Source organism: Pan paniscus, chromosome 14 (assembly GCF_029289425.2).
Source record: "Pan paniscus chromosome 14, NHGRI_mPanPan1-v2.0_pri, whole genome shotgun sequence".
Lineage (NCBI taxonomy): Eukaryota > Metazoa > Chordata > Mammalia > Primates > Hominidae > Pan > Pan paniscus.
In genome coordinates this window covers 8504032-8576120 of record NC_073263.2, presented here as the reverse complement: position 1 = coordinate 8576120, position 72089 = coordinate 8504032, and the positions used below count along the sequence as shown (strand labels likewise).

General features: G+C 41.4%; 1 long non-coding RNA gene across 1 annotated transcript; it reads left to right on the top strand.

Annotated features, from left to right (window-relative positions):
• The first annotated feature begins 40419 nt into the window (after positions 1-40419).
• LOC134728785 (uncharacterized) lies at positions 40420-45861 on the top strand. The gene is made up of 3 exons (XR_010109593.1): positions 40420-40576; positions 42712-42770; positions 45715-45861. It is a non-coding gene; the product is annotated as an uncharacterized LOC134728785 (long non-coding RNA).
• Positions 45862-72089: the final 26228 nt, after the last annotated feature.

The following is a 72089-nucleotide window of genomic DNA, read 5'->3' as shown; positions in this document are numbered from 1 at the left end:
TTAGTTACATATGTATACATGTGCCATGTTGGTGTGCTGCACCCATTAACTCGTCATTTAGCATTAGGTATATGTCCTAATGCTATCCCTTCCCCCTCCCCCACCCCACAACAGGCCCTGGTGTGTGATGTTCCCCTTCCTGTATCCATGTGTTCTCATTGTTCAATTCCCACCTATGAGTGAGAACATGCAGTGTTTCATTTCCACTTAAGTATCTATCTCTATTTGTCCTTTATTTTCACTTCCATCCTAGCTCTATCCCTTGTCTCCTTCGTGTGTCTCAGGATAGGTGCCCTATAACATTTTATATTTCTGAAAACCCTTCAATATAAATTTATTACCTGTAAAAATAAAAGGTCTGTTTTAGCGAACTTTTTCTTCACAAATTATATTTTCCTACTTCCCTATTAGACAATTTTTGTAGGCTCCATATGCTATTAATTTATATTCACTTTTAGAAGAATTTTCATCAAAAGCAAAAGTCTTATGTAAATTGATTATATGCTATTTCTACTTCTATGTATATATACACACATAGCCACATACATATATGTAACTCCAGAGGCCTGCCTGGACTGTTTAATAACTGTATTGAACAACAGCAAGAAAAAGCTGTTCAAATTTCAAACAACAAGTTGAACTGAAGATCTCACATCTTTGAATTAAATAGACACTAGTAGCCTTTAAAAATTAAACATTTCTACTGTTTTAAAAATTATAGCCATCATAGTATGAGGAAAAATGTAATAATCTTTTTTAATTCTTGCCATTTTATTAACCACGGACTCCTTATGCCCTAACTTCATTGGTACCCCTTTGAGATTAAACAGAACACTTAATTTAAAATTCTGATAAATAAATTAATTACACCATTTACTTGAGGTACTCTTTCACCTTTCAAGAAATATTTTGAGAATTCATTAGCTAAATATTGCTATAATGCAGGTTAGTAATAAATGGAAAGAATGAATTCATTGTAAACTTTAAACTAATGATGGTATGATCTGGAATTTTTGTTAACTTAGAAGACATAATTAGCTTTAGAGGTGAAATGAAAGACAAAATCACTTCACGTATTAGTAAAAAACAAATAATATAACTTTATAAGCTACTGCTGTTCTTTTGCTATTAAGAACCAATGACATCTGTAATTAGGGAAGATTAGGGAAAGGTTAAAGATGAGAATACATGCAGTCTATCTACAGGAAACCTAAACTGTTTAGGTTAAGGAAATGTCTGAGAAAGTCATATTAATTAGCAGGTTCACAGGAAACTAACATTTATTGTATAAATTCCATGGTAAAATGTATTAGGGCTCCACGCACACAACTATGTGCCATCTACGTTACCACACAGTGCTTACTTCTTTCAGTCTTTATTCATTTCTCTCCTAATGGTCTTTATGGTATTATTACATAGTTCTAAAAACCTTCCATGAGGCAGAAATTTCATTTAATCACATAGCTTCAAAAATAATGAAAAACAGTAGAAACTTTCTATTTTTTTATGAAGCAGAATTGTTGAATTTTCAGTTTCATTTATTTAATATTACAAGATGACAAACATATTTCTTTAATTCCCTCTTTTTATTTTTGTCTAACATCAACCAAAGCCATTTCTTTCATTTGAAGTTGAAAACTGCTCATCAAAATCCAGTTTAAGCTGAGAAACAAAGAACTAAATTTTGCATGAGAGATTATACACTGCATAAGTATAAAACAGGACCAGAAACAATGGTGGATTAGCAATTTTTAAAAAGACAAAAGCAGGTTATCATCAAATCAATTGTTACCAACACACCAATTCCACCTCTAGGCCAGAAAATTAGCCACTTACCCACAGGAAAACAATGATTGAAGACAAAGTTCACCAGTGAAAGTTGGTTATTTTTTTCCATCCTTGCATCAACTAAAATGATATCTACAGTTCCTCTTAACACTTTTCTGAGTTTCAAATATGTGGGTATGCTTCATTAGCTGAGGCCATTTTCCATATGTACATCTGGCTACAAGGGAAACTGGGAATGTGAGCCCTGATCCTAATGTTTGTGGAGTATTTAGAAATTTGAGAATTCCCTCCAAATAAAGAGTTTTTAAAAACATTGTTAGACAAAAAGTTTGAATTACAAAATGTGGTAGTAGCTCAGGTGTAACTCAAATGCAGGGAAAAAAACTATTAACTCTAAAAAAAATTAAATACACATTTGATGGCAATGAGAAACAGAAAACAGGCAGAAATAGTAGAATATTCAACCACTGATGAAGTATTTGACCATTGAATAAAGAAAATTGCAATGATTTAAATTTGCATCAGTGCAACCTCACACCTGATGACGCTTCCCAGTCTGTGCAAAATTAGATGTCTATGAGTAAAGCGGTGAGTTTTACTAGCTTGAGGAATAAGAGCACAGAGTTCCAGGCTGACAGAAAAGAAGAACTGGGAAATTTGAATGACATGGGAGGAAATCTCACACAATTGAAAGTCACAGAGGAGAATGTCACAGAGTAAAAATCTAAAATCAGCACTTCAACTTCATTCAGATATATGATGGCTGCTACATTTCACATTCATAAAAAGAGACTCCATAGAATCCAGCAGAAAACAACAGCTAAATTGCTAGTACAGAGCAGAGATTTCAACCATTGCATATAGCTCAGGAGTGAAATTTTGGTGTTTGACTACAGAAAAAAGACTAATGTTAGAAAAGAGTCACTCTTCAAAGGAAAATAGAAGAACCTATCTCTACAAAATATCATACACATAATCTAACATATAATTTAACCTGCCTAGACATAAAACCAGGAAAATATGATGCATAACAAAAAAAGTAAACAATGGATTAAGACAGTGAAATGGCCAACATGCTGGGATTAGAAGATAAGAAATTTAAAATAAGCTATTATAAGCATATTCAAGGATTTAAGGAATAGATGGTCATAAGAGGGAATATATGGAGAATCTCAACAGAGAAGTAAAAATGATAAAGAGATAATAGGACAAATTTTAGAACTGAGAGACTGAATATCTTATATAAAAATGTCATTGTATGCACATACGAGTAAATTAAAGATGGCAGAAAAAACTATCAGTGCACTTAAAAACAGATCAAGAACAATTTCCCAATACAGATAATACAAAGGAAGAAAAATAATAAAAATAGGGCCAGTCTAGCGCTATTATAATTGGAGTCCTAGAAAGAGTAGAGAAGAAAATGAGACAGAAAAAGCTATTTGAAAAAGTAAAGACCAAAAGTTTTCCTAATTGTCACCATATATCAACTTACAGGTTTCAGAAACTCAAAGAACAAAATAAAAATAAAGAGAACCAAATGTAGACATACCATAGTCAAACCACTGGGCAAAAAAGGAGTAAATCTTGAAAGTAGCTAAAGGGAGGGAGAAAATAACTTACATACGTGGAAACAAATAGACAGATGACCTGTCATCAGAAATGACACTTTAAAAAGCAATGAAACTACATCTTCAAAATAAAAGAGAACTGTCAACTCCAAATTCTATAACTAGAAAAAGTAATTCTTGAGAAAAGAAAGATTTATTCAGATAAAAGAAAGCTTCGAACAATTGTCATTAGCAGACCTAGATACAAGAAATGCAAACGGAAATTTTTTAGACTAAAGAAAGATAACAACAGATGGAAATTCTGACCTACAGGAAGCAAGGAGAAGCTCTAGGAATGGCATGTGCATAAACGTGAAAAACTAAGGCTTTTTTCTTTTAGTTTTATAACAAACAACTGATGGTTTGAATAAAAAATTAATTAAGTGTACTATTGATAATGTATGTAGAGTAAAATATTCTAAATTAATAGCTTTGACAGGAGACTAAAGGCAACAATTTCGCCGCAACTTTTCTTTATGTTACATGAAAACGTTGACTATTAACACTAAGTGGACTGCGATAAGCCCAGGATGTTTATTATAATCCCTAGAGAACCACCACATTATATGAAGATATTCTTCTAAAATGCCAATAAAGGAATTAAAATGGAACGCTGAATATTGTTCAGTTAATATAAAAAGGCATGAAAGAAAGAACAGAGGAGGAAAAATGATGGAACAAATAGAACATAAGAGCAAAATAGGCTGGGCGCAGAGGCTCAGCCTGTAATCCCAGCACTTTGGGAGGCCGAGGCCGGTGGATCACGAGGTCAGGAGATCGAGAGCATCCTGGCTAACACGGTGAAACCCCGTCTCTACTAAAAATACAAAAATTAGCCGGGCATGGCGGCGGGCGCCTGTAGTACCAGCTACTCCAGATGCTGAGGCAGGAAAATGGCGTGAACCCGGGAGGCGGAGCTTGCAGTGAGCTGAGATCCCGCCACTGCACTCCAGCCTGGGTGACAGGACCAGACTCTGTCTCAAAAAAAAAAAAAAAAAGCAAAAATAGAATGCTTAAATCCAACCTTATCAATAATTATTTCAAATGTAATTTAAATACTCCAAATAAAACACAGATTGTCCAACTGGATAAGAAAAGTACCTATAAGAGATGCATGCCAAATATTATGGTATAGATAAGTTGAGAGTAAAATAATTTCCAAGTATACCAAGGAAACAACAAGCACAAGAAAACTTATGTGGCTATATTAATATAAGAAAAATTAGACCTCCAAACAAGCAATATTACAACAGAAAGCTATTTCATAATGATAAAATGTCAAGTAATTATGAAGACATAATGCTGTATTGCTGACAGAATAACTAAAGAAAGTTAAGATAAAATAATTTTGACAACAGCTTGACCTAATCGATATTGACCAAGACAATAGAATATATGTTCTATTATGCTACACGTGAAACATTTATCAATAGGCTATAGACCACAAAATATCTCTCAAGAAGTTTCAAAACACTGTAAACATAGAAAGTATGCTTTCTGACCATAATGAAAATGAGTTGAAATGGGTAAAAACAAGCTACCCAGGAAAGTCTACATTATTGGAAGATTTAAATACATCTTAAAATGCCCTTTAGCTCAAGGAAGAAATCATAAGAAACACCTTTAAATACATTGAAGTGAATACAAATAAAAATATAATATATCAAAATGTATGGGATAAAGTTAAGCAGACCCAGAGTAAATTTTTTGTATAAATGCTTATTCTAAAAAAGAGAAGTTCAAAACAAGTGAACTAATTGTCTACCTTAAAAAGAAAATCTAAAACAAGAGAGCAAATTAAGTCCAAAACAAGTAGAAGAAAGGAAATAAAACAGAAATTAGAAATCAGTGAGACAGAAAACAGACACAGGAGAAACTCAATATGGCCAAAATTTAGTTCTGTGAGAAAGAAAGAAAACACAAATTATAAATATCAGGGATTAATGAGATTGCACAGTTGTAGACACAAGAGACATTAACAAGATAATGGAATACTGTGAAACATTTTATGCTAATTTTCATTACTTGGAAGAAAGGGTGAATTCCTTGAAAATAACTTATAAAAAAATTCACAAGACTAAATGGAACATATGAAGTAATTGACATTTATTAAAGTAATTAAATTAATTGTCAAATACCTGCACATAAAAAGATAAATCTAAAGAAATAAAAAAATAAGCAAACTCCAGATCCAAAGGGTTTTGCTGATGAATTCTTTCAAACGTTTAAAAAAATAAAATTTTTAAATTATTTCAGAAATAAAGAAGGGGGAAATTCCAAACTTGTTTTATGAGTCAGAATCCTGATAGCAAAACTACAAAACCCAGGAATGCAAAATTGATTTCAATTTAAAGGGCTATCACCATTCTAATCTGTGATTCTAATGAATTTGGCTATCTTAGATACTTTATACAAGTGGAATCATACAGTTTGTCCTTCTGTGACTGATTTACTTTACTTAGCATTAATGTCCTCTAGGTTCATCCATGTTGCATATTGCTGGGCTTTCTTGTTTTAAAGATGAATAATATTCCGTTTTATGAATATACCACATTTTCTTTATCTATTCATCTGCCAATAGACATTAACCTTATTTCCACATTTTGATTAGTGTAAATAATGCTGCAATGAGCCTGAGAATCATCCCAATCTCAATTCTTTCAGATAAATATCCTGAAGTGAGACTACTAGATCATATGGTAGTTCTACTTTCTTAATTTTTTTGAGGAACCACCGTACTGTTTTCCATAGAGGCTGCACAGTTTTACTTTCCCAGAAACACTGTACAAGTGTTCCAATTTCTCCCTATTGTTACTGCTCGTTATCTTTTTCTTTTAATAAGACCATTCCAGCAGGCTTGAGGCAATATCTCTTTGTGGTTTTGATTTGCATTTCCCTGATGATTAGTGATGCTGAGCATTTTTTTCATGTACCTGTTGGTAATTTGGATATTTTCTTCAGAGAAATATCTATTGCAGATTAAAAAAAAAAAACTCTTAGCAAGCTAGAAAAAGAAATTTTCTCGAAGTGATGGAAAGCATCCACAACAAAACATACGAACAATATTATATTTAATGGTGAAACCGTAAATGTTTAAACCACATATATTAGGACAAGTAAGGGATGTGTGTGTTCATCACCTCTATTCAACATTGTATTGGTGATTGCTAATTTAATTTCTCTAAAATTACAGCTTGTATCAACTCTAGAATGTATTGGGCACCTCCTAGGACATAATCACTGGAATTTGGTGAGAGACATCAAATAGGAAAGAACCTGGCTCTGACATAAATTCAACACACGGAGGGGGACACATGTTATGAGACTGACCTGGCCTCTTCGTCTCATAAAAGGGGTTCTTGTTGCTGGTAACATAGATTAAGACTATTTCAATTACATTCAACATAAAAAGATTAGCAATGGCATGTAAGATGAAAAAATCACCCTGAAGCAAGACAAAAGTCTCACAAAAGGATATTTAAACTAGTCAACACTTTGAAATTCAGGCAGAGATCGTGCTTTCTGGGGGAACTAAAGTAGCAAGAATAAAATAGAGGCTCCAATTCTAGGAAAAGTGGACCCTAATAAGGTTTACTATCCAGAAACTCAAGAAATCCAGACAGAAGGATGCGTCTCCGCTTTCAAGGCACTAGCAGTACCTAGATTACTAAGCCAATCCCCAACACAATCATAAACACAAATTTGATTGAGGAAGAAGCTTGCCCACCAGAAGATTTAGGTTATTACAAGGTAGAATGTGATAGAGAAAACGAGCATGGGACTGGAAATAAAAGGAGGTAGCCCCATGATTACAACTGGAATATATCTGTCAGAGATGGTGCAGAAATAAGACTGAACAGAGAGATCCTTGAACCCCACTTGCCTTACATCAGGACTAATCCTGGACACAGGCTGGAAAGCATAGCCTACAGATGGTGAGGGAGGAGTGGGCTCAGCTGTGAGAAGGAGAAGGAAATGTGGTTGAAAACCAGATGCGGGTCTTGAAATCACACAGAGGATTTGGGCCTTTGCTGCTGTCTGCCAGCAGCTGCCAGTAGTTCTCACACTTTGGCTGGCATCAAAATCACGTGGGGCAGTGGTGGGGAAGTGGGGGGAGTGTTGTAAAACCACAAGTGACCAGGCAAAAAACACCTGTATGTTTTCCAATTCAGTAAGTACAGAAATATTAATTGGAAAAAGGTGGAGGTCAGACATTGATAGTGCTATGGACTGCTCCAGGGACATAAGCATGATCTTTAGAGAGGTGACTCTAATCAGTTGAGGGCAACCACTGGACAGGAAGAGGTCCAGACCAACCGTACACAGAGACATCATACAACTACACTTTAGCAACCTCTCCAAATAACATGTCTCTTAGTGAAACTTGGGAGGTTGAAAGTTAAAAACATAAAATCCAGTGACATTTATGTATCCTAGGCACTTACATTTGTCTGATTCTTCCAACTTGCCTTTGCTTGGTTAGAGTTTTGGGTAGATAAGAGGTGGATTTACATGTGCTAGTGTGAGAACTTTGATATACTCATTTAGACATTGACCTACTATCTTGATGTTTGAAAGCTAAAACCCAAAGAAATTTGTCTTTTTACATAAAACAAATTCAGCCCTTACCTTCCTTATTGATTACATCTTCCACTAGCTGTAATAAAAAAGTAACAATATGCATAAGTCAAAGTATCTTCTTAGATCCTCTGTAGTGTTTTATTATTTAGTAGTTGTAATTAAATAACTGTCTCAAAATTTCAAGGAATGCCTGAGAAGCAATTCATGTTCAAAGGCTGCCCTCTTGTGACAATGTGTTGTATGTTTTACTGTAAAAGTAATCTTATTTTACCTTATAACCTCTACAATCCAATTCATAACAACATAAAAAGGAAATAAAACCTTACAAAATTTTGAATTTTAAAAAGTACCTTGTTTATATGGCTCCTTTAGCTAATGAATAGATAATTTGGTAAATATTACAGTGAGTTGAAGGTTTGAATCCATCTCACTTAGCTAGCTTGATGGATGTACTTCTAAACCTATACAACCCACTCCTCTGCTTTTAAAAAATTAAAGTTAGCTGTAGATTGAGATGTCAGTGACACAGTTTATAGAACGTAACTTAGATTGTCATCTACATTACTGTAACTACAAATACCACCCTCAGATGGAAGAATCAGTTTTATCAGTGAACATCTCTAATTGAACTATAAATGGTGTATGTCCTCTGGCTTTTACAAGCTCTTGGTCTAACAGGGGATATATGATGTAAAAATTACAAAGCAAGGCCATGCACGGTGGCTCATGCCTGTAATCCCAGCACTTTGGGAGGCCAAGGCGGGTGGATCACAAGGTCAGGAGATCGAGATCATCCTGGCTAACACGGTAAAACCCCATCTCTACTAAAAATACAAAAATTAGCTGGGTGTGGTGGCACACGCCTGTAGTCCCAGATACTCAGTAGGCTGAGGCAGGAGAATCGCTTGAACCCAGGACGCGGAGGTTGCAGTGAGCCAAGATCGCACCACTGCACTCCAGCCTGCTGGTAGAACAAGTCTCCATCTCAAAAATAAATAAATAAATAAATATTAAAATAGCAGTGACTATAATGTTTTGTGACGTTAAACTTTGAGAGCTTTTTTTTCTTTCTTTTCCCAAGTCCCTTTCCCAGTTCCAGGAGCAGAGTTATTCTAAGCTCACTGATGTAAAGGAATAGAAAGAAAAGGTTTGGTGGAAAACCTAATAACCTGCTATCTTTCTGTCTTTTGTTTTTTAAAAGCTTGAGCATTTGGGAGAATTTGGAAAGATTGTGGAGTAAGTGCAAAGAAGGAATTTGCTAACAAAAATTATATAGGGTAAAATGAGTTTTTTCCAGGTTAGAAAATATCCACTCCCTACACTCCTACATTCCTTTCCCATGGTTAAGAAGAGGAAAAAACAAAGGCCTCTTGGTGAGCAGTGGTGACTTAGGCAGTTTCTTAGAAATATTCTAGAAGGCATAGTCATCTTTTTAAAAAAATAGCTACAAGGATATGTCTAAGCAGAAGGGACCATGGGCCAAATTACGTGTAGATTTTTGCATTCCAAATATGGTAAAGAAGAAGCAGGAAGCTGGGGGACCTAAACAGGCCACACAGAAATGGACAAGGAAGAGGCCAGCAGCAGCTTGTGGGGACAAGATGTCAAGCCCCAATGTAAAACCCACCAACCATCCTCCAAATTCTGGCTCCGTTTAACAAGGCTGTGGTCTGACACTAGATGCCGCCTCAGTGACTAAAGCATAATTCCCCGTCTCCTGGGAGTGTTGACAGCTCACTCCTGGCAACAATACTCACAGCACAAAAATGTTCCTTCATCCAAGTTCATGTCCCTTCTCAAGGCATCCCACATCCAAGAACTGCTTGGTACAGAAATATAATGGCCTGGTTTTCTTGCTCCAATTCGAGGTCATTAGGTAAACTCACCAAGATCCCTGTAGAGTGGACTGCGGCCATGATAGTGATTGCATTCCAGCTGACTTCCTGCTCCACTCAATCCTATTGCTGTCACTCTTCCACAGGTGTTGGGAATATCATTTCAACCTCCTTGCATGCAAATCTCCAACTCGGAGTCGGCTTCCTAGGACACCTGACTGGTGACTTCTCTATCACTATCACAATACTGAGAGGGGAGATCTTAAAATGATTGAAGGCTAACTGCCCTAACTGCACAGACAGATGGTGGCTTAAAATAGAATTTAAGTGGATTTAAAAAAACATGAAAAAAGTTGACATTGCACGCTCATATGAGCTTATGGATCAAACCATGCATATGATTTCTAAGATCCCTCGTGCAGTATATATTTGCACTGTTTATAAATGACATCCCCTTGAATTGAATTCAGTGCAATTCAAAACAGTAATTTGTGGGAAAAATTAGATATGCAGATAGCCTGGACTCTAGAGAGGCACACATCATTTGGAGAATAATAGTGAACCGGCTGGTCTATGAGGGAAGAAAACAGAGTGAATATAGACTATTAGTGAACAAGGATATTTTCCCATGTATATTCAAATTAAGGTGAACTTCTTTACAGAATTATGCCTTAGAAAGAAAAAGTATTTCCCTATATTTGAGTCCTCACAAGTTTTCCTACGATGAGTGCTTTTGTGATTATTTTGAATAACAAAGTAATATTTAAAGAAACTCTCTTGCCCTGAATGTATTTTAATTTATGTCAATTGATGTTGCATATAGAGATCATCAGAGTCAAGCTACAAGAAAAGGAGGAACATATCTCAGCAAAGACTTAGAGGACTAATAGTGTGAAATCAAAATTTCAAGTGAGGGAATAAATGCAGCTTTTAATGATTACTTAAATGAAGTTTAACTCTAGCAGGATCTACAAGAAATTGGCAACCTTTGGCTTCAGTAACAGAAACTCAGGGTATATGTCCTTCAGTGCTTTTGGATTCTGCATCATATTGAGAGAGACTCCTTTAAACAAGCAATAAGAAACTTCCTGTGACAACATAATAAATTCAAAAAGTTCTGTTACTCAGACAATTTAGATAGAAGCGAGGACTTTGGCCTAGACAGCTCTGTTCACTCTAAAGATGGACTAAACAATGAAAAAGATATTGACATCAAAAATTCAATCAGGAATTTGATTAAAGCATTTCATTAAATGTGATAATTTCTTAGTATATTATCTTACATGTGCAATATTCATGTGTAACAAATTAAATACAAGTAAACATTTGACTATATTATCTGCAGCATAATTTACATATCAATTAACATATTCAGTTTTGCTCACATGAAAACATGGATCTTCTCAATAAGAAAATTTGTGAAATCTTTAATTCCTCATCCCCAGGAATGTAAATAAATAAATATAAATACTGTAAGTCAGTGATTTTTTCCTAGGAAGACAGTAAAAATACTTTACATGCCTTCTCATTGTAAACCTAAATAACAAACAGAGAAAGGCTCTCTAAAGGAAAAAGACACATCTTAGGGCGGAGGGAACTGCAATGGGAATATGCATGACAAAGCAAACTGTGTAGATTCAAATGGTAAAGGAAGACAAGGTCTTTAAAAGAAAAATGATCAACCTGGAAGTATGGGGGAGTAGAAAAAAATAAAGGAAAAATGAAGAGGCTTATATAATTGTTTTGTTATAGTTATCTTTGACTATAAAGATCAACAACAAGGTCAATGTCAGTTGAAGTTTGGGCAGGCAGTTGCTGGATAGATGTCCTCACAGAAGTGTATTTTGTGTGAGGTTGCTATGGCCTTTGTGCAAGGTTGTGGTTTTTGTGGTATTTTGTGATAGTTTTTATCAGGCCTAGAAGCATGAGAACCCTCTCTTCATGGCCTTCTCTGAATCTATTTGTCCAGGTTTTTTCTTTTCTTTTTAAGATTAGTGACAGTTTTGATTCTGATAACTTTTATATCATGATCCCTAATTTCAAAAAAAAAAATTAAACGTGTAACTTATTTATGATGTATTTGATAGGCTTGGATTTATGAATCACCTCCACTATCTATAGTGGTAGATATATCTGAGCCTACTTACACAGGACTTCCATCAGATTTTCTCTTCAATGGAATTGGAAGAGGGGGTTTTGGAGAAGGGGATGAAGGAATTGTGCTGCATCAGAGGTCCCCACTTAACAGCACAGGGACTTTTTCTGTGCTCTTGCCAGGCCGTTGTATTAGTCTGATGCAAAAGTAATTTTGGTTTTGTCATTGAAAGTAATGAGACCATCTGACTTACAATGTCTGTGCCGTAACCAACTCCTAATAGCCTCCCAGGACAGCTTTGCCCTGACATATACTGTTCTGGAACCACGTCTGCTTTGTAATTCCTGAGGTAGCTGCCACCATGACCAATGACTTCTCATCTTTACTCTACATGCAGGTAACAGTTATAATTATATCTCTGTGTATTCACAGAACATTTAGTACATCTGGGACTTCTACAAAATTTCCCTAGCTGATTTTGGTGTTCTAGTGTCCTGGCAGCTCTAGCCATGAAGGGATGATGCTTTATCAGCATTTCTGTTGAGTTTTTTGCTTTTTCTCACAAACTGATTACACTTTTCTCACATACGTTTGACAATTCATTTGAACTCATTTATTCTAAACCCATTATTTTTTGTCTATTATTTAATAGCGAGGGGGGCGAGGGATAAAAGATTACAAATAGGGTGCAGTGTACACTGTTCGGGTGATAGGTGCACCCAAATCTCACAAATAACCAGTAAAGAACTTATCCATGGAACCAAATACCACCTTACCCCAATAACCTATGGGAAAAAATAAAAAATAAAATAAAAAAGAGTCAGAAAAAAAGAAAATAATCACTGTACTTACCGTGACACTTAGAAATGGTGACTAGCATTATTTGTAAGTGTCACCTAATAATATTATTATTTTTTCTTTATGCTACAAACTAGCTCTGCTATTACAATCACTACTATTTGAAGTGTTACTACATTAAATTAAATTTATTGTATCCTTCTGGACTCAGAAATGGGGGTAAATGCTAAGACAATTTCAGAATATGATCACATATTAAAAGCATATTATACGGGGAAAATGTGATTTTTAAAAAACAGAAATTGGTAGAGAAACAGTTTTTGAGTCTCTTTAATTTCTGCACATTTTGCAAGTATGGACGCTGACTTTCTTGTTCCAAATGATTGATTTCAAGCATGTTTGTATAGAAAACAGCCTTGGAATAGAAAACCAGTACCTCCTTCTGGAACAAAGGAAAAGTTTATTTACTGTCTAGTATAATGCAGATAATTTCTCCCTCTTGGGAAGGGTACAGCCAAGTGAACTTCCCATAACACAAGTTGGGGTTTCTTGAGTTTGGGTTTTTCTTCCACAGTGTAATGTGCAGGTGCCACTTGGCTCTCTTTGTGTTATCCTGGGAAAGCTGATGGCTGTAGGTGCATGTGTTTATTTTGGGGTTCTCTATTCTGTTTCATTGGTCTTTGTGTCTGTTTTCATATCACTACCATGCTATTTTGTCTACTGTGGCCTTAGGGAATAGTATGAGGTCAAGTAATGTGATGTCTCCAGCTTTGTTCTTCTTGCTTAGGTTTCCTTCAGTTGTCTGGGCTCTTTAAAAATCCATATGAAATTTAGAATAGTTTTTTTCTAATTCTGTGAAAAACGACATTGGTTGTTTCATAGGAATAGTGTTGAATGTGTAGATTGCTTTTGGCAGTATAGCCATTTTAACAATATTGATCTTTCTGATCCATGAGCATGGAATGGTTTTCCATTTGTTTTGTCATCTATGATTTCTTTCTGCAGTGTTTTATAGTTCTCCTTTTAGATATCCTTTACCTCCTTGGTTAGACATATTCTTCTTTTATTTTATTTTATTTTGGGGGTTGCTGTGGTAAACAGGATTGCACTCTTGATTTACCTCTCAGTTTAAACATTTTTGGTGTACAGAAATGCTACTTCTTTTTATATGTTGATTTTTTTATCGTGAAACTTTGCTGAAGTTTTTATCAGTTCTAGGAGCCTTTTGGCACAGTCTTTAGGGTTTTCTAGGTGTATAATCATATCATCAGTGAAGAGAGATAATTTGACTTCATTTCCTATTTGGATGCCTTTTATCTCTTTCTCTTGCCTGATTGCTCTGGCTAGGACTTGTTGAACAAGAGTGGTGAGAACAGGCATCCCTATTTTATTCCTGTTCTTAAGGGGAATGTGTTGGGAGAAAAGCTGAGTGTTGGAACAGAAGCTGAGGCAGGGCCATATGTTTCTCATTCACTTGATACACCGTTTCCTTTCAACCCCCACATCCTCACCACCTGTTTCTTTGTTTGAGCACCAATAAATAGCATGGGCTTCCAGAGCTTGGGGACTTTGCAGACTCCACACTTGTGATGGTCCCCTGGTTCCACTTTCTCTCTCAAACTGTCTTTTTCTCATTCCTTTGACTCTGCCGGACTTCGTCACCCCCCTGACCTAGTGTTGGGTCTGATCACCCCAACATTCCTGGTGCCCAACATGGGGCGACAAAGACCCTGGTGAAGGAAGGCTAGAGCATGTGAAAGCAGAGGACACATCATCAAAAGATACCCGAGGACATAAAAAGATGGGGAGTGAAAGTTAGTACTTAGAATTTGTTATCACTCTTTAGTACAGTAAAGCAGTTTTGCCCATGGTTTCCAGAACAAAGGAGTATGAAGTTGGATGAATGGGAGAGAATTGGAAGAGATTTTTAAAAGGCATATAAAGATGGAGCAGAAATTCCAGTTTCTCTATGGTCAGTGTGGGCACTAATAAAGGCAGCCCTTGAGCCATTTCAAACAGATGATGAGGCAGATTCAGATGAGGAAGAGGAGGATGAGTGTAAAAAACTAACTTCAAATTCTGAGTGTGGGGAGCAGCTACTGGAGGAGATTAAAGAAAAGAAAGAAAAATTTTAAAAAGTATGTTTTACTAGCCCGTTGGCTCCACCTGCTGAATTAAGTGAATGGCCACCTCCTCTCTCTCCCTTAAATGGGTGAGAAAATAAATTAGCTGAAAAACTTACTGCTCCTGTAGTTACAACATTAAAACCTGGAGCAATCGGTGGTGCTAGACAAAATTCTATTCAAAAAGCTAAAGCCAAAGGAGACCTTGAAGCATGGCAATTTCCCGTTACTATAATCCAGGAAGTAGGACAGAATATAGCTAATTAGGCTCTTTTTTTTTAAGTTACTAAAGAATTTAAGCAAGCCATTAGTCAATATGGACTGAACTCTCTTTTTTTGCAAACTTTATTTAAAAATATGGCTCTTGATAATAGATTAATACCATATAATTAGGATACTTTGACAAAACCTGTTCTCACTCCATCTCAGCACTTGCAGTTTAAAACTTGGTAGGCTGTTGAAGCTTAAACTCAGGCAAAAGAAAACACACAAGGGCAGCCACCTGTGCCTGTTTTCTTTGATCAGTTAATAGGAGTTGGCCCTAACTGGGGTTGATTAGGAAATCAAGTAGTAATGGAAGATGTTGTCATTGTTCAGCTGTGCTTCATGTGCTTGCAGGCATAGAAAAGGATAAATGTTACCGGGGAAAGTATCCTTATTTCAGTTCTGTCTGACAAGGACCTAAAGAACCATATATTAATTTTATTGCTCAGCTCCAAGAGGCTGTGTATAAAGCCATAAATGATAAAAACAGCTCGGGATGTTGTAATACAACTTCTTGCATACAATAATGCTAATGCAGAGTGTCAAACTGCTATTAGACCCCTGAGAGAGAAGGCTCATTTAACTAAATATATTAAGGCTTGTGATGGCATTGGAGGTAACTTACATAAGGTTATTCTTTTAGCTCAGGCTATGGCTAGATTAAGAGTAAGAAAAAATATGCTTCATTTCTCAGGCTCTTGCCTTAATTGTGGGCAAATTGGACACAAGAAAAGAATGTACAAAGGAATTCAAAAGACGAAAACTACTACCATCAATCAACAGAAAAGTCACAGTGTATGTCCCTGGTGTAAGAAAGGCAATCACTAGGCAAGTCCGTGTCATTCTAAATTTAGCAAAGATGGACAACCTGTTTCAGGAAATAGGAAGAGGGACCCGCCTCGAGCCCCTCAACAAACCGAGGCATACCCAGCACAGCCACTGCCCTTATAAATGTACAACAATTGTCCCCCACCTCAGCAAGCAGTGTTGCTGTAGACCTCTACAGAACAATTCCCATCTCCTTACTTCCTGGGGAGCCACCAAAGAAGGTCCCCATAGTAGTTGGGCATGAGTGATCTGTGCCTTAAGAACATGCTTCTGCTGCAGTTAACCAGCCCAACCTATTCCTTTAATTCAGCCCATCCCTTCGTTTCCCATAAGGGATAGTTTTAGTTAATCTAATATCTATAGAAACAATGCTAATGACTGGCTTGCTGTTAATAAATACGTGGGTAAATCTCTGTTCAGGGCTCTCAGCTCTGACCCCTGATTTTCCACTTCACACCTCTATATTTCAGTGTGTGTGTCTTTAATTCCTCTAGCGCTGCTGGGTTAGGGTCTCCCCGACTGACCTGGTCTCAGCAAGTGGTGCCCATTCATGGGGGCTCGAACACAGGTCAAAGGATCGCTGGAGCACGTGGAATGTGGGACTAGCTGGAGGACACCCAAGTAGTGTTAAAGCAATCCCCGTGGTGAGTAACAAGGGGGAGCTCGGAAGCATCAGGGTAACAATGGGACAAGTGTGGGCTGTGGTTCGTTCTACCTTGGAACTTTTTCACACGGATGATGAGGAGGAAGGAGAGTATAACAAAGTAACAGTAGAGGTTACAGACCAGGTTTATTTGCCACCTAAAGCTGAAGCAGAAAAGGAGGGAGAGGTTCATCCCTACCCTTCTGCACCCCCTCATTATTATTTTGAAGAAAACGACCCTCCAGATCTTTCTTTTCTGGAGGACACTGTGTGAAAAGTAGTTACCCTGGTGACTGTTCGAGCAGCGCCTTTAGCGACCGCTCTTAGTTCTATTCAGGCAGAAATTCAGCAAGCTAGACAAAAGTGGGATTTAGAGGCTTGGCAGTTCCCTGTTGGAATACACCCCCCAGATCAACAGGGAAATATTATAGCTACATTTGAGCCTTTTCCTTTTAAATTACTCAAAAAAATTAAGCAAGCTAAATCAGTATGGACCAGGTTCTCCTTTTGAAATGGGACCGTTAAAGAATGTTGCTGTTTCCAGTCGTATGATTCCTACTGACTGGGACACTATTACTCAAGCTTGTCTAACTCCTGCTCAGTTCTTACAATTTAAAACTTAGTGGGCAGATGAAGCTTCCATTCAGGCTGCTCACAATGCCTGGGCCCAACCACAAATTAATATAACTGCAGACCAACTTTTGGGGGTTGGTGGCTGGGCTGGTTTACATGCCCAAGTGTCATGCAGGATGATGCCATAGAACAGCTTAGAGGAGTGTGCATTAGAGCTTGGAAAAAATCACTTCATGTGGAGAACACTACCCTTCCTTTAGTGCTATAAAACAGGGACCAAGAGAACCATACGTGGATTTTATAGCTTGGTTACAGGAGTCTCTTAAAAAGATTATTGCAGATTTGGCTGCTTAGGATATAGTGTTGCAGTTATTAGCTTTTGACAATGCTAATCCCTATTGCTAGGCTGCTCTGCGACCTATCAGAGGGAAAGCACATTTAGTTGATTATATCAAGACCTGTGATGGTATCAGAGGTAATCTACATAAAGCTACTTTGTTGGCACAGGCGATGGCAGGACTGAGAGTGGATAAAGGAAATACTCCATTTCCTGGAGCTTGTTTTAACTGTGGGAAACATGGTCATACTAAAAACAATGTAGAAAAAAAATCAGCGAGTCAGGCCACCAGATAGGGGAAAAAAGAAAACTGCTGATCCTGAAATATGTCCAAAATGTAAAAAAGGAAAACTTTGGGCTAATCAGTGTCACTCTAAGTTTGATAAAGAAGGGAACCCAATTTTGGGAAACTCCCTGATGGGCCCATCCCAGGCCCTGTTCTAATCCAGGGCATTTCCAGCTCAGGCCATTCCCTCACCCCCAAATATTATCTGTCCCCCACCACATTCCATAGTGCCACAGTAGATTTATGCTGCACAAAGGCTGTGAGCCTTCTGCCTGGGGAACACCCACAAAAGGTCCTAACAGGAGTCTGTGGACCGTTGCCAGGAGGGACAATGGGATTACTTTTAGGAAGGTCTAGTTTAAGTTTAAAAGGGGTACAAATACACACTGGAGTCATTGATTCAGATTACAATGAGGAAATTCAAATTGTGATATCTATTTCTGTTCCCTGGAAAGCACAGCTAGGAGTGCGCATAGCACAGCCCCTGAGTGTGCCATATGTGGGAATGGGAAAAAGTGAAATTAAATGAACTGGAGGATTTGGAAGCACAAATAAAAAAGGCAAGGCAGCTTATTGGGTAAATCAAATTACTGATAAACATCCTACCTGTGAAATAACTATCCAGGGAAAGAACTTTAAAGGTTTAGTAGATACTATTTTTTTTTTTTTGGTAGGACTGGACATTTCAATCATTTCTCTACAGCTCTGGCCGTCCACATGGCCAATTCAGCCCACTCAATTTAACACAGTGGAAACTGCTAAAGCTCCAGAAGTGTATCAAAGTAGCTATATTTTGCATTGTGAAGGGCCGATGGACAACCTGGGATTGTTCAACCAATTACAACTTCTGTACCTATAAATTTATGGGGGAGAGATTTATTATGACAATGGGGAGCACAAGTTCTAATTCCCTAACAATTATACAGCCCTCAAAGTCAACATATGATGCACGAAATGGGGCACGTCTCTGGTATAGGAGTAGAAAAAAATTTGCAAGGTTTGAAAGAACTGCTTCAAACGGAAAGACAAAGTTCCTGCCAAAGATTAGGATAGCATTTTTGATGGTGGCCATTGTTAAGCTTCCAAAACCTATACCTTTAAAATGGTTAACAGATAAGCCAATTTGGATGGAATAATGGCTGCTAAGCGAAGAGAAACTGGATGCTTTAGAGAAATTAGTTACTGAACAATTAGAAAATGGGCACATAGCTCTAACGTTTTCCCCTTGGAATTCTCCAGTTTTCATAATTAAGAAAAAATCAGGTAAATGGAGAATGTTAACTGACTTAAGAGCCATCAATTCAGTTATACAACCAATGGAAACATAACAGCCAGGATTGCCTTCTCCTACTATAATTCCAAAAAATTGGCCTTTAATAGTCACAGATGTAAAAGACTGTTTCTTTACTACCCTTTTAGCTGAGCAAGACTGTGAACGGTTTGCATTTACAATGCCTGCAGTAAACAACCTGCAGCCTGCTAAGCGTTTTCATTGTTTCACAGTTGGGTCTAGTAATGGTAAAGCTTCTTATTTTGGATCAAAAGGTAAAGTTTTCCAGACACCCTATACTTCAGCTCAAAAAGCGGAGCTTGTAGCTGTAATTGAGGTGTTGACTGCTTTTGATATGCCTATTAATGTGATTTCTGATTCTTCATACATGGTTCATTCCACACAGTTAATTGAAAATGCTCAGTTGCGATTTCATACAGATGAACAACTGATAATAAAAACAAAAAAGGGGGAGAAACAGGGATTACGGGATAGCCCATATACAATTGAATCTAACATCATTAACTTTCAATTTTTTGAGCCTGCCCAAAGGCCAGATGTTATCAGCAGCTGAACAGCATCTACAGAAACCAGCTGCAAAGACAGAAGCAGAACAACTGGTTTAGTGGAGCGATCCAATAACAAAAAGTTGGGAAATAGGCAAAATTATAACTTGGCATAGAGGTTATGCTTGTGTTTCTCCAGGACCGAATCAACAACTGATTTAGATACCATCAAGACACCTGAAATTTTATCATGAGCCAGATGCTGAGGAAGAGATAAAAAGCACAATCATCATTGAAATTAGAGCTTCTGGCTGGGTGCAGTGGCTCACGCCTGTAATCCCAGCACTCTGGGAGGCCGAGGTGGGCGAATCACAAGGTCAGGAGATCGAGACCATCCTGGCTAACACGGTGAAACCCCATCTCTACTAAAAATACAAAAAATTAGCTGGGTGAGGTGGCGGGCGCCTATAGTCCCAGCTACTCAGGAGGCTGAGGCAGGAGAATGGTGTGAACCCGGGAGGCAAAACTTCAGGTTTTGCCAAGAATGACATTGTAAATGTAACAAAGCTTCTGTGCTTGTTAGTGAATACCAAATCAGCTACTCTCCTGTATTCGGAGATCAGGATGAAATGAAAAGAACAAGCAGGCTGGGTGCGGTGGCTCATGCCTGTAATGCCAACACTTTGGGAGGCTTAGGTGGGCGGATCACCTGAGGTTGGGAGTTTGAGACCAGCCGGACCAACATGGAGAAATCCCATCTCTACTAAAAATGCAAAATGAGCTGGGCGTGGTGGCACAAGACTCTAATCCCAGCTTGGGAGGCTGAGGCAGGATAAGTGCTTAAACCTGAGAGGCGGAGGTTGCAGTGAGGCAATATTGCACCATTGCACTCCAGCCTGGGCAACAAGAGTGAAACTCCAACTCAAAAAAATAAAAAATAAAAAAGACCCCCAACCTTGTCTAGACTGTGGGGTTTCAGTTTCACCCCAGGGGGGTCCTCGTTGGGTTAGAATCCTGCATCTGGTTTGAGTTCGAATCCTAAAGAATAAAGGGAATAAAGGCTGTAGCCACTGTCATACTCAATCTGGTCTGGTTCTGGCTTTTGCGTGTCTATCTGTATTTTTGGTCTAAATATTTGGCCCAACAGAGGTTAAAGGCTTTGATGTTCTCAGCAAAAACCTTGTGAGATCTCTAGTTTATCTGTGTGCTCGGCTGGAGCAAAGAGACTCCATAAACTAGAAAAACCTAAAGAAAATGGTACACTTGAAAAATTGAGAGCCAACTCCTGTTTGTTGTTCTGTCCACCTCCCTCTCTCACTCCTCCTTCTGCCTTTGCTGTGGTCCATGGTGTTTCTGTCTTTACAGGGACCTGCGATTCAGTGTAGGGGTGAAGTCCATGATTTTAAAACCTTCATGTCTCTGCTTTTTAACTCTGCCTGCTTTGCTGAGCTCTTATAATGAGAAATAAACCATTCAGAACAGAAACAACAGGGCATCAGAAAACCAACTTCCGGCAGTGCTCCGGCAAGTACCTCCCTAGAGGGGAAGGGCTTACTAAAGGAGATTTAATCTTGAAAAGGTCAAAATGAGAAGCTCTAACCTTAAGCTTGCTAGGTTTTCTGGGACTCGAGCTGGCTATATATTATGGACCATTCTAGCCACACACACACAGACGCACACACACATACACACACACACAATTTTTTTTGAGACAGAGTCTCACTCTATTGCCCATGCTGGAGTGCAGTGGTGTGATCTTGGCTCACTGCAACCTCCACTTCCCAGGTTTGAGCAATTCTCCTGTCTCAGCCTCCTGAGTAGCTGCGATTAGAGGTGTGTGCCACCATATCCGGCTAATTTTTGTGGTTTTAGTAGAGATGAGGTTTCACCATGTTGGCCAGGCTGGTCTCAAACTCCTGATCTCAAGTGATCCACTTGCCTTGGCCTCCCAAACTGCTGGGATTACAGGCATGAGCCACTGTGCCCAGCCTATATATATATATATTTTTTTTTCTTTTTCTTTTTGATACAGAGTCTTGCTCTGTTGCCGAGGATGGAGTATGGTGGTACAATCGCGGCTCACTGCAACCTCCACCTCCCAGGTTTGAGTGATTATCCTGCCTCAGCCTCCTGCATAGGTAGGACTACAGGTGCACACCACCACACCCAGTTAATTTTTGTATTTTCAGTAGAGATGGGGTTTTGTCACGTTGGCCAGGCTGGTCTCAAACTCCTGGCCTCAAGTGGTCCACCTGCTTCAGCCTCCCATAGTGTTGGGATTACATGAATGAGCCACTGCACCTGGCCTCTAGTGCACACTTTAAACCTGATGGCCAAATTACATGAAAGAAAATTCAGAACTCAAATAGTGACTATTTTTAAAAACCATAAAATGAAAAAGTCTCAGTTCTTTTGCCTACCTTTTTTTTCCCACTGCCTACTTTGAATCTGCTGATTTGTCTACTGGTGTTGAGATAAGACTTACTGTCTGTTGTGTTACCAATTCGAGGTTACTTGGCTGAAGAAAAACAAAAGAATGAAACAATTCTATATTTTTTCTCTTTTTGAGACAAGGTCTCACTCTAAGGTCTCACTCTGTTCCCCAGACTGGAGTGCAGTAGTGGGATCATAATTCACTGTTATCTCAACCTCCTAGGCTCAAGCAATCTTCCTGCCTCATCCTCTCTAGTAGCTGGGACAATAGGCATGCACCACCATGCCTGGCAATATTTATCTTATTCTTAGTAGAGATTGGGTCTCACTATGTTGCCCAGGCTGGTCTCAAACTCCTGAGCTCAAGTGATCCTCTTGCCTCAGCCTCTCAAAGTGCTGGGATACAGGCATGAACCACTGTGCCCAGACAAAAGAGTTCTTTTATAAATACAAATAATTTAAAAAGTATTGATAAAATAAAAATAGTAATGTCTTCAGAATTGTCAGCATACATTTTTGACTGTGTTTTATATTTACATTTGCTAGATATTTTAAGGTGCTAGGTTTTGGCATGAAGGTTATAAAGCTATAAACACAGGAAAGAAAAGAATATTTGTTTATGTGATTTTTTAAATACATAAGACCAATTTAATACGGTTTGTTGAACAAAAATAATGGAATTTTCTGAGTTATTGGTAAAATACCCTTGTATTTAACTTTGAAGTCCTCACTTATGTGAACACCTGATATTCACAGGCTATATCATGGTTAACAAGAAAATAACTTAGAAATGATGACTAGCTTTGTCTAATACCTCAGTTCTCACAAATACTCTAGATAAACTGTCAAAAATAAGTTAATGTAAATGGATAAATATCTATACAAGACATCTTAATGTATTTTTGAAATTTTTTTGAGCTAGTATCTCTGTCTGTCACCCAGGCTGAAGTGCAGTGGCATGATCACAGCTCATTGCAACCTTGACCTCCTGCACTCAAGGGATCCTCCCACCTCAGCCTCCCAAGAAACTGTTAATTACAGGTATGCACCACCATGGTCAGCTAACTTTTATTTTTTTTTTTGTAGAGTCAGCATCTCGATATTTTGCTCAGGCTGGTCTCATGGTTTGAGCCACCATGCCCAGCCTATTTTTGAAATTTTAGTTATGTTACATTAAATAATAGATACTCATTAAATATCTGGGTTATTTCCAATTTAAAACTCATGTTTTAGCCCAGGAACTGTGGCTCACACCTGTAATCCCAACACTTTGGGAAGCCAAGGCGGGTGGCTCACCCGAGGTCAGGAGCTCAAGACCAGCCTGATCAACATGGTGAAACCCAATCTCTACTAAAAAATACAAAAAATTAGCCAGGTGTGGTGGTGTGTTCCTGTAATCCCAGCTACTCAGGAGGCTGAGGCAGGAGAATTGCTTGAACCTGGGGGGCGGAGGTTGCAGTGAGCTGAGATCACACCATTGCACTCCAGCCTGGGCAAAAAGAGTGAAAATCCATCCTAAAAAAAATGTTTTAGGAACACATAATTCTAAATTATGAAATTATTCTCATATGTAAGATACTGCTATATGACAATTCAAGATTTCTTGCTTCCTAGGTTTTTTATTAAAATAAGGGTTTCTAAGTGTTAATATCTTTGTAGATATATGTGATTAAGACGACTAGATACAAAAGAAACAATTCTGTATGTAAAATGTATACCGGTTTTTGTTTCAGAGAAAGTAAATTCGCTTAGAGATTTTTAAGGATTATTTTAAATTGAAGGAATAAAAAAGAAAGATAAAACTAAATGTGTATAAAAAGTTAGGAAAGATGGAAAAATTATACGAGGTTATTAAAAGTTTATGTAAATCTTACCTCGAGGTCAAAACTGATTGAGATCAGATAGACTGTTTATAAAGTTTATTTAAATTAGCTGTAATATTAAAAACATAGTGATAAAAAACTAAAAATTTTGGTTAAAACAACAAAGTTTTCTTAATGTATTTATTTGCTCATAATAAGAGGTAATAAATATTGACTTTTAATCCTGAAATCTGTTACTATAAAAACTTTTCAGATTTGTATATCAGAAGTTCAACTTTTCCTGTACTTTCATGTTACACATGACTCACAGATCACATCATTGTCTCCTGTTCCTTCTTGAGAAGGAATAAAAGGCTTGGGTTTCCTGCTTGGCTGGGATGATAACTCTTTCAGCTTTTTCATCAGGTCTAATTTTGTACTCTTGGCTTTTAAATATGTCTTAATTACTTCATGTAACCAGGAAACTTCCATGCTATCTTTGAGAGCTATGGATCCCCACTGCTCTATGCTCTCGTTTTCCTGTTTACATTCCTCTGTAATATTATGCTCACTCATGACCCTGGACACACTCTTTCTATGTCTAATTAAATTCAAGTCTCCTTGTCATCGGGTTTGACTTCCAAGTGATTTAAATTAGCTTCCCATAAGAAGACACAATTATGCCACAGGAGCTTTTACCCTTTAAATGACTGGCCTGTAATGAAGATTTTAGGTTTTATCAAGATAATCCATGTGTTGCCTTTATTGTTTTTTTAATTACTTGGGAAAACTGAGGGTTTTCAGTTTTCACGTCCATGTAACCTTCTATGTTGCTTTTGATGTCTTTTGGTTGTCATGCTAATTAAATGAATGACTGTTATTTAAAAATGACATGTGGCTGTGTGCAGCAGCTCATGTCTGTAATTCCAGCCCTTTGGGAGGCCGAGGTGGGTGGATGACTTGAGCCCAGGAGTTCAAGTCCAGCCTGGGCAAAATGGCAAAACCCCATCTCTACTAAAAATACAAAAGCTAGCTAGGTGTGGTAGCACGTGCTCATAGTCCTGGCTACTTGGGAGACTAAGGTGGAGGATCACCTGGGCCTGGGAGGTTGAGGCTGCAGTGAGCCATGATTTCACCACTGCACTCCAGCCTGAGCAACAGGGTGAGACTCTGTCTCAAAAAAATAATAAAATGAAAAACAATAAACTGTCATTCTGTTTTGGTCAAATGTTTTCAATTTTTTGACATCTTTGCTAAAACTTAGTTGATAACATTGTATGGGAAGCATTGCCAAAAGTTAAGTAACACTAAATCTTCTTTTTTTTTCTCTGAGACAGAATCTTGCTTTGTCACCCAGGCTGGAGTGCAGTGGCGTCATCTAGATTCACTGCAACCTCTGCCCCAAGGTTCAAGCGATTTTCTTGCCTCAACTTCCCAAGTAGCTGGGACTACAGACACGTGCCACCATGCCCGGCTAATTTTGTATTTTTAGTAGAGACAAGATTTCTCCATGTTGGCCAGGCATGTGTCGAACTCCTGACCTCTGAGGGTCTGTCCAACTTGGCCTCCCAAAGTTTTGGGATTACAGGCATGAGCCACTGTGCCTGGCCTAAATCTTCTTTTGGTTACATTTATAAGTATGTTATTAATATAAATATTTTCAATGTTATATAAATTATACAAATCTAATATGGTATCAGTCATAATTTTGATGATGTTAAATATTTTCTAAAGTTGTATGTGTATAGATATATTATTAATATACATATTCTAAAGATTATATAAAATTTGTGGAAGTCTGATGGATCTGATGTGTTGCCATCGCTCATGATTCTGGCTATTATCTTAAAATGCTACATATAATACAAATAACTAAATTTTCTCGCCATTTGAGAACTTCCACTGGATATTAACCAAAGGCTATTCTAAGTTTTTGTCATCCACGGTGATTGTTTAAAGTTCTTCTCTGAAAACTTTTACAGGCCGGGCGCGGTGCTGGAGGCCGTGCAGGGCATGGTGCTGGGCGTGGTGCAGGGCACGGTGGCTCACGCGTGTAAAAATCCCGGCACTTTGCAAGGCCGAGATGGGTGAATTGCTTAAACTCAGAAGTTTGAAAGCAGCCTGGGCAACATGGTAAAATCCTGTCTCCACAAAAATACAAAAATTAGCCAGGCATGATGGTGCATGCCTATGGTCCCAGCTACTTCGGAGGCTGAGGTAGGAGGATGGCTTGAGTTTGGGAGGGACAGATTGTGGTGAACCAAGATCATGTCACTGCACTCCATCCTGAGTGATAGAGCCAGACCATGTCTCAAAAAAAAAAAAAAAGCCTTTACAATCAGCTATCATCTAAATTACTTTTAATGGAAAGGACTCTGACAAGTTCTCTTAAATATGGTTTCAGATAACTTTGGGGATCATACCATTGGACTAGGAAAATCTTCCAGGACTTTAAAAAGCTGAATGAGAATTTCCAATTGAAATCAAGCAAAACACAAAAAACTGAATGAGAATTGCTATTTGAAATCAAGCAGAACAAGATTTAGTTACATGGGACTGAACTTATAAAAGAAGGAAAAGATTTTATTCATGGCCCTTCCATTGGAAACATTGTTGATTCTCTTTATGTTTTGTTTTCCAAAGTCAAGAATTTTTTTTCTTTTCAGCTATTTTTAACTTACAATACGTTAGATAAACTACATTGTGAACAAAAATTTGAGCCATTTATCTGTCTCTCTAACTGATTTCTCCAGAATTCAGAAGCCATTCGTGAGCATTCCTAAATTATGGCAATATAATTATTTGCATAATTTCAATAAGAATCTATTTTTAGTAACAGGATTCAATTGGAGACACTGTTTTATCAAGGCTTTAACTCGAATGGCAGATACAACCAGACCACTTTAAGGAATTGAGGTTGACTTTATAGCACCAATACAAAGCCCCTTAGAATGACTGGCTTGATGTCCTGTCTACAAGGGTCCTTTACAAAGTTGCTGTCCTTGTGGTAAGAAGTAAAGAATGTCACTTTCTGACGGGCACAGGAACCTCAAGTTATTTGGGGACCTTGAGAAGAGAGGACTACACCCATTCATAAAAGTATTACAGGAGAGCTGGCAAGATGTCTGAATAGTAACAGCTCCGGCCTGCAGCACCCAATGAGATCAACACAGAAGGCAGGTGGTTTATGCATTTCCAACAGCCTCCACTGGTGATACCCATGCAAACAGGGTCTGGAGTGGACCTCCAGCAAACTCGAGCAAACCTGCAGCAGAGGGACCTGACTGTTAGAAGGAAAACTAACAAACAGAAAGGAATAGTATCAACATCACCAACATCAAAGAGCAAAGGTAGATAAATCCATAAAGATGGGGAGAAACCAGTGCAAAAAGGCTGAAAACTCCAAAAGCCAGAATGCCTCTTCTCCTCCAGAAGATCACAACTCCCCACCAGCAAGGGAACAAAACTGGACAGACAATGAGTTTGATGAATTGACAGAAGTAGGCTTCAGAAGGCAGGTAATAACAAACTCCTCCGAGCTAAAGGAGCATGTTCTACCCCAATGCAAGGAAGCTAAGAGCCTGAAAAAAAAGGTAGGACGAATTGTTAACTAGAATAACCGGTTTATAGAAGAATATAAGTGACCTGATGGAGCTGAAAAACCCAGCACAAGAACTTCATGAAGCATACACAAGTATCAATAGCTGAATCAATCAAGCAGGAGAAAGGATATCAGAGATTGAAGATCAACACAATGAAATAAAGCAAGAAGACAAGATTAGAGAAAAAAGAGTGAAAGAAATGAACAAAGCCTCCAAGAAATAGAGGACTATGTTAAAAGACTGAATCTATGTTTGATTCGTGTACCTGAAAGTGACAGAGAGAATGGAACCAAGTTGGAAAACACTCTCAAGTATATTATCCAGGAGAACTTCCCCAACCTAGCAAGACAGGCCAACATTCATATTCAGGAAATACAGAGAACACCACTAAGATACTCCTCAAGAAGAGCAACCACAAGACACAAAATCATCAGATTCACCAAGGTTGAAATGAAGGAAAAAATATAAAGGGCAGCCAGAGAGAAAGGTTGAGTTACCCACAAAGGGAAGCCCATCAGACTAACAGTGGATCTCTTGGCAGAAAGACTACAAGCCAGAAGACAGTGGGGGCCAATATACAACATTCCTAAAGAAAATAATTTTCAAGACAGAATTTCATATCCAGCCAACTAAGCTTCATAGTTGAAGGAGAAATAAAATCCTTTACAAGCAAATGCTGAGAGATATTGTCACCACCAGGCCTGCCTTACAAGAGCTTCTGAAGGAAGCACTAAACACGGAAAGGAACAACTGGTAACAGCCACTGCAAAAACATACCAAATTATAAAGACCATTGGCACTATGAAAAAATTGCATCAACTAATGAGCAAAATAACCAGCTAGTATCATAATGACAGGATCAAATTCATACATAACAATATTAACCTTAAATGTAAATGAGCTAAATGCCCCCAATTGAAAGACACAGACTGGCAAATTGGATAAAGAGTCAAGACCCATCAATGTGCTGTACTCAAGAGACCCATCTCATACACATAGGCTCAAAATAAAGGGATGGAGGAACATTTACCAAGCAAGTGGAAAGCAACAAAAGGCAGGGGTTGCAATCCCAGCTTCTGATAAAACAGATCTTAAGCCAGCAAAGATCAAAAGAGACAAAGAAGGGCGTTACATAATGGTAAAGGGATCAATGCAACAAGAAGAGCTAACTATCCTAGACATATATGCATCCAATACAGGAGCACTCAGATTCATAAAGCAAGTTCTTAAAGACCTACAAAGAGACTTAGACTCCCACACAATAATAGTGGGAGACTTTAACACTCCACTGTCAATATTAGATCAATGAGACAGAAAATTAACAATAATATCCAGGACTTGAACTCAGTTCTGGAGCAAGTGGACCTAAAAGATATCTACAGAACTCTCCACCCCAAATCAACAGAATATACCTTCTTCTCAGCACCACATTGCACTTATTCTAAAATTGACCACATAATTGGAAGTAAAGCTCTCCTCAGGAAATGCAAAAGAATTGAAATCATAACAAACAGTCTCTCAGGCCACAATGCATTCAAATTAGTATGCAGAATTAAGAAACTCACTCAAAACCTCACAACTACATGGAAACTGGGTGACCTGCTCCTGAATGACTACTGGGTAAATAACGACATGAAGGCAGAAATAAAGATGTTCTTCAAAACCAATGAAAACAAAGACACAACGTCCCAGAATCTCTGGGACACTTTTAAAGCAGTGTGTAGAGGGAAATTTATAGCACTAAATGTCCACAAGGGAAAGCAGGAAAGATCTAAAATTGGCACCTTAACATCAAAATTAAAAGAACTAGAGAAGCAAGAACAAACAAATTCAAAAGCTAACAGGAGACAAGACACAAATAAGATCAGAGCAGAATTGAAGGAGACAGCGACACGAAAAACCCTTCAAAAAATCAATGAACCCAGGAGCTGGTTTTTTGAAAAGATCAACAAAACAGACCACTAGCCAGACTAATAAAGAAGAAAAGAGAGAAGAATCAAATAGATGCAATAAAACATGATTAAGGGGATATCACCACTGATCCCACAGAAATACAAATTATCATCAGAGAATACTACCAAGACTAAACCAGGAAGAAGTGAAATTCCTGAATAGACCAATAACAAGTTCTGAAATTGAGGCATTAATTATAGCCTACCAACCAAAAAAAATTCCAGGACCAGACAGATTCACAGCCGAATTCTATGAGAGGTACAAAGAGGAGCTGGTACCATTCCTTCTGAAATTATTCCAAACAATAGAAAAAGAGAGAATCCTCCCTAACTCATTTTATGAGGTCAGCATCACCTTGATACCAAAACCTCACAGGGACACAACAAAAAAAGAAAATTTTAGGCCAATATCCCTGATGAACATCGATGCAGAAATCCTGGATAAAATACTGGAAAACTGAATCCAGCAGCACATCAAAAAGCTTGTCCACCATGATCAAGTAGGCTTCACCCCTGGGATGCAAGGATGGTTCAACATATGCAAATCAATAAATGTAATCCATAACATGAAGGGAACCAATGACAAAAACTGCATGATTATCTCAATAGATGCAGAAAGGGCCTTTGACAAAATTCAACAGCCCTTCATGCTAAAAACTCTCAATAAACTGGTATTGATGGAACGTATCTCAAAATACTAAGTGCTATTTATGACAAGCCCACAGCCAATAACATACTGAATGTGCAAAAACTGGAAGCATTCCCTTTGAAAATCAGCACAAGACAAGGATGCCCTCTCTCACTACTCCTATTCAACATAGTATTGGAAGTTCTGGCCAGGGCAATCAGGCAAGAGAAAGAAATAAAGGGTATTCAATTAGGAAAAGAGGAAGTCAAATGGTCTCTGTTTGCAGATGAAATGATTGTATATTTAGAAAACCCCATCATCTCAGCCCAAAATCTCCTTAAGCTGATAAGCAACTTCAGCAAAGTTTCAGGATACAAAATCAGTGTGCAAAAATCACAAGCATTCCTAAGCAATAACAGACAAACAGAGAGCCAAACTGTGAGTGAACTCCCATTCACCATTGTTATAAAAAGAATGAAATACCTAGGAATACAACTTACAAGGATGTGAAGGACCTCTTCAAGGAGAACTACAAACCACTCCTCAAGGAAATAAGAGAGGACACAAACAAATGGAAAATCATTCCATGCTCCTAGATAGGAAGAATCAGCATCATGAAAGTGGCCATACTGCCCAAAGTAATTTATAGATTCACTGCTATCCCCATTAAACTACCATTGACTTTCTCCACGGAATTGGAAAAATATATTTTAAATTTCATATGGAATCAAAAAAGAGCCCGAATAGCCAAGACAATCCTAACCAAAAAGAACAAAGCTGGAAGCATCATGGTACCTGACTTCAAACTATACTACAAGCTACGGTAACCAAAACAGCATGGTACTGGTACCAAAACAAATATATAGATCAAAGGAACAGAACAGAGGCCTCAGAAATAACACCACACATCTACAACCATCTGATCTTTGACAAACCTCAGAAAAACAATCACTGGGGAAAGGATTCCCTATTTAATAAATGGTGTTGGGAAAACTGGCTAGCCACAGGCAGAAAGCTGAAACTGGATCCCTTCCTTACACCTTATACAAAAATTAACTCAAGATGGATTAAAGACTTAAACATCAGACCTAAAGCCATAAAAACCATAGAGGAAAACCTAGGCAATACCATTCAGGACATAGGCATGGGCAAAGACTTCATGACTAAAACACCAAAAACAAAGGCAACAAAAGCCAAAATTGACAAATGGGACCTAATTAAACTAAAGAGCTTCTGGACAGAAAAAGAAACTATCAGAGTGAACGGGCAACCTACAAAATGGGGGAAAATTTTTGCAATCTGTCCATCTGACAAAGGGCTAATATCCAGAATCTACAAAGAACTTAAACAAATTTACAAGATAAAACAACCCCATTGAAAAGTGGGCGAAGGATGTGAACAGACACTTCTCAAAAGAGGACAATTATGCAACCAACAAACTTATGAAAAAAAAGCTCATCATCACTAGTCATTAGAGAAATGCAAATCAAAACCACAATGAGATACCATCTCATGCCAGTTAGAATGGCGATCATTAAAGAGTCAGGAAACAACAAATAATGGAGAGGGTGTGGAGAAATAGGAAGGCTTTTACACTGTTGGTGGGAGTGTAAATTAGTTCAACCATTGTGGAAGACAGTGTGGCTATTCCTCAAGGATCTAGAACTAGAAATACCATTTACTCCAGCAATCCCATTACTGGGTACGTACCCAAAGGATTATAAATCATTCTACTATAAAGACACATGCACATGTATGTTTATTGCAGGACTGTTCACAATAACAAAGACTTGGAACCAACCCAAATGCCCATCAATGATAGACTGAATAAAGAAAATGTGGCACATATACACCATGGAATACTATGCAGCCATAAAAAAGGATGAGTTCATGTCCTTTGCAGGGACATGGAAGAAGCTGGAAACCATCATTCTTGGCAAACTAACACAAGAACAGAAAACCAAACACCACATGTTCTCACTCATAAGTGGGAGTTGAACAATGAGAACACATGGACACAGGGAGGGGAACATCACACACTGGGGCCTGTTGGGGGTGGGGGAAGGGGGAGGAATAGCATTAGGAGAAATGCCTAATATAGGTAATGGGTTGATGGGTGCAGCAAACCACCACAGAATATATATACCTATGTAACAAACCTGCACTTTCTGCACATGTACCCCAGAACTTAACGTATAATTTAAAAAAGTAGGTTAAAAAAGTATTACAGACACAGTCTGATGCAAATCTTTTACTTGGCTAGCTTCAAGGCTCTTAAAGTCTAAGATTCCTTATTTAAAATTTCCAACAAAGCCAATTTTAAGAAGCCTATATGGCCAATAAATATTCTTGCTGCACTTTATGGAAATAATCAGGCCAGGTATGATAAGACTAAAACTTATTTTGCATACAAAATTGGTCCTACTATGATTTGTCTTTGATAAAATGATGGACTAGAGAGAAAATTTATGTTCCAAAAGAAAACTATGACATATGCTATTAGATTCCAACCCTGATCATTGTTTTAGAGTTTTTATTATTTGCCTATAATTTGGGCTGAATCCTGAATTATTTCCTGGCTCCAAGTGTTCCCTAGTGAATCTGAATATAATATATTTTTAAAAACTTGTTTTATCCTGTCAGGAATGAGTTGTATTTTTTGAAGGACTACTTAAACTAGCAATTACAATTCGATTATTATGATTATAGAATCTCGGGATTTCTCTTCCTTCTTGTCAAAGTCTTTACCTGATGTTTGTCTCATTAAAAAAAAAAATGAACTGATTACACTCTACTCAAGACTGAAGACGTGTACTTTAACCTGTCTCTGTTACCAGTAAACCAAAGCCTTAACTTTCAGAATCTGTCAGGGACCCTGTGTGGTCCCTGGATCAACCACCCATGGGCTTATGAATGTGTTGACCGCTGGCATATGAGAAGTAATTGTCTATTAGGTTATGTGACTCTTCCTTTTTCTATTTATAACTCCAATGTTTCTGAACACTGAAGTAATTCATCGAAATTACTTTCCAGGATTAGACAAAGCATACCTGCACACCAAGGAGATGAATTTTGGCCTATGTTTGGCAGAAGTCACTTGCAATGGTGGGGAGTAACCTCTCAGGAACGTATAATTAGAAATCTGTCAACCACTCTAGGTAACTTAGCAAATGAACTAGCTGAAGCCATAGCTACCAAACAAAGATCTTTAGACTCTTTAGCCAGGATAGTCATGGATGACGGAATAACTTTAGGCTACATAGTGGTGAAACAGGGAGAAATTCATATGGCAGCTAGCTAACACATCATGTTGTGTTTAGATCCATGCATCTTCTGAGGTTGAAACACATGTAAAAAAATAAGACAATATGAGAATTAATTATGACAAATCCTAGGGAAGAGGCTGAAAGAGCTGTAACACAAACAGGGCTGAGACATGCCCCTTGCTAGCCACACTGTGGGCAAAGAGAAGGAAAAAAGAGCTGTGACCCTTTGGGAAGCCCAGACCTGGGAGCTCCCCGAGCCAGGGCTGTGATTCCCTCTTTGGGGCCCTGTGGTTCCTGGTATCTCCAAGCTTCTGGGTGCCACTGTGTTCCCAGTGTGCCAGCTGTGGAAGCTGCTTGCGGTGCCCGTGGTCCAGCCACAGCCTTGTGGAGAGCTGGTACCCATGTTGGCACCTGGAGTTACCTGCCCCACTGCAGCAGCCAGGAAGTCTGACTGCACAGTGGCCAGACCCCATGCTCGCTCACACACCCCTTGCCACTCCGCGCAGTCTCCCTTGGCAAACATGGGATCCAACCTGGTAGCATGAGCTGAGCACAGCCTGCCAGGCTGAGTGGGCGGGGCCCAAGCAAAACTCAGGTAAAGGTGCCACCAGCCATAGAGTTTTCTGTCCAGAAAAGTGACACTCCAAAGATCCCGTAACACCGCTACTCTTCCCAACCTCTGGAAACTCTCAGTCTACTCTCTATCTTGATGAGTTCAATTGTTTTAATTTTTAGCTCCCACAAATGTGTGAGAACATGCAAAGTCTTTCTGTGCCTGGCTCATTGTACTTAACATAATGTCCCCTAGTTCCATCCACATTGTTGCAAATGACAGAACCTTATTCTTTTTCATGGCCGAAGAGTACTCCATTGTGTACATGTACTACATTTTCTTTATCCCTTCATCTGTTAATGCACACTTAGGTTGCTTCCAAATCTTGACTATTATGAATAGTGCTGAAATAAATATGGGAATGCAGATAAATCTTTGATATACTAATTTTCCCTCCCTTGGGTATATACCCAGCATTGCTGAGTTGCTGCATTGCAGGATTGCTGTATCATATGATAGTTCTATTTTTAATTTTTTGAGGGACCTCCATATTGTTCTCCATAGTGAATGTACTAATTTACATTCCCACCAACAGATGAAGAGGGTTCTCTTTTCCCCACATTCTTGCAAGCATTTGTTATTGCCTCTCTTTTGCATAAAAGCCATTTTAATGGGGGTAAGATGATATCTTATTGCAGTTTTGATTTGAAATGCTCTGATGATCAATGATATTGAGCATCTTTTCATATACCTATTTGACATTTATATATCTTCTTTTTTGTTTTTGCTCATTTTTTGAGACAGGGTCTCACTCTGTCACCCAGGCTGGAGTGCAGTGGTATGATGATGGCTTACTGTAGTTTTGACTACCAGGGTTCAAGCAATCCTCCCACCTCAGCCTCCTGAGTAGCTGGGACCACAGGCATGCATCACCATGCCCAGATAGTTTTTAAAATTATTTGCTATGTTTTTCAGGTTGGTCTTGAACTCCTGGGCTCAAGTGGTCCACCTGTCTTGGCTCCCCAAAATGCTGGAATTACAGGTGAGAGCCACTGCGCCTGACCTGTGTGCCTTCTTTTGAGAAATGTCTGTTCAGATTCTTTGCCCATTTAAATAATTGGATTATTAGTTTTTTTCTTATAGAGTTGTTTGAACTCCTTATATATTCTGGTTATTAATCCCTTGTCAGATATATAGTTTGCAAATATTTTCTTCCATTCTGTGGATTGTCTTTTCACTTTGTCCATTGTTTTCTTTACTATGCAGAAACTTTTGAACTTCATGTGATACCATTTGTTCATTTTTGCTTTGGTTGCCTGAGCTTTTGGAGTATTACTCAAGAAATCTGTGCCCAGAACAATTTCCTGGAGAGTTTCCCTAATGTTTTCTTTCAGTAGTTTCTTGTCCTTGATTTAAGTCTTTAACCCATTTGGATTTGATTTTTGTATATAGCACAAGAGAGGGTTCTAGTTTAATTATTCTGCCAATGACTTTGGGAGGCTGAGTTGGGCAGATCATGAGGGCAGGATATCGAGACCATCCTGGCTAACACAGTGAAACTCCGTCTCTACTAAAAATACAAAAAAAAAAAAAAAATAGCTGGGCGTGGTGGGGCACTTGTACTCCCAGCCACTTGGGAGGCTGAGGAGGAGAATGGTGTGAACCCGGAAGGTGGAGCTTGCAGTGAGCCCAGATCGCGCCACTGCACTGCAGCCTGAGCAACAAAGCTAGACTCCATCTCAAAAAAAAAAAAAATTCTGCCAATGAATATCTAGTTTTCCCAGCACAATTTGGTGAAGAGACTGTCCTCTCCCCCATGTATATTCTTGGCACCTTCATTGAAAATGAATTAGTTGTAAATGTAAGGATTTATTTCTGGGTTCTCTATTCTGTTCCATTGGTCTATGTGTCTGTTTTATGCCAGTACCATGCTGTTTAGCTTACAATTGCTCTGTAGTATAATTTAACGTCAGGTGATGTGATTCTTCCAGTTTTGTTCTTTTTGCTACGGATGGCTTTGGGTATTCTGGGTCTTTTATGATTTCATATAAATTTTAGGATTTTTTTTCTGTTTCTGTGAAGAATGTTATTAGTATTTCAATAGGGATTGCATTGGATCTGTAGATTGCTTTGTGAAGTATGTGTATTTTAACAATATTTACTCTTCCAATCAATGAACATGGACTATCTTTCCATTTTTTTTTGGTGTCTTCTTTAATTTTTTTGCATTGGTGTTCTATAGTTTTCATCGTAGAGATCTTTCACTTCTTTTGTTACATTTATTCCTAGATATTTTATTTTATTTGTAGTTATTGTAAATGGGATTACGTTCCTGATTTTCTTCTTTAGATTGTTCAGTTTTGGCATTTAGAAATGTTACTGATTTTTGTATTTTGATTTTGTATCGTGTGACTCTGAATTTGTTGATCAGTTCTGATAGTTTTTTGGTGGAGTTCTTAGGTTTTTCCAAATATAAGATCAAATCACCTGCAAACAAGAAAACAATAATAATTTTACTTCTTTCAATTTGGATGCCCTTTACTGTTTTTCAATTTTCTTGATTGCTCTAGCTAGGACTTCCAGTACTATGTTGAGTAACACTGTTGGAAGTGGACATTCTTGCCTTGTTCCAGATCTTAGAAGAAAGGATTTCAGGTTATCTCTGTTCAGGATGATACTGGCTGAGGGTCTGTTGCATATGGTTTTTATTGTGTTGTGGTATGTTCCTTCTAAATCTAGTTTTTTTGGGGGTTTCTTTTTATCACAGGGATGTTGGATTTTATTAAATGCTTTTCAGCATCAATTGAAATTACCATATGGTTTTTGTCCTTCATTCTGTGGATATGATGTGTCACATTGATTGATTTGCATATGTTGAACCATGTTGGCATCCTTGGAATGAATCCCACTTAGACATGATGAATGGTCTTTTTCATAGAATGATTTTGGAAATACTACAGACTTCTCTGTTTTTTGGAATAGTTTGAGTAGGATTGATAGTAATTCTTCCTTCAATGTTTGGTAAAATTAATCAGTGAAGCCATTGGATCCAGGCTTTTCTTTGCTAGGAGATGTTTTATTTTGGGTTCAATCTCATTTATCCAGTTCTTCTAGGTTTGTGGTTTGGTTGTGGTTTTTTTTTTTTTTTTTTTTTGAGATGGAGTCTGTCACCCAGGATGGAGCTTGGTACAATCTCAGCTCACTGCAGCTTCTGCCTCCCAGGTTCAAGTGATTCTCCTGCCTCAGCCTCTGGAGTAGCTGGGAGTACAGGTGCACACCACCATGCCTGGCTAATTTTTGTATTTTTAGTAGTGATTGGGTTTCACCATGTTGGCCAGGCTGTTCTCGAACTCCTGATCTCAGGTGATCACCTGCCTTGGCTTCCCAAAGTGTTGGGATTACAGGCATGAGCCACGGTGCCTGGCCATTGTTTGCAGGTTTTTCAATTTATTGGAATATAGTTGGTCATAATAGTTTCTAATGATTACTTGAATTTCTGCAGTATCAGTTGCAGTGTCTCCTTTTTAATCTCTGGTTTTATGTATTTGAGTCTTCTCTCTTTTCTCTTAGTCTGGCTAAATGTTTGTTGATTTTGTTGATCTTTTAAAAAAATATTAACTTTTCATTTCATTGATATTTTATATTTTTAAATTTCAATTTCATTTATTTCTGCTCTGATCTTTGTTATGTTTCCTTCTACTAATTTTGGTTTTGGTTTGCTCTTGCTTTTCTAACTATTTAACATGCATTATTAGGTTGTTTATTTGAAGTTTTTCTACTTTTTTTGATGTAGGTGCTTTTTGCTATAAACTTACTCCTTAGTACGGTTTTTACTGTATTCCATAGGTTTGTTTTTTGTTTTTTTGTTTTTGTTTTTTTTTTTTTGGAGACGGAGTCTCTCTCTGTTGCCCAGGCTGGAGTGCAGTGGTGCAATCTTGGCTTACTACAAGCTCTGCCTTCTGGGTTCATGCCATTCTCCCACCTCAGCCGAGTAGCTGGGACTACAGGTGCCCGCCACCATGCCCGGCTAATTTTTGTTTTTTGTATTTTTAGTAGAGACGGGGTTTCACCGTGTTAGCCAAGATGGTCTCGATCTCCTGACATCGTGATCCACCCGACTCGGCCTCCCAAAGTGCTGGGATTACAGGCATGAGCCACTGCGCCTGGCCTGTATCCCATAGGTTTTGGTTTGACTTTAAAGTTTTTCTCTTCTCAAAAACTCAGTGTCATGGTACTGGCTTCTAGTGCTTTGGGCAGTGAGACCCTTTTACTTGATAACAGTGGTAGCTGGGACAACTTGGCAATGTAAATAAATAAACGGCATCTAGATTGGAAAGGAAGAAGCACATTTATCTTTATGTACAGATGACATGATCTTGCATTTAGAAAATCATAAGAAATTTACTAAAAAGTGTTAGGACTCATGAACAAATTTAGGAATGTAACACTATATAAGATTGGTATACAAAAATAACTGTATTTCTTTACCAAGAAATCAAGAATCCAAAAATGGAATTACAAAAATAAATCTTGTTACAATAGAATTAAAGCTGGGGTAACTTTAACATAAGAAGCTTAAACTTGAACACTAAAAACTACAATGCATGGTTAGTGTTGGAAACACCCAGGTACCATCCCTGAGCCTTCTCTCCTTGGTTCTGAGGACTTTACCTTCAAGGGGTGAGGAAAGGATTTGCATTCTTGGCTTTTACATTATAGTAGGTGGGTTCGGGGTGAGGTATCTGCAAGTCAAATAAGTATTACAATCTCTACTTTTATGTATAGGAGACTGGGGCCGACAAAGAGAGAGAATGACAATCCATATCCTGGAAGGCGAATTGTCAGGCACTGATTTCCCCTATGTAACCCCTGCCAATCATTGTGTATTTAAAGGATCCCCAGATACCTTACCACTAGGTGTTCAAGAGAGAGGCCTGTAATCTAGGCGTCTGAGAAAGCAAGGCTAGAGATTCCAATATTGGAGACAACAGGGCTCTGGGAAGATTAAGGTTGAGTTTTCTGGATCTGCAGAATAGAGTCACTGAGGAGCAATTGCAAGTTCAGAGGAGATGAAAGAACAAGTCAGGGCATGCTCAAGAAAAGAGTAAACCAGGGATAGGTTTTAGGCAAGAGTCACACTGAGGAAGGGCAGGTTCTTGGCGTCGCTCAGGAAGGAATCCAAAAGCAAGCCTGTGGTGGAATAAAGCAGCTCTATGGAGGCATTGGCGGTGTTACAGCCCTGCATCCGCTCCTGCAGGGCAGGGAGCCCTCCGTGGGTTGTGCTCCCAGAGTAGCAGCCTAGGGGTGGCTTGTAGTCATTTTTATAATTCACTTTTAATGACATGCTAATTAAGGGGCGGGTTACTCAGAAATAGCTAGAAATGGGCAGTAACTTCCAGCTGTTTCCATGGCAAGGGGTGGGGACTTCCTGTGCTGCCATGGCACTGGCAAACTGTCACGGCTCTGGTGGGAGCATCTTCTGGTGATCTGAGACATGAAGTGCTTTCGCTGCCTCTCCCAGTTTCCTCTGTGCCTCTTACCTGAAAGCCCTTCACACCCCCATCTACCCACCTACAAAGTTCACTGCCCTTTCACCCCACACCCATTTCACACGCACTCCCACATCAACCCCAAGCATTCAAGCTGGCAATTTCCCTGTTGGGAACCTCGGTGGTAGCCGGAGCTCTGAAAAACCCCTAGGCAGAACTCCTTGCCTAGTTTGTGGCAGAAGTCAGGGAAGGAAAGGCAAAGTTCAGGTATTTTGCACAATAAATAAATAAAGATAGGTAGATTTGATTGATGGATGGATGGATGAAACGTGGGAGTTTATGGGCAAATGTTCATCAGACATTGGAAGTGTAAGTTGTCACAAAGATTATGGAGTGCACTTGTCTTATGACCCTGTTATTTTATCCTAGTATATACACTAGAGCATTTTTTTCTAACTGTGTAAATTGAAAGCTCACAAATTAGTTTAGTGAGAGAAAAGTTAACAGATTGGAAGAGAATTACCATATTCATTAGTTGTGATTTTAAAAATTTAAAGTAAAATAGAGACATGATTTTTTTCATGCTTTCGAATGCATCTATAAAAAATAGACTTGAGGGCTGGGTACGGTGGCTCACGCCTGTAATCCCAGCACTTTGGGAGGCCGAGGAGGGCAGATCACGAGGTCAGGAGTTCGAGACAAGCCTGACCAACATGGTGAAAACCCGTCTGTACTAAAAATACAAAAATTAGGCTAGTGTGGTGGCGCCTGCCTGTAATCCCAGATACTCAGGAGGCTGAGGCAGGAGAATCTCTTGAACCTGGGAGGCAGAGTTTGCAGTGAGCCAAGATCGCACCATTGCACTCCAGCCTGGGTGACAGAGCGAGACTCCATCTCAAAAAAAAAAAGTTACTAATTAACAGCATAGACCAATTGGTTTCTATTGGAATTTCTCCATTATTTTCACAATGTCCCAGGCTGTGAAACCAGGATTTAATAACGAACCAGAATGCCACATCTGTGTCACATGGGTAGGGACCAGTCCTGATCCATTAAGTCCGGGTCTCCAGGTAACTGGACTCACTGCTGGGCAAAACAGAATGTCCGGCGTGCGTTCCTAACAGGGGACCGCAGAGCCTCATAGGAAATGTAGTGTCACCTTCCAATGATATTACCATCAAGGACCTTGGGAACCAGCTTTTCTCTCTGCGCATGCGCCGCCCCGCCCACTTCGCCATTTTCCTCCGGAAGTGCGGATCCCAGCGGTGGTCCTGTAGCTGAGCAGGCCTGGGGCTTGGTTCTATGTCCCTGTGGGTAGGTGCGAGGGCGAAGAGGAACCTGTGGGCCTCGGGGGATCCCGGGGGGCCAGACCAGTGTTCCCCATTTGTGGGGGCAGACGTGTGGGCGCATCGCGGGCAGGAGGGGCCTGACGTGCATTTGCGGGCCGTGGACCCTGGCGGGGGCTGGGAGGACAGGCGTGGGGTCCCAGCAGTGAAGCGGGTTCCAGAGGCGCAGGAGTGGGTAGGCGAGGCTGGTGGCCCTGGGCCCGGAGTCTGCAGGCCGCGCTCCTGTCCTGCCGCTGAGGGACCCGGTTACCAACCCTCATGTAGCTCAGTTTGCCCATCTTTCCTGGTGCTAACACACAGTTCTCTGGAGACATTCCCCATTCCCAGAGGAGTAGTGCGAAATGCGTGTGCCTCTAGTCTTAAGCTGGGCGTTTGTATTAGTTGAGTTTCCCGGTGTCTATTTAGCAAGTGAAGTTTCTGGTTCCCTCCTTCACTGTGTGACCTGCCTAGTCCTCCTGGATTGCATTTATGGAAGTTTATACGAGACCTAGTTTCCATGGAGGAACTCACTGATTCCGCGAGGGAGATGGGGTACTGGATGATGGTCTTCAGCCTTAAGGGTACTTCAGTCTTAACTGTGTGTTATAAAGTTTGAAAGGGAGGGTTCCCTATGAATAAGAAGCGCACTTGAAAGAACAGCCCTCTGGTCTAACCTCTCACTGGTGCTTCAGAGGAGGATAAAAGGTCACAGGTGAAGATCCCAGTTTTCCTCGCTCAGGAAATATTAATTCTACTCCCTAGAATGCACAAGATTTGCAAAGACTAGGTGATAGTGGAAGGTTTGGAAGAACTTTCAGAAGGTTGAGGTGAATTCGGCTGAGAAGAACAGGCAAGGACCTAGGAAATATTCCTTATTTGAAGGGGCCTGAAAGTGTGATCTGGGGTGCAGGAGTGACCTGTCATACTTGAAAAGATTGAAATACTCTCCAAATACAGTCCATTTCCTTCAACCTTAGCTTGTTGTTTCCAGTGTCTGAGATATATTAAACCTAGTCCATCACCAAATTTAGCATAGATTGTGAAGTTCTATTGATTGCATTTCATTTGTAATTTAAGACTTTCTCCCCCTACATAATTTCGTTAAAACCATATTGAATTCTATTCACTTAGGTGTAACAGTTAATATTTGCTGTTTAAGGAACTAATTAAACCTTACTGGCTTATAAAAAACAACCACCATTTTACTTGTTTGAAGTTCTGTGGATCTGCATTTTGGTGTGGTGGGTTCAGCTGGGTAGTTGATATATTTGTGTTGCCTGGATCACAAAACAGGCCTTAGTCACCTGGTGCCTTGACTGAGCCTGGTTGGTTTAAGATAGGTTCCTTCACAATCTGGTGGTTTGTGGTGACTCTTGGCTAGGCCCTGTGTCTCCAACAGGGTAGCTCCAGACCTCTTCACAATATGACTGTGTCCAAAAAGGCGAGAACCAATGGATATTTGCATGACATTTTCCATTGTCCATTCACTGGACAAGTCAGATGGAAAAGCCCAATTTATTGTCAGAGCATAATATGAGGGCTTGGATACAGGGAAAGGTGTTATTGGGAAACATGAGTAGAATGGTGTACTGCAGGAAATACATATTATGTACACTTTAAAAAACGTAGGCCAAAATTGCTGGTTTGCAAGATGCACTTTCCATGATGTTCAGGTATAGAAAAGCAAGATGTACTGTCATGGGAATACTCATATGAAGTTATTTGCAGAATCCACATATTAATAGGAAAATAGTTAATACAGCCCAGTATATTTCTATAACATTTATTTTAGTGAACTTATAATGTTTCTTTGTATTAAATTATTAGATTATATCTTTAGGTAATATTGTTACTAAATTAGTAGGTAATACATATTTTTATTCAAAAATAAATTGTGCATCTAATGTCTACCAATTAATGTACTTGTAGATGTATCTTATCTTAACTTGAGTCTTTGCTGCCCCTAATGAGGTGTGAAGGACTCTTCTCCCATGGGGAAGTTTTTCTTTTTCAGGAGGGAGGAGGGCTTTTCCAGGTAATGTGTCTAGAGTGTTGGGCAGAAGAATCTGGGACCACACCTCACCAGTTCTCTCCTTAATCGACGTCATTTGCCTTCTCTTCCAGCTATGTTTCCAGTGTCCTCTGGGTGTTTCCAAGAGCAACAAGAAACGAATAAATCTCTGGTGAGTTGTTTATTTGTTCTTCACTTTGTTTTACACTGTATTTTCTGAGTTTATGGGTGTCTGTGAATTAAAAAGGAAAAGTAGAAATAAGTAAAACTCAGGTTGAAGGATATATACATAAATAACATAAAGCTGACCTGTAGATATAGACAGGTTATAAAAGCTTAGAGTTGTCTAAGTTGAGTGCAAAGTTTCCTCTGATCTTTCTGATGCCGAAACAAAAAAGGCAGTCATGTTTGTTACGTGATTGGAATGGAACCCGACAAGAGAGCATGCTGTGTTCTTGTGGGACAGGAAAGCTTGTGTGCACCAAGTCTTAACCACCACCTTCATTGGTGACATAGATTATGTGCTGGAACATATTTCACACCGGTCTGGCAGTAAGCACTTGTAGTGTTGTGCAGTGGAAACAGTCATCTTCCGCTAAGGCATGGCGTGTGGTGCAGTGGAAATGGTCATCTTCTGCTAAAGCACAGCTTCCATCGTAAGGTATGCTCCTTGCTCAAAGAGTGTGGTCCCAAACAGCTTTTGGGAGGTCCTCCTTCACTCATGGATGAAACCTGGAACATCTTGAGGACTGAGTTAACCACATGTCCTTAAATAACTCTCCACACGTTTTTCTTAGTTTATCTCTACATGCAGGGTGTGCAGCAGCCTGTTCAAAGTCATATTTTCTGGGAAATATTTTCAGTGTTTACTTGCAATTTAGCCCACTCTGTGTAGTCTTAACTTATTTCTTCTAAACTCACCATTAACCTAAATAATAGTCAAATTTAGGGGGGCTGTATTTGTCTTACTCGAGTCTTCTACCATAGTTGAAACTGTCGTACCCAAGCGAGTTAGAGAGAAATGCCACACTTTGAGATGAATTCAGGAGTCCTTTATTAGCTGGTGACTGAGAGATGGCTAACACAGGAAATACTCTCGGCCCTAAAGAACGGCTAGATTTTCTTTTATGCATTGGTTTAGAGAGGGGAGGGGGGATTCCAGCTGCAATAAACTTACAGAAGAAAAAACAGACAAAAAACTTAAAAAGACAGGTGGTTACAGGAAAACAAACTGTTCCAGGTGCAGAGGCTTTAAATTCACCACAAAGTGATGAGTGAGTGGGCTCTGGGCATTATCTGCCAGACAAATGTGGGGGCTTTATGATATTATCTCTGAGTAATTTGCTGGGAACTGTGGACATCACTTGCCTCAGCACTTTATCAGTTAATTGCACTCTTTGATATGTTGAAAATCAGCTTGCACAAGTTAAAGTCCTTGAGGAAAGGGGGTGGGTAAGGAGCCCTTGATGTCTTGTAAATGAAGGAGCCAAATGGAGTTTGTCTGGTTTTCTCAGCTGAGGGAGAGTCTATTCATATTAAAAACAAGGTTAGCTATCTAAGGAAGAGTCTATTCATGTTAATACAACGTTGGGTATTACAAAACGTCTGTTCATGATCTGGAAATTCTTCTGTGTTAGTTCTGTTAAAAGAAAAACTTTAAAGGAGTTTAATTGAGCAATAAACGATTCACAAATCGGAAAGTCCCCAGAATCACAGCAGATTCACAGAGACTCCAGCACAGTCATGTGGTGGAAGAAGATTTATAGACAAAAGGCAAGCGGCATACCGAAATCGGAAGTGAGGTACAGAAACAACTCAGCGTTTGCCTTGTTTGAGCACAGTTTGAACATTTGGCAGTGCCTGAGTGGTTGAAGTTTGGCCATTGGGATTGGCCAAGATGTAGCTGTTGTTTGAGGTGTATACACTCAAGTTAGGTTTTCATTCTTGTTTACCTATTAAGGTAGGTTGCAGGTCACCCACAAGGACTCATATATATAATTATGGAGTCCTTCTCAGGACATGCTTAGTTCACTTTAACAATGCCTTCCCTTGGTTATTTTCTCAATTTTGAGAGATTGGCCAAAACTTCAGTCACTGGTGTCACTATTACCATTGCAAATGTACTTATTTGGTTTAGAAACCCACTGGGAAATAGAACAGTGAGATTTGAAAAGGTGGAACAAGGACTTAAGTAGAAGGTGTCTTCTTATGCTGGAACATCCTGTTTACAGGAGAAAAACAAAACCTGGTTTGTTCTAGAATTTTTGTGTTTCCTTAAAGTCTTAGTTTGATTATGTTCCATTTAGCATGAGTGACTCCATTTTGGTTTGGTTTGTTCTGTTGGGACCCATTGCATGAGCTTAGTTCAAAACAATGGCCTCCCATAATTTTGCTTAAAAAATTCCTCCTTTTGGCTGGGCGCGGTGGCTCATGCCTGTAATCCCAGCACTTTGGGAGGCCAAGGTGGGCAGATCACGAGATCAGAAGATTGAGACCATCCTTTCTAATACGGTGAAACCTCATCTCTACTAAATACACAAAAAAATAGCCAAGCATGCTGGCGGGTGCCTGTAGTCCCAGCTACTCAGGAGGCTGAGGCAGGAGAATGGCCTGAACCCGGGAGGCAGAGCTTGCAGTGAGCTGAGATCATGCCACTGCACTCCACTCTGGGGGACAGAGCAAGACTCTGTCTCAGAAAAAAAAAAATCCTCCTTTTCAGTCAAGTTCTCACTTAGTTGAGAGTGTGACCAAAATGAAGGGCCTTAGCCTCACTCTTAGTTACCATTGTTTTGGGTTTCCGGTTTAGCACATCACTCCCATTGCTTTGGGTAATGGTTTTAGCACGTCACTCCCATTGTTTTGGGTTCTGGTTTTAGCATGTTACTCCCATTGTTTTGGGTTTCTGGTTTAGCACGTCACTCCCATTGTTTTGGGTTCTGGTTTTAGTACATCACTCCCATTGTTTTGGGTTCCGCTTTTAGTACATCAGTCCCATTGTTTTGGGTTTCTGGTTTAGCATGTCACTCCCATTGTTTTGGGTTTCCGGTTTAGCATGTCACTCATAGGTTACGGTGTCCTTATGGTTGCACATTTTTTTTAATCTGTTGTCATTCCAGTTGAAGAGATACCATTTGACATTTTAGAGATGGCTGCATGCAAACTCTTAAAACATATGAGTAAGTACAGTGCACCAGGGAGACTCTTATGACTATTGGGATAACACCAAGAATTTGGTATATGCTCCTTATTCAGGGTCCCCATAAATCAAACCACCTAAAATCAAATAGATTAAAGAATGAATTAGATAAAGAGTTTACTTGCTTAACTAAGTGGGTTTTTTTGTTAATTCCCTACAACCAAATCTTTATAATACCCAATGTTTTCTCCATATGCCATTTTAGCAGCTGCACAGATACCTAAGATAAGAGTCTCATGATAGTAGAGAAGTCTTGATCTGTGATCTTGGGAAAAGCTGTTCACATTAAGGATGCCATCTTCTTCTGGGGGGGAACTGTCCTTGTTAGCTTTACCTTAAGTGTTCCAAGGGGTGTATGGTTCCGAGTGTGGAGGGACCCTTCTGAGTTGTAAGACTATGAACCCAAAGTTTAAGGTTTTAAACTTTTGCTGTCATGTGGATGGCAAGGGCAGTCCTCTGATGTTCTCAGAAGATCCAGTCATCAGATTCTAGATTGTGAAGGGGTTGGCTGTCCTCTGTGAACCATAAAAGGCTTTCTTTAGCTGGTGAAAATACACTTCAGCATAATAATCTACTGTTTTAACATCAACCCTCTTGCATGGAAGAGCTTTTATACAATCAGAAAACATGCACTGAAAATGACAACTGAATGAAATCCCTTTATAAAATGTTTAAATGGCCCATCAGGTAACCAAATGTACCTGAAGTTTTGATTGTTTTCCTAAGAATATAGGTTTGACAAACCAAACATTGATTATAAACTATTTTAGCAATTTAGAGATCACCACAGCAATATATTTAATTTGGATCATTTTCTCTTTCCATGATGAGTTATGGAATGCAGAACTTTTAATAACAAAAGTTTTAAGGACTTAAGATGGACAAGGTGGCCATCCTGTTTCTTCATAAGTCTGTGCTTAATTAACATTAGACTTACATCCTCTTGAATACCAGCTGTTTCTTCAAATTAGGTGCATGGCACTGGTAACTGATGAGTTATAGGTAATTTGGCTTAGACCATGGAGTTTATTTAAATTATATATCTAAACAACTTCAATATTGGTGATTTAGCATGCAAATCTGGCAAAATATTTCCTTGATATTCAATTTTTGTTTTACTTGGGTTAGCAGTTTTATAAACCAGTTGGTCTTCTTATTAAACTTTAGGATTTTTTTTTTTTTTTTTTGAGACAGAGTCTCACTCTGTTACCTAGGTTGGAGTGCAGTGGCACAATCTTGGCTCACTGCAACCTCTGCCTCCTGGGTTCAAGTGATTCTCCTGCCTCAGCCTCCCGAGTAGCTGGGATTACAGATGCATACCACCACACCGGGCTAATTTTTGTAGTTTTAGTAGAGGCGGGGTTTCACCATTGGCCAGGCTGGTCTTGTTGGAAGGCCAACTCGGCTTCGTCTGTCCAATTAAATGGTGGTTGCCCCCCAGAAAGGGGGGGAATGAAAAGAGCCGTGCACATTCCTCAGCCCCGGGCTCAAAACAAACAAGCCCAGTACAAACACATCCCATCCTCCCATCCCACCACATATCACCATATATCTCTTAAACATCCCCCGGGCTCAAAACAAACAAGCCCAGTACAAACACCACCAGGAATGTCTCCGATAAGGGGACAGATGAGGGGACAGCCGTTCAAAGTTTTACTGAAAGAGCGGGAACCAAAAGAATTCCTTTGTTCCCCTGTAACTTTCAGGCTATAAAAAAGCAAACACTCGCATTGTTCGGGGCCCTCTTGTACGCGGTGAAATGGAGGGACCAGGTTCGAACTTGTAGTAAAGATCCTTGCCACTTGGCTTTGACTCTGGACTCTGGTGGTCTTCTTTGGGGAAGAAACGGTCTGGGCATAACATCTGGGGGCCCGTCCGGGATTCCCCAAGCCCACCAGACCCCTGGTCAACGGATCTGCTAGGATCGATCTACTGATAGGTGAGCTGGCTCGTCTCCGTTTGTCTGTCCGTGTCTGTTCTGAATCCGAATCTGTGACTCGCGAGGTCTGAAACTGGAGCTGGCACAGTCCTGGCGGACGCGCTATAGGACAGCCAGCGGAGACCGGTGGGAGACGTCCCCTGGCTCTCATCTGATCTATATTGCGATCTGAGCTGCCCCGGTTTGGCGGGCAGCAGCTGTATCTGAGCTGCCCGGTTGGGCGGGCAGCAGCTGTCTCTGATCTGAGCTGCCCCGGTTTGGCGGGCAGCATCTGTCTCTGATCTGAGCTGCCCCAGTTTGGCGGGCAGCAGCCGTATCTGAGCTGCCTGGTTGGGTGGGCAGCAGCTGTCTCTAATCTGGGCTGCCCCAGCACGACCGCGATCCAGGCAGCTGACCCTGACCCAGGCTTCCAGTGCGCGCTTGTGATCTGAACTGCCCCGGTTTGGTGGGCAGCAGCCGTATCTGAGCTGACCGGTTGGGCGGGCAGCAGCTGTCTCTAATCTGGGCTGCCCCCAGCGCGACCGCGATCCAGGCAGCTGACTCTGACCCGGACTTCTGGTGCGCGCTTGTGATCTGAACTGCCCCGGTTTGGCGGGCAGCAGCCGTATCTGAGCTGCCCAGTTGGGCGGGCAGCAGCTGTCTCTAATCTGGGCTGCCCCCAGCGCGACCGCGATCCAGGCAGCTGACTCTGACCCGGGCTTCCGGTGCGTGCTTGCGATCTGAACTGCCCTGGTTTGGCGGGCAGCAGCCGTATCTGAGCTGCCCGGTTGGGCGGGCAGCAGCTGTCTCTAATCTGGGCTGCCCCCAGCGCGACCACGATCCAGGCAGCTGACTCTGACCCGGGCTTCCGGTGCGCGCTTGCGATCTGAACTGCCCCGGTTTGGCGGGCAGCAGCTGCCTCTGACCAGGGCTGCCAAAGTGCGCCTGCGATTAGATATCATTAATAAGTAAGTCAGATCAGATTTCCTTTACAGGGATTCAAACCCACATTCCTTTACAGGAAGAGAGAGACTACAAATTATTACAGGATGGGTAATACCCAGAGCACTCCTCTATCTCTCCTTACGAGTAATTTCAAAGAAGTTAGAGCAAGGGGCCATGATCTTGGTATAGAAATCAGGAAAGGAAAGCTAATTACTCTGTGTCGCTCCGAATGGCCTGCCTTTGATGTGGGGTGGCCGCCCGAAGGGACCTTCCGACTTGCTGTCATCACTAGGGTAAAGTCCAAGATTTTCCTACCTGGGCGTGCGGGCCACTTAGATCATATCCCATATATCCTCATATGGCAGGACCTTGTTGAGAACCCGCCTCCTTGGCTGTCCCCTTTCCAATTGGCCTCTGAACCCTGTAAGGCACTAGTTGATCGACCAATAAAATCCAAGCAACCAACTGCCCCCCCCCATCCTGTTTTACCTGACAGCGGGGACCCACTGTTCACAGAACCCCCTCCATACCCCTCCGGGCCCCAGGCCCCAGCCCCCCTGGCTGAGCTGCGGGAGGGAGCAGGCGGACGGGAGGCGGCCGGCACTCACGGGCCCGCTGAAAGGGAAAGTAACTTTGAAGGGCCGGCAGGGAGGACGCGAGGGCGCACTTCGTGGACCAGCCCCCCTCAGCCGCCTGACTCCACGGTGGCTTTACCCCTTCGGGAAATAGGACCCCCGGATGACACAGGAATCCCCAGGCTCCAGTACTGGCCATTCTCCACCAGTGATCTGTATAACTGGAAAACTCAGAGTGCTCGGTTTTCAGACAACCCCAAAGATTTACTGGCTTTACTAGATAGTGTCATGTTCACCCACCAGCCCACTTGGGATGATTGTCAGCAGCTCCTCCGAATTTTGTTCACCATGGAAGAGCGAGAGAGAATACAGATAGAAGCTAGAAAGCTGGTCCCAGGGGACGACGGTCAACCGACTGCCAACCCCGACCTCATAAACACAACCTTTCCTCTGACCAGGCCGGCGTGGGACTACAACACGGCAGAAGGTAGGGGACGGCTACACCTTTATCGCCAGACTCTAATGGCAGGTCTCCAGGCAGCTGCTCGCAAGCCCACTAATTTGGCTAAAGTATATTCTATTCTGCAGGGAAAGACAGAGAGCCCAGCTACCTAATTAGAAAGATTAATGGAAGCTTTTAGACAGTACACCCCCATAGATCCAGAGGCTCCAGGAAGTCAGGCAGCTATTGTAATGTCTTTCGTAAATCAGGCAGCCCCAGATATTAAGAGAAAACTCCAGAAATTAGAAGACTTGGAGGGAAAGTGGACTCAGGACCTCCTTCAGATAGCCCAGCGGGTTTACAATAACAGAGATACTCCAGAGGAAAAGCAATTTAAGGCCACTGAAAAAATGACCAAGGTCCTGGCAGCAGTGGTACAGAAAGAGCATCTACAGCCAGAGTACACCCAACCTAGGCGGCCCCCCCGGCATGATAATCTGAGCAAAGACCAATGTGCCTATTGTAAGGGGGCTGGCCACTGGGTAAGAGACTGCCCCAAAAAGAAACCACGAGGACAGGGACCCGGACCCCCTAGGTCTACACCCGTACTAGTCACTCAAGACGAAGACTAGGGAAGACGGGGTTCGGACCCCCTTCCCGAACCTAGGGTAACTTTGCAAGTGGAGGGGTCCCCAGTCCAGTTCTTGGTCAATATGGGAGCATAGCACTCGGTCTTAGTTAAAACTAATGGGAAATTATCCTCCAAATCCTTGTGAGTACAAGGGGCCACAGGAGTTAAGAAATACCCATGGACAACACAAAGAACAGTAAACCTCAGAGCCAAGAATGTAACCCATTGTTTCCTGGTCATCCCTGAGAGCCCCTGTCCCCTATTGGGGAGAGACCTGCTAACTAAAATGGGAGCACAGATCCATTTCCTCCCTGAGGGGCCCATCGTGACCAACCCCCACAATCAAACCGTGTCCATCCTGACTATAAACCTAGAAGATGAGTACCGTCTCCACCAGGAGAAAGCGGCCCCTGACCAGGACATAGCAACTTGGCTCCAGCAGTATCCAGAAGCGTGGGCGGAAACGGGGGGCTTAGGTCTAGCAAAACACCGTCCTGCCTTATTTATTGAACTTAAGCCTGGGACAGACCCCGTGCGGGTACGCCAATACCCGATGCCCCTAGAGGCCAAGAGAGGGATTGCCCCGCATATCCGCCGGCTCCTTGACCAAGGGGTCCTACGCCCATGTCACTCACCCTGGAATACTCCATTGTTGCCGGTACGAAAACCTAATAGTGGAGAATACAGACCTGTACAAGACTTAAGAGAAATCAACAAGAGGTTTGTGGACATACATCCAACTGTACCTAACCCGTATACCCTCCTAAGTACCTTAAACCCTAAACATCAATGGTACACTGTTTTAGATTTGAAAGATGCTTTCTTTAGTTTGCCTTTAGCCCCTCAGAGCCAAAAGCTCTTCGCCTTCGAGTGGAATGACCCTGATAGGGGCATAAGTGGCCAACTGACATGGACCAGGCTGCCGCAGGGATTCAAAAACTCCCCTACCCTGTTCGATGAGGCCCTCCATGAAGACCTGGGTGAGTACCGACGTAAACACCCTGAAATAATTTTACTCCAGTATGTTGATGACCTCCTGATTGCTGCTGAGACCCAAGAAGCTTGCATCCAAGGGACCAAGGGTCTCTTACAAGCTCTAGGGAATCTAGGCTACCGAGCCTCGGCAAAGAAAGCTCAAATCTGTAAGCCAGAGGTAATATATCTAGGGTACCTGCTTAAGGGAGGGCAGCGCTGGCTAAGAGACGCCTGGAAACAAACTGTTCTGCAGATCCCCAGGCCACAATCCACCCGACAAGTGAGAGAGTTCCTGGGGTCGGCAGGATTTTGCCGACTATGGATACCTGGGTTCGCAGAACTGGCTAAATCCTTGTATCAGGCAACACGGGGGCAACAACCATTTAATTGGACAGTTGAAGCCGAGTTGGCCTTCCAACAGATTAAAACCGCCCTACTCTCCGCGCCTGCACTAGGACTACCTGATGTTACCAAGCCCTTCCACTTATACGTGGATGAAAATAAGGGTGTCACCAAGGCGGTAATAACTCAGTACTTAGGCCCCTGGCGGAGGCCAGTTGCCTACCTGTCAAAGAAGTTAGACCTAGTAGCTGCCGGGTGGCCCCCTTGTCTCCGAATGATTGCGGCCACGGCTCTGATGGTGCAAGATGCTGATAAACTTGTCATAGGGCAAGAATTGCGGGTCGTTACTCCACATGCCATCGAAGGTGTACTCAAACAGCCACCTAATCGATGGATGAGTAATGCCCGGCTCACCCACTACCAAGGACTACTACTAAATCCTCTCAGGATAATTTTCCTGCCCCCAACGACCTTAAACCCTGCCTCGCTGCTGCCCAACCCGGACCTGGACGCCCCACTCCATGACTGCACCGAGATACTAGCTCAGGTGCACGGAGTTCGAGAAGACCTGCAGGACCGCCCACTTCCTGACGCCGACCTCGTCTGGTTCACTGATGGGAGCAGCTTCATGCATCAAGGCCAGAGGTACGCTGGGGCGGCAGTAACTTCAGAGACTGAGGTAATCTGGGCGGAATCCCTGCCCCCGGGGACCTCGACCCAGAAGGCCGAACTGATAGCGCTCACCCAAGCTCTTACCTTAGGGGCGGGGAAAAAGCTGACAGTATATACAGACAGCCGATATGCTTTTGCAACGGCGCATATACATGGGGCCATTTACAGGGAGCGAGGGTTACTGACGGCTGAAGGAAAAGAGATAAAAAACAAGCAAGAGATCCTAGCCCTGCTAACAGCCCTATGGAGGCCAGAAAAATTAGCCATTGTACATTGCCCAGGGCATCAGAAACTAACTACTCCAACTGCTCAAGGCAACTTTCTGGCAGACCAAACTGCAAGAAATGTGGCGAAGGCTCCCAGCCAACTCCTTGCACTCCAGCTCCCTGACCTGGGCCCCCGGGACTTGCCATATTTCCCTGAATATTCAGAAGAAGATCTCCAGTGGATTGACAAACTTCCCCTGAAACAAATCCAGAATGGGTGGTGGACTGATACTAATGACCAAACCATCCTACCAGAAAAATTAGGACAACAGGTGTTAGAACACATCCACCGAACCACCCACCTGGGGGCCTGGCGGATGATAGACCTGATCAGACGCTCCAAGCTCAAAATCAGACATATAGCTGAGACGGCCAGCATTATCGTGACAAGTTGCAAAGTCTGCCAGCTTAACAACGCATACCCCCAATCTCAAGCTGCAGCAGGAACAAGGCTCAGGGGAACCAGGCCCGGTATCTACTGGGAAGTAGATTTTACTGAAATAAAGCCAGGAAAGTACGGGTACCGGTACTTACTTGTCTTTGTAGATACTTTTTCAGGGTGGACTGAAGCATTCCCTACCAAAAGAGAAACTGCTCAGGTCGTAGCAAAGAAAATTCTGGAAGATATCCTCCCCATGTATGGCTTCCCCATCCACACAGGGTCAGATAATGGGCCCGCTTTCGTCGCTAAGGTAAGTCAGGACTTGGCTTCCATCCTTGGGGCAAATTGGAAACTACATTGCGCTTACAGGCCCCAGAGTTCAGGACAGGTAGAAAGGATGAATCGGACCTTAAAAGAGACCTTAACTAAATCGACTATAGAGACTGGCGCTAATTGGGTAGTCCTTCTCCCCTATGCTCTGTTCCGGGCCCGTAATACCCCTTACAAACTGGGCCTCACCCCTTACGAAATCATGTATGGCAGACCTCCACCCCTGGTTCCTAGCTTAAAAGATGACCTGCTTAAGTCTGAAACAGAAAATGTCTCTGAATTCTTATTTTCCTTACAAGCCTTACAGAAAATTCACCAAGAAATCTGGCCCAAGCTGAGAGAGCTATATGAGACCAGTCCCCCACCGACACCCCATCCGTACCAGCTGGGAGACTGGGTCCTGGTTAAGCGACACCGACAAGGGACCCTAGAGCCCAGGTGGAAAGGACCACTCCAAGTACTCCTGACCACACCCACCGCCCTGAAGGTAGAAAGCATTGCGTCGAGGATCCACTACACCCACGTCAAGCCAGTGGACCCAACCTCCGACCTTCTGGGGCCAATCACGGCGGCGGCGGCTGAAGCACCGGACACGTGGACTGTGGACAAAGCTAAGAACAACCCCTTAAAACTCACCCTGCGCCGGCAGCATAACTCACTGCAAACATGCAGTTAGGTAGTCTAACTCTAACATTAGTCGCCCTAGTGGCCGCTGGGGAAAACATAAAGCCAGCTCCTAATCCCTTTGTCTGGAGATTCTGGCTTTATGAAAACCAAACCCACCCTGGGCAACCTCATAAGCCCGGGAAATTAGTGGCCAGTGCAGATTGCCCCTCCTCAGGGTGCAATAGCCCAATTTTACTAAATTTTACCGATTTCCCAGTAGCCAAACCAGTGGCACCAATAATATGCTTCGAGTATGATCAGACTGAATACAATTGTAAGCACTATTGGTGGCACCAAAGTGCCGGCTGCCCTTATAACTATTGTAACATCCATAAATACCAATGGTGGGGTGGAGAAGAACAGATAGATCCCAGATGGCCCTTCCATCGCAGACGAGATAGAGACCTTTCATATACATGGATAGTTAGAGACCTCTGGAACTCCCGCTGGACCACGCCTCAACACGGGGCTGTATACTACTCCTCCGCCTCCACATGGCCTAGCAGTCACCTCTATCTGTGGCGGGGTCTAGTGCAGGTACGGCCCCTGGTCCATGGAAATATCCAGCGACAAGAAAACCGCCTGACACAAGATTTCCGTCCTTTTTCCTGGTTAAAATTATTGCAAGAAGGATTAGAACTTGCCAACCTTACAGGACTTCACAGCCTGTCTGGCTGCTTTCTATGTGCCACTCTAGGGCGTCCACCGCTAACCGCTGTCCCCCTGCCATGGGGATCATCCACCTCTGCCCAAGCTAACAACCACCAAAACCTCTCATATGCCCCTATTCCTAACGTGCCACTATACCTAAACCCCAGTCAAGAGAAGTTTCCCTACTGTTTCTCAGGAACTAATTCCAGCCTCTGCAACATCACTGCAATGCCCCCTAACATCACCTTAAGGGCTCCGTCAGGCATATTCTTCTGGTGTAATGGAACATTATCTAAAAACCTATCAAGCCCCTCTGTTACCAACCTACTGTGTCTTCCTGTCACATTAGTTCCCCGGTTAACTCTACTTACTGCCGGCGAGTTCCTAGGGTATACCAGTAACTGGACTAGTGCTGTTATTCACCCAGACCCTAGACCGAGACCTGCACGAGCCATATTTCTCCCCCTCATTGCAGGAATCTCCCTCACCGCATCCTTCATGGCGGCCGGACTGGCTGGGGGAGCCCTAGGTCACACCCTTATAGAAAGTAACAAGCTGTACCAACAATTTGCCATTGCTATGGAGGAGTCAGCTGAATCCCTTGCCTCCCTCCAGCGGCAGCTCACGTCCCTAGCACAGGTAACCTTGCAGAACCGGAGGGCCTTAGACCTACTCACTGCTGAAAAAGGGGGAACGTGTATGTTTCTAAAGGAAGACTGTTGTTTCTACATAAATGAATCAGGACTCGTGGAAGACCGAGTCCAATAGTTACGCAAGTTAAGCACAGAAGTAAGAACACGGCAGTTTGCTTCAGCTGCAGACCAATGGTGGAACTCATCTATGTTTTCTCTGTTAGCCCCCTTCCTTGGACCCCTGCTGAGTCTACTATTTCTGCTTACCGTAGGACCTTGTGTTGTTAACAGAATTTTGCGGTTCGTTAAAGAAAGGTTTAACACTGTACAACTCATGGTCCTCAGAGCCCAATACCAACCTGTAAACGCTGAAACAGAATCAGACTTATAAGACCCAAGATTGGCTCTAAAAAATACCTGAAAAGAAAGGGGGGGAATGAAAAGAGCCGTGCACATTCCTCAGCCCCGGGCTCAAAACAAACAAGCCCAGTACAAACACATCCCATCCTCCCATCCCACCACATATCACCATATATCTCTTAAACATCCCCCGGGCTCAAAACAAACAAGCCCAGTACAAACACCACCAGGAAAGTCTCCGATAAGGGGACAGATGAGGGGACAGCCATTCAAAGTTTTACTGAAAGAGCGGGAACCAAAAGAATTCCTTTGTTCCCCTGTAACTTTCAGGCTATAAAAAAGCAAACACTCGCATTGTTCGGGGCCCTCTTGTATGCGGTGAAATGGAGGGACCAGTTTCCAACTTGTAGTAAAGATCCTTGCCACTTGGCTTTGACTCTGGACTCTGATGGTCTTCTTTGGGGAACAAACGGTCTGGGCATAACAGTCTCAAACTCCTGACCTCAAGTGATCCACCGACCTCAGCCTCCCAAAGTGCTGGGATTGCCAACATGAGCCACTGCACCCAGCCTAACTTTTGAGAATTCTTAACCAGTCCAATTATTGGGGGATCGGGGAACTTATGGGCAATTTTTACCCATGATATTAAAGTTATTAGAAACCTGTGTTCCCGAGTGTTTTTCATGGTCCTTTTCATTCTTTCATGAATCTTCTATTCTAGAATTTTGCATGCTTGTGAAGTTTTTAGAAACTGCATCACCATTAAGCAATTAACTGTGGAAATGACTTTAAATAGTTATAGTTAAAGACAATTGATAAGGAAATTTGGTTATTTCTTTGGTCTACAATAACTTAATAACCATAATTAGGGTGGATGTGGTGGCTCATTCCTGTAATCCCAGGTCTTTGAGAGGCCAAGTTAGGTGGATCACCTGAGGTCAGGAGTTTGAGACCAGCCTGGCCAACATGGTAAAACTCTGTCTCTACTAAAAATAAAAAAATTAGCCGGATATGGTGGCAGTTGTCTGTAATCCCAGCATCTTGGGAGGCTGAGGGAGGTGAAATGCTTGAACCCAGGAGCGGGAGGCTTCAGTTAGAGTAGATCACACCATTGCACTCCAGCCTAGGTGACAAGAGCGAAACTGTGTCTCCAAACAAACAAAACAGGTAATTATGATAGATAGCATATAGGCATATTAGAATTTTAGAATCCTTGCCAGGTGCAGTGGCTCACGCCTGTAATCCCAGCACTTTGGGAGGCCGAGGTGGAAGGATCACGAGGTCAGGAGATGAGAACATCCTGGCTAACACGGTGAAACCCTATCTTTACTAAAAATACAAAAATTAGCCTGGCATGGTGGTGGATGCCTGTAGTCCCAGCTACTCGGGAGGCTGAAGTAGGAGAATGGCATGAACCCAGGAGGCGGAGGTTGCAGTGAGCCGAGATTGTGCCACTGTACTCCAGCCTGGGTGACAGAGCAAGACTCCTTCTTGGGGGAAAAAAAAAAAGAATTTTAGAAATCCTATAAAATTTTAGAACGGATTGATGACATAAACTAAATATAACCTGAAGAAGGTTCAACATTTTGTTTTATTTTGACAGTGCTACCCATGTGACTTAACATGTTAAATAGTCCTGTTTACCTCTCTTTTGGGTGCTTCAAGGGCCTCTGTAGTATCCCAAAGTTAGAGGTCAGAAAAGACAATTTTGAAGTGGAAATTTGATTTTGGGAAGCCTATTAAATATATTAAAAGTTTAAACATTTGATGTTATGAAATAGAATTCCAGGTCACCATAAGTCATTCATTTACTTAAAATCATGACTTAAAAACGTTTTAAAGGGCAAAAATCTTTACTCATTGATAGAGGGAAGACTTATCTTCACAAATGATCTGCCTCTTGTTTTTCCTTTTTTTGTTTTTTGGTAGTTTATTTAAAAGGCAAACAAATTTTTCATTATTTTTTAATATTACCTGAACATCTTCTTTAAAGAGAGAAAGCCAAATGTCACCCACTTTTTCATAAAACCTTATAGACAAACCTATTATTCTTTCTTTTTTTTTTTGAGATGGATTTTCCCTCTTGCTGCCCAGGCTGGAGTGCAATGGTGTGATCTTGGTTCACTGCAACCCCCTGCCTCCCGGGTTCAAGCGATTCTCCTGCCCCAGCCTCCTGAGTAGCTGGGATTAGAGGCATGTGCCACCATGCCCAACTAATTTTGTGTTTTTAGTAGAGACGGGGTATTTCCTTGTTGGTCAGGCTGGCCCTGAACTCCTGACCTCTGGTGATCCACCTGCCTCAGCCTCCCCAAGTGTTGGGATTACAGGCATGAGCCACTGCGCCTGGCCATTTTTTTTTTTAAACATTGCGTCTTGCTCTGTCACCCTCCTCACCACATTATAGCTCTGGGGGCCAAGCTGCCTCACAATGGAAAATCATGGAATCACAGGAAGAATCCACTCAGCTTTGCAAGATGCTGCCCAAGGGGTTGCTTGGAGTAACCAAATTAACATTTTTCATTCTGCCCAGAGCAAAATACATGTGACAAAACATAGACATGAGCCACTTTGCTCAGCACCCAGTATGAAACTGGTAAGACTCAAACTTGCTCCCAGATGGGCCGTGCCATCTCTAAATCTTTTTAGAAGCTTCTTCATATTAATAGGCATCCCTAGATGAGACTAATTTGGGAGCCCTCATTTTTAAATGCACTTCAGGTCATTATTCATTTGGAATGTTCCACTGTAAGTTATCTTTAGTAAGATTTTGCCATTTCTGTAAGACTTTGCTGCTTCCCAGGCCTAATGTATTAGCCAGAAGGAACTTAGTTTTCCAGAAATTAAGGATCCTATTTTTACCTAAAATATTGGCTTTACTCCCAGGTTCCCTTCATTAACTTAGCCAATGATTTTTTTTTTCCTGCCTAAGCGTCCGAGAAAAATGAAACAAAAGGGTAGAACACAAAAATCCCTGTGAATTTTCAAAAGCCAAATGTTACAACCTTCCAATATTGTCATTTACTACCACTTTCCTTCTGACCCAGTCAGATGTAGGAGGCCTCTAACTGGAACTGGATTCAAGCCAGTTAACTACTGAATCAAATCTGATCCTGGACCCGGTCCCGTTTCTGTCATAACTTCTAAAACATCCAGCCAGTCATGACTGGATAGCAGTTTGGAACAGAAATTTGCTCAAAGAAACTCAGAGCTCAAAACACAAATCCATGGAGCTCTGAAATCCGAGAGAAAATTTACCATGATCCCCAGCTGCTCTGAGAGGTCAAAGGACACAAGTGTTACAAATTCCTGAGGTGTCATTTTTCTGCCTGAAACCTCTGGCTGGTGGAGCCTTTACCTGTGTTTTGCTCGGGCCCACTGGGTTAGTTCTGTCCACTCGGCTCATGCTAGTGGTCTGGATCCCACACCTGCCAAGGGCGAGCTGGGTACAGAGCAGTGAGGGGTGTGTGAGCAAGCGAACATGGGATCTGGCCACTGCACACTGCCAAGCATGCCAGCTGCAGTGGGGTGGGCAGCTCCAGGCACCAGCACAGGTGCCAGCTCCCTGTGAGGCTGCAGCTGGACCAGGCCGACTGCAAACAGCTTCCACTGTGGGTATCAGGGAATGCAGTGGCACCCAGAAACTTGGAGATGCAGGACCTGCAGAGCCCCAAAGAAGGTGTCACAGCCCTGGCTGGGGGAGCTCCTAGGTCTGTGTTCCCTGAAGGGACACAGCTCTTCTCTCCTTCTCTCTTCTCTTCTTCTTGCCTGCAATTTGGCAAGCAAGGAGCGCGTTTCAGCCCTGTTTATGTTACACCTCTTTCAGTCCTGCTAGTTGGCAGGTCCCGAGTTCTTGTCCTGAGTCCAGGAAGAATGAGGTATGTGGACAAGTAGAAGGTGAGCAAGGTGAAGAGGTGCTTTATTGAGCCACAGTACAGCTCAGAGGAGACCTGCAGTGGGTAGCTCCTTTCTGCAGGCAGGTCATCCCAACGTCTGTTCAGCTCTCAGCAGCTGAGAGGAGATGCATGGTGGGTAGCTGTGCCCATAGTGCCCAGGCCTTCAAGCTGAGGAGGGCCTTCCGACCACTGCTGAGCCACCCTTAGCCCCACCTCAGCCTCCCTCCTGTGCTTGCCAGTGCCCAAAGTCTGGAGGGGCCGAGGTGGCAGGGGGCTGGCATGTCAGCACTGCCCTGAGCTTGCACAAACCGGGCCGGGTTGCGACTGTGCCCGGGTTTGGCCTCAACTTGGATCCGAAGTTGGAGTGGGCTCTGGGAGCGGAGAGACGCCAGGTGGCGGGACCAGGTACAACTGAGCCTGCGGGGCAGGGGGGCTTGCTGGGCCTCTGAGAGTGCAGAGATGCCCAGGTTTGCAGTCATGGCTGGATGGCTGCAGCTGTGCCTGGGAGGGCGCGGCTCCTGCCTGATAATTTAGAAGGGGCAGGTCTCCCACCCATTCCTGGCTCCCACCAGCTTTGAGGAGCGCACAGCCCCAGCCACTCCTCTCCATTGCAGCCAGTGTCTCCATAGCAACTGCTCCACGTGGGCCACTGCTGCCATCACAAACGGGTCCTTGCAGGTTCCTTCCTTGTACCTCAGCACTCCAGGGGTCATTAGAAGCCCTAGCAACACTGCTCACCACAGTATAGCTCCAGAGGCCCTAGCAGTCCTGCTCCCACACATCCCACTTCTGACACCATCTAGTAAAAGAAAATCTTCAGCTGAACTAAATTTAAAGGAACTTAATTGAGCAATGAATGATTCACGAATCAGGCAGCCCCCAGAATCACAGCAGATTCAGTGAGACTCCAGCACAGCTACATGGTGGAAGATTTATAGACAATAAAGGGAACGTGATGTACAGAAATCTGAAGTGAGGAGTGAGGTCCAGAAACAACTGGACTGGTTACAGTGCTCAGCATTTGCCTTATTTGAACACAGCTGAACACTCAGCAGTGTGTGAGTGGCAGAAGTTTGGCTGTTGGGATTGGCCAGGACTCAGCTATAGTTACAGGCACATACTCCTAAGTTAGGTTTTCAGTCTTTCTACCTATTAAGTTAGGTTGCAGTTTGTCCACAGGGACTCAAATCTAGAAATACAGAGTCCTTCCCAAGCCATATTTAGTTCACTGTAACAGTTCCTATTATGACCTCACTGACAGTTCTTTTTCTCTGAATTCTCCTTTCTTCTCAACAGCTTGTCCAAATGTTCCATTGGTCCCTGTTCATCTCGCCCTGCAGTTCTCCTTAACTGATTCAGCCCTTTGTGGTTTGCAGTCCTGTTTCTCTACAGCTTGGACCTCTTCAGTCTTTCCATCATAGGTTTAACTCTCTGTTGAATGCTTCTTTGTAGCTATGCAAAAGTTACCTTAAGCTCAAAAAATTCAAAGTGAAAGCCACATCCTCCTCTCTTCCCTTATGTGTATGATATTACTACCATGCAGCCAGTGACCCAAAATGGGATTTCTTCTGGGCTTTTCTTGCTTAGATTCAGGCTCATCTGGTGTCAGCCTTGTTACTTTTGTTTCCTTGTTCTTTTATTTTTAATTTTTTTTCTTTTGAGACAGGTTTCGCTCTTGTTGCCCAGGCTAGAGTGCAGTGGTGTGATCTTGGCTCACCGCAGCCTCCACCTCCCGGGTTCAAGCAATTCTCCTGCCTCAGCTCCTGAGTAGCTGGTATTACAGGCATTTTCCACCACGCCCGGCTAATTTTGTATTTTTAGTAGAGACGGGGTTTCTCTGTTTTGATCAGGGTGGTCTCGAACTCCCGACCTCAGGTGATCTGCCTGCCTCGGCCTCCCAGAATGCTGGGATTACAGGCGTGAGCCACCGTGCCTGGCCTGCTTGTTGTTTTCACCTCATCCTTATTTCTGAATACAGGAGAGGAGCTGAGTTGGTATTCACTAACAAGCACAGAAGCTTTGTTACATTTACAGTGTCATTCTTGGCAAAACCTGAATATTATGTTTGTGGGGTGATGAGGTTCAGTCCCCTGTGACCTGAGCATCTGGCCAACACTGTGGTGACATCCTTAGGAATCCATGGGGAGAGAGAAAGCATTCAGGAGTTAGTGGGTCACGTTTGACAAGGGCCAATAAAGAAATATGCAAAGACAAAAAACAAGAAGAGCATTGTCATATTTTATACCTTTTGTTTATATAAATTTATGTCAATGATTCTAGCTTATGTTAATATGCAATGTATACAATATGCTAACATTTACAATATATGTTTATAGTTTAAACATTTCTGTCATGTTTTCAGATTCTTTAAAGATTATATTACGCTTCCTATTTCAGATAGCTGTTTAAAATGAGTAAGGAAAAACGGATGTGTGCATCAGTTCTAACTGTTTATGGAATAAAACTAGTTGATTTCTTGGTTAAGAACAAAAAGTGACAACCTAATTAACTGAAAATTTTAAATAGGCAATTATAGTTTTAGCTTTAACATAAAATATTAACTATGCTCCATTCTTGCATTTTTAACCTAATACTCAATATAAATCGCCACATGCCATGTTTCAGATCAAGGTTCTACTTCTGATCTCTCATGAGTTTTTCAAGGTTTTAATTATCTGAGATGTAACAATGTACCAGTAACCTTACTGGCATAAACCAGGAATTTATTCTTTTTACATGTCACAATTTTCTGGGTCAAGACCCTGGACAGGGCGGTGTGGGTTCATTGCTTCATGATGTCCCTGGTCTCATGTGGAAGGACTCTAGTGGCTGGGGACATGGAGCAGGCACCGAGCCCTCTCTTTGTGGCCAGCACGGACTTCCTCCCAGTCTGGCAGCGTCAGGTAGTCAGGTTTGTCTGGCTTCTCCCATGGTGTGTGTCCAGAGGCCCAGGCAGAAGCTGTAAGGCCTCTCATGATCGCCCCTCAGAAGTCCCAGAGCATCTCTCCTGCCACACTGCCCAGTCGCACTCATCACTGAGACCAGCCATGATTCAAGGGGGGATGTTGATTAGATTCCACCTCTTGATGAGAAGCATAGTAGGAACCTGCAGCAGTCTTTAATAAACCACAGCTTGTCCTCTGGCCACAAACTATTAACATTTCTCCCACATGCAAATTATGCTTTGCCCCTCTCAAGAGCCCCAGAATGGTTTTCCTTATGGCACTGGCTGGTAGCCCAACTGAATCCTGAATCAGATTGTGGTGGCCTGTCATCTGCACCCACACATACTCAGCCGCAGTGAGGACTGAATCAGGTTGTGGTGACCTGTCATCTGCCCCCCCCCCAACACAGCAACAGTGGGGACTTAATCAGGTTGTGGTGGCCTGTCATCTGACCCCCCACACACAGCCACAGTGGGGACTGAATCAGGTTGTTGTGACCTATCATCTGAGCCCACAAACTCAGCCGCAGTGAGGGGACTGGTGTGAAAACAGTCGACATTTCCCTTTAGAAGCTGTTGGTGGGAGGCAAGAGGGAAGTGCTGACCTGCAGGCCCCGTCTAACAGTTGGTCATTCCCATGGGGTGCCTGTTACAGTTCTGTGATTAGTGCCCAGTCCTGGTCCCTGAGAACGGCGCCCAGTCCGGGTCCCTGAGAATGGTGTTTGTGTCCTTTTACTCCTCCCACTAGGCTTTTGTCATTCTCCATGTTCTTTTTCCTTCAGTGCCTGGGTTGCCGTTGACCAACTTTCCCTGCCTTTTTCTTATGGTCAATAGGGTATTCAGTGGCTTCTTTTCCATTTTTTTTTTCCTTTTTCTTCTTCTTTTTTTTTTTTTTTTACTTTGGCCTTTTGAGACGAGAATTTATTTCTTTATATTTTCTCTAAATTCTGTTTGAAAACTGAATCTCCTTCTTTAGATCATGTCCCTCTCCTGTCATATTTATTCAGTGACAGTTAGGGTAGGCTGATAGCACTTTCCATATTCTTCCCAGATGTCTCCTTAGGCAGATCCCTGAGATGGTGCAGTTCCCTTTCAATTTCCATGTTGTGGCCGTAGTTTTCCCACAGTCCTTCAGCATGTAACTCTCAGGCCTTTTCTCCAGTTTCCAATAACATTTTCTCACCGTCCTTCAGGCCCTGACCAAGAGTCTTGATGCCCTTCCAGGTTGCATGAATGGTCTCCTTGAGGCCCAGTTACAGGTCAGCCTCACAGTCATGGCACATATTGTAGCTTCTGATTAGCACAGCAGCTCATTTCCAGCTGCCATATTCTGTTCCGGTTATCTATTCTGAAGAAACCATCCCCAAAACTTGGCAGCTTAAAACAACTCATTAGTACTTGTTGTTTGGCTTAGAGAGTCTTGGTGGCCAGCTCATCTCACACACAGTTGCAGCCAAGCTGGATTGTGTGAAAGCACAGTGGTTTGCAGTGTGGCTCACTAGTGATTGGGAGTGGATGTTGCTGGAGGCTCACTAGTGGTTGGGAGTCGGTGTTGCTGGAGGCTCAGTGGGGGATGTCAATGCCTGTAGCTAGTCATGGACTGGCCGTGTGGTTTCAATCATGAGGTCTCAGGGGAGTGGGATTTCCTGCCTGGTGACTGGCTTTCTTCTGGATAAGTGTTCTGTTTTCTCATCCTGTCTTCTGAAGTCCCCAAATACCACCTTTGTCACCTTCTGTTGGCCAAATAAGTCAGTAGTCTGGGCAAGGTTTAAGGGGAATTGCTTCTCACAGAGAGAGGAGCAGGAAAGAAGTTGTCACCTTTAGTCTACCAGAAATGAGATTTTTATAACAAGTTTGTTCCAAATACATTCCAGTTCCCCTTATGAATACTTTTTGACTCACAGGGTATTTCAAAGTTTATTACTTGGTTTTCAGACATTTGAGGCTTTTCTGGATATCAATTTGTTGTTGGTTTCTAATTTAATTTCAAGTGTTCAGACAACATACTTTGTATACTATTTCAGGCTTGAACCTTTTCTCGATCGACATACAGTCTATCTTCGTACTGCCAAGTACCATTTGGGTCAGCATTTTGTCATTTAGATCCGTATTTTTCCTATATTTTTATCTGGTTGTTCCATCAGTTACTGAGAGAGTGGTATTAATTCACCAGCTATAATTTTGGATTGTCAATTTCCTGCTTTTGTTCTGTTGTTTTTGATTCACATACTTTGAGGCTCTGTGTGTGTGTACTTTGTGTGCACTTTGAGGCACAATTTATAATTGTAATATCATCCTCTCTGATTCTTTTATTTTTATTAAATTACCCTGTTTATTTCTGGTGATATATTTTGTTCTGAAGTCTCTTTCATCTAGTGTTAACATCTCTGTTGAAGCTTTTTATGATTAGTGTCTGTATAGCATATTTTTATGATTAGTGTCTGCATAACATATTTTTTCTCATACTTTGTTTGTGTCTTTGTGTTTAAATTGTGTCTCTGTGGATGCCATATTGTTGGGTCTTGCCTTCCTCTCAGGTCTGGCAGTCTCTGTCTTAAGTAGAGTATTTGTCCAGTTACATTGTAACTAATCATTGCTAAGGTTGGATTTAGGTCTGCCATTTTTCTACTTATTTTCTATTTGTTTGTTTACTTTTTTTGTTAAGACAGGGTCTTGCTCTGTCACCCAGACTGTAGTGCAATGGTGCAATGTTGGCTCACTGCAACCTCTGCCTCCCAGGCCCAACCAATCCTCACTTGAGCCCCCTGATTAGCTGGGACTACAGGTGCATGGCACCACACCTGGCTAATTTTTATACTTTTTGTAGAGATAGGGTTTTGCCATGTTGCACAGGCTGGTCTTCAACTCCTGAGCTCAAGCAATCTACCCACCTTGGCCTCCCAAACTGTTCAGATTATAGGCATGAGCCACCATGCCTGGCCTTCGTCTGTCTTTTGATCTTCTATATATTCTTTCCTAACATCTTTTGGGTTAAATATTTCTAAATATTCTAGTTTGATTAATCTTTTGGTTTTTTGAAATAATTTTTTATAGGCTGGGCATGTTGGCTTACGCTCGTAATCTCAGCTCTGCGGGAGTCCATGGGAGGTGGATTGCTTGAGCCCAGGAGTTTGAGACCAGCCTGGGCAACATGGCAAAACCCTCTCTACAAAAAAACCAAACCAAAATTTAGCCTGACATCTTGGTGTGCACCTGTAGTCCCAACTATTCGGAAGGCTGAGGTGGGAGGGTTGCTTGAGCCTGGGAGGCTGAGGCTGCAATGAGCTGTGATCATGCCATTGCACTCCTGCCAGGGCAACAGAGTAAGACCCTGTGTCAAAAAAGATCATTTTTTATAAATAATTTATTATTTCAAATTTTGGTAACAACACATACCTTAAAATTTACCATCATAACCAGTTGTAGGTATAGAGTTTTGTAGAGTTAAGAATATTTACAGTGTTGTGAAGCAGATGTCTACATCTTTTTTCTATCTTGGAAAACTCTATACCCATTCAACAACTATTAATTTCCCCTTCCTTCCACCTCCTGGCAAGTACTATTCTACTTTGTGCTTCTAAAAATTTGGCTTATATACCTAGGGTTATATAATAGTTGTTGTTTTGTAAGTAGGTTCCATGTTATGTGTCAGATGTGTCAGGATTTTCTTCCTTTCTATGGCTGAATAATATTTCTTCATATATACATATTTTTTCTCTCTCTCTCTATATATATATCCTTTTGTTTATCCATCTATTCCTGGATGGACGTTTTGGTTTCTTCCACCTTGTGGCTGTGTAATGCTCCTGTGAACATAGGTGTGCACATATCTGTTTGAGGTCCTGCTACTAGTTATTCGGTCTCTGTAGAAGTTGGATGGATGGATCATATGGTCATTTTATTTTTATTTTTTTCTGAAGAGCCAGTTCATATTTCCACCAACAGTGTTCAAGGGTTTCAGTTTCACCTGCACTTGTTACTTTCTGTTGGGTTTGAACTGATGTCCCATTGTGGTTTCTATTTGCATTTCTCTAATGACTAGTGATGTTACACATCTTCTCATATATCTCATGTATCTGTTGGCTATTTGTATATCATCTTTGCATCTTTGGATAAATGTTCTTTGTCCATTTTTTAATCACTTTATTTTGTTGTTGTGTTGTAGCAGGGTTTTCTGGTCATGATCATTCATTATCTCTCAGTTCATCCTCATTACGTTGGGCAAACAGTCATGCTGCAGAGTATAGATTATGTTATTCTGTTACTTTCGGGTAGAATTTGGGTCTAGGTTCTAATTGTTTCTAAGTTTAGATTCTGAATGAGAATCAGCAGAGGTAGACCACTGCTGCTGAGGCCTGGGGATTGCTGGGAAAAAGGCAGGAAACAGATACGGACCTGACCATGGAGGGTTTGTGTTTCACGGCTCCCATCTGGGTACCCAAGGAACCTACATATAGCTCGTGTGTGGAGAGCCTACATTGCCCATTCAAAGCAATTGAGGATGGAACAGTCTTGGGGCTGGAGCTCATTATTTGGAATGATAACCACATCTGCACAGAGAGAACCTGATAAGATGTTGTCCTTCCATGTATATCTTGGAATCCTCTGTAGGGTCTCTCTGTAAGGATGGGGACAGTGTTGGCTCCTTGGCCTCTAGTTAGCCTCACAAGTAGTCTAGTAAAGGCTTTGCAAACTTGTCACCATCTGTGGACATTCTGGCCAGCTCTTGTTTTCACCTTACTGACTTCTTCAGACACTAGGCTTTTGCTTTAGACCATTCATGGTTTTTCTTCCTCTTCAAATCAGTAATCAATAAATCCTCTTCAAGTCAATAAATTTCCACTCCTATAGGAAACTCTGATCTTCTGGTCATGCCAAGGTTTAATTAACTGGTTTGATTGTTTTTCTGTTTTGTTTTGTTTTTTTTTCCTTCTTCCTAGGGGTTTCTAGTAATTCTAGTTTGATGTCTCACGTTCTCCATTTTTTATTTCTTAGTTTTCTTCTGTGATTATTTTCACTGCACCTGCAGGGCCTAATCCTAGGTTGCCAGAGAACTAGCACTTACTCTGCCTTAATTGGAATCCAGGAGAGATAGGAGGTGCCCTAGTGTGAAAATGTGTTTGCTCCTCTCTGCTTCTGGTAGTCTCTCTGTAGGAGATCTTTACGCATTCTGTATGTTCACTTCTTATGAGATACATGATGAGCAACTATAGGTTGAATGTCTCTGATCCAAAAATCTGAAATCCCAAATGCTCCAAAGTCTGAAACTTTTTGAGTGCCAACATGACACTCAAAGGAAATGCTTATTGGAGCATCTCAGACCCAGGTGTTTGAATTCGAGATGCTCAACCAGTAAGAATAGTGCAAATATTGCAAAATCTGAAACACATCCCAAGCATTTCAAATAAGGAACACTCAACTGATATTTTCTTTTATTCTACAGTTTGCCTTTTACCCTGTTGGTTGTGACCTTTGAGGTACATAAGTTTTTAGGTTTGATATATTTTTGCTTTTACTGCCTGAGCTTTTAATGTCATATCCTAAAAATTATTGACAAATTCATCGTCATAAAGCATTTTCCAAATTTGTTTTCCCTAGGAGTTTGATAGTTCTAGTTTTACATTTAGGTTTATAATTCACTTTGAATTAATTTTAACGTGGTGTAAGGTAAGAGTCCAACTTCACTGTTTTGCATGTAGATATACAATTTTCCCAACACAATTTGTTGAAGAAAGTGTCCTTCACCATTGACTGGTCTTGGCATCCTTGTGGAAGATCATCGGACCATATATGCCAGGATTGGTTTCTGAGGTCTCTGTTGTGTTGGTCCATATGTGTGTCAAGAGTGTCTTTATGCCATGACCACATTTTTTTTGGCTTATTGCAGTTTTGTAATTGTTTTGAGACCTTTAATTTTGTTCTGTTTCAAGATCGATTTTTCCTATTCATGGGCCCTGGAGATTCCATATGAATTTTAGGATAGGTTTTTCTGTTTATCAAAAATGTCATTGGAATCTTTATAAGGATTGTATTGAATCTAGGTCACTTCGAGTAGTGTTGACATCATTCCAAGATGAAATCATCTAATCTGCAAACCCGGCTTTTCTTGTCATTTATTTGTGTTTAATTTCTTTCAACAGTGTTTTGTAGTTTTCTGTGTTCAAATCTTTTGCCCTCTTGGTTAAGCTAATTTCTAATTTTTTTAATGCTGTTGTAAATGTAATTCTCTTTTTTTTTTTTTTTTTGAGATGGAGTCTTGCTCTGTCTCCCAGGCTGGAGTGCAGTGGCACTATCTCAGGTCACTGCAACCTGCACCTTCCTTATTCAAGCAATTCTCCAACGTCAGCCTCTCAAGTACCTAGGATCACAGGTGCGCGCCACCACGCCCAGCTCACTTTTTGGTATTTTTAGTAGAGACAGGGTTTCTCCATGTTGACCAGGCTAGTCTTGAACTTGTTACCTCAGGTGATCTGCCCACCTCGGCCTCCCAAACTGCTGGGATTGCTGGCATGAACCACCACACCCGGCCAAATGTCATTCTTTTTAAAAATTTCTTTTGTTTTCTCTTTCTTTTCTTTTCTTTTCTTTCTCTTTCTTTCCTTTCTTTCTTTTTTTTGAGACCGCGTCTCACTCTGTTTCCTAAGCTGGAGCACAGTGGCACAATCTCAGCTGACTGCAACCTCCAACTTCCAAGTTCAAGCAATTCTTCTGCCTCAGCCTCCCAAGTAGCTGGGACTACAGGTGTCTGCCACTATGCCCAGCTAATTTTTGTATTTTTAATAGAGATAGAGTTTTACTATTTATATTAGAGATGGGGTTGGCCCAGCTGGTCACGAACTCCTGACCTCAGGTGGTCCACCTGCCTTGGCCTCCCAAAGTGCTGGGATTACAAGTGTGAGCCACTGCACCTGGCCTCTTTTTAAAATTTTATTTGCAGATTGTTCATTGTTAGTTTATAGAAATGCAACTGACTTGAGTGTGTTACTATATCCTGAAACTTTGTTGAATTTCATTATTCTACCAGTATTTTGTGGAATTTCAGAATTTTTACACATTACATCCTGTTGTCTGTGAACAAAATTTTGTACTTTTTCCTTTCCAATTTGCATGCTTTTTATTACTTTCTCTTGCCTAATTATTCTAAGTAGAAATTCCAGTGCTGTGGTGAATAAAAGTGGCAGGAAGAGAAGTTGCTGTCTTATTCCTGATCCTAGAGAAAAAGATTTTAGTTTTTTACGATTGAGTATGATGTTAGCTGTGAGCTTTTCATGTATAATCTTTATTTACTGAGGAGTTTCCATATATTACTAATTCTTTGAGTGTTTTTATTACAAAAGGTGTTCATCTGGCTCGGGAACCAGACAAATGTTGACCTGATAGAATGGATTGGAATGTCCCCTTCTGGTTTTTGAACATTTTTGGAAGATTTTGCAGAGGAATGGCATTAATTCTTCTTGAAATGTTTGGTAAAATTTTCCAGTGAAGTTATCTGGACCTGGAATTTTCTTTTTGGTGGGGTTTTTGATTACTGGTTGAATCTCCTTACTAGTTACAGGTCTCTTTGGATTTTTTATTTCTCCGTGATGCAGTATGGTGGTTTGTGTTTCTAGGAATTTATAAATTTATTCTAGGTTGCCCAGTTTTGTGGCATATGGTTGCTCACATTAGTGTCTTGTAATCTTTTTCATTTCTGTGGCATCTGTTGTACTGTCAACTCTTTTATTTATGATTTTAGTATTTGAGATTTCTCTTTTTTTCTTAATATAGCTGTGAGTTTTAAAATTTTTATTGATCCTTAAAAAAACAAACTCAGTGGTTTTTTTTCCTTTTTTTCTGGTCTTATTCTGCTTATCTCTGCTCTAATCTGTTATTTTCTTCCTTTTGCTTGGTTTGTCATTAGTGTTTTTTTTCCTCCTTCAGGTGTAATGTTAGGTTATTGATTTCTTTCTTCTTTTTAATTTAAGCACCTGCAGCTATAAGCTTCCCTTTAGCATGGGTTTGAGATCTTTCTTCTTTTTAATTTAAGCATCTGCAGCTGTAAGCTTCCCTTTAGCACGGGTTTGAGATCTTTCTTCTTTTTAATTTAAGCATCTGCAGCTGTAAGCTTCCCTTTAGCATGGGTTTGAGATCTTTCTTCTTTTTAATTTAAGCATCTGCAGCTGTAAGCTTCCCTTTAGCACTGCCTTTGTTGCCTCCTCCTGAGTTTGGGTATGTCATGGTTTCGTTTTCATTTGCTTAAACATTTTTTGTCCTATTGTAATATAATTGTGTTGTTTTTAATAAAGGTAATTAATGAAACACACAATGAATTGTGCTTCTGTTTTTATAATATTTTAAGCATTCTTAACTCAGAAATGTAAATTTTAGAAAAAAATTCCAGGCCAGGCACAGTGGCTCACACCTGTAATCCCAGCACTTGAGGAGGCTGAGGCAGGAGGATCATCTGAGGTCAGGAGTTGGAGACCACCCTGGCCAACATGGTGAAACCCTGTCTTTACTAAAAATAGAAAAAAAATATAAAAGTTAGCTGCGTGTCATGGCGGGTGCCTGTAATCCCAGCTACTCTGGAGGCTGAGGCAGGAGAATCACTTGAATCTGGGAGGCGGAGGTTGCAGTGAGCTGAGATTGCACCACTGCACTCCAGCCTGGGTGACAGAATGAGAGTCCGTCTCAAAAAAAATGAAAAAAGAAAAATTTCAGACATATTTATTTGTATTTCAATTTAGAAACTATGATCTCCTAAGTGTATTGACACAGCAACCTGACATAAAGATAAAGAATAATAAGCATATAACAAAACGGAAACTTGTAAATACCTGTTTTTTATTAATTTTTAATTATATATATTTAAAAATTGCCAGGTGCAGTGGCTTACACCTGTAATCCCAGCACTTTGGGAGGATGAGGTGGGCAGATCACATGAGGTCAGGAGTTTGAGACCAGCCTGGCCAACATGGTGAAACCTCATCTCTATTAAAAATCAAAAAATTAGCCAGGCGTGATAGCATGCATCTGTATTCCCAGCTACTCGGGAGACTGAGGCAGGAGAATTGCTTGAACATGGGAGGCAGAGGTTGCAGTGAGCCAAGATAGTGCCATTGCACTCCAGCCTGGGTGACAGAGTGAGGCTCTGTCCCAAAAAAATAAAAATTGTCTGGGCGCGGTGGCTCACACCTGTAATCGCAGCACTTTGGGAAGCTGAGGCAGGCAGATCACGTCAGGAGATCAAGACCACCCGGGCTAACACGGTGAAACGCCATCTCTACTAAAAATACAAAAAATTAGCTGGGCGTGGTGGCGGGTGCCTGTAGTTCCAGCTACTCCGGAGGTTGAGGCAGGAGAATGGTGTGAACCTGGGAGGTTCCTGTCAAGCCTTCCTTCTGCTGTACCAAGTTTATTCTAAATCTGTTGTCATCTCAACATTGTTTACACTGTCTTCACCACGAGTAGATTTCATCTCAAGAAACCACTTTCTTTGCTCATCCGTGGAAGCAACTCATCCTCTCACGTTTTCTCCAGAGGCTGCTGCAGTCTCGCCAGATCTTCAGGCTCTGTCTCTGATTCTAGTGCTCTGGTTATTTCCACCATATCTGCAGTTACTTCCTCCACAGAAGTCGTGAACCCCTGTGTCATCAGTGAGAGTTGGAATAATCTTCCCAACTTCTCTCTCT